This window comes from Gadus chalcogrammus, chromosome 1 (assembly GCF_026213295.1).
Source record: "Gadus chalcogrammus isolate NIFS_2021 chromosome 1, NIFS_Gcha_1.0, whole genome shotgun sequence".
NCBI classification, from domain to species: Eukaryota; Metazoa; Chordata; class Actinopteri; order Gadiformes; family Gadidae; genus Gadus; species Gadus chalcogrammus.
The window spans coordinates 16,241,876-16,310,636 of NC_079412.1; the positions used below are offsets into that span (position 1 = coordinate 16,241,876).

General features: G+C 42.1%; 9 protein-coding genes across 13 annotated transcripts in view; 3 read left to right on the forward strand and 6 right to left on the reverse strand.

Annotated features, from left to right (window-relative positions):
• The window catches only part of LOC130384173 (proline-rich transmembrane protein 3-like), a 24,066-nt gene extending 21,015 nt beyond the window's left edge, over window positions 1-3,051 (forward strand). For both annotated transcript variants that reach the window (XM_056592274.1, XM_056592266.1), the window contains one exon: window positions 1-3,051. This exon is cut by the window's left edge and continues 1,947 nt beyond it. In XM_056592274.1, coding sequence (XP_056448249.1) covers window positions 1-107 — 107 coding nt within the window. In that variant the 3' untranslated portion in view covers window positions 108-3,051.
• Window positions 3,052-6,091: 3,040 nt separating this feature from the next.
• Window positions 6,092-9,735, forward strand: LOC130384357 (cytosolic sulfotransferase 3-like). 3 transcript variants are annotated; one of them, XM_056592492.1, is made up of 8 exons: window positions 6,092-6,354; window positions 6,658-6,818; window positions 6,976-7,104; window positions 7,395-7,495; window positions 7,786-7,912; window positions 8,014-8,111; window positions 8,300-8,474; window positions 8,546-9,730. In XM_056592492.1, the coding sequence occupies exons 2-8, from the start codon at window positions 6,683-6,685 to the stop codon at window positions 8,656-8,658; spliced, it is 879 nt and encodes a 292-aa protein (XP_056448467.1). In that variant the 5' UTR covers window positions 6,092-6,354; window positions 6,658-6,682; the 3' UTR covers window positions 8,659-9,730. The 3 variants fall into 3 exon arrangements, with proteins under 3 accessions (XP_056448467.1, XP_056448458.1, XP_056448476.1); XM_056592483.1 differs by having other exon boundaries at window positions 6,093-6,354; window positions 6,680-6,818; window positions 8,546-9,729; XM_056592501.1 differs by lacking the exon at window positions 6,092-6,354 and having other exon boundaries at window positions 6,709-6,818; window positions 7,023-7,104; window positions 8,546-9,735.
• Window positions 9,736-10,459: 724 nt separating this feature from the next.
• Window positions 10,460-13,846, reverse strand: LOC130384330 (cytosolic sulfotransferase 3-like). 2 transcript variants are annotated; one of them, XM_056592462.1, is made up of 9 exons: window positions 13,736-13,846; window positions 13,466-13,607; window positions 12,994-13,132; window positions 12,784-12,912; window positions 12,497-12,597; window positions 12,030-12,156; window positions 11,826-11,923; window positions 11,497-11,671; window positions 10,460-11,425 (listed from the first exon to the last, which is right to left on the reverse strand). In XM_056592462.1, the coding sequence occupies exons 2-9, from the start codon at window positions 13,478-13,480 to the stop codon at window positions 11,313-11,315; spliced, it is 897 nt and encodes a 298-aa protein (XP_056448437.1). In that variant the 5' UTR covers window positions 13,481-13,607; window positions 13,736-13,846; the 3' UTR covers window positions 10,460-11,312. The 2 variants fall into 2 exon arrangements, with proteins under 2 accessions (XP_056448437.1, XP_056448431.1); XM_056592456.1 differs by having other exon boundaries at window positions 13,466-13,611; window positions 13,736-13,840.
• A 6,129-nt stretch (window positions 13,847-19,975) lies between these two features.
• On the reverse strand, window positions 19,976-23,644 carry LOC130384346 (cytosolic sulfotransferase 3-like). Its single transcript, XM_056592473.1, has 8 exons — window positions 23,501-23,644; window positions 23,012-23,150; window positions 22,802-22,930; window positions 22,446-22,546; window positions 21,991-22,117; window positions 21,780-21,877; window positions 21,313-21,487; window positions 19,976-21,242 (listed from the first exon to the last, which is right to left on the reverse strand). Exons 1-8 carry the CDS (start codon window positions 23,513-23,515, stop codon window positions 21,130-21,132), a joined length of 897 nt encoding a protein of 298 aa, XP_056448448.1. The 5' UTR covers window positions 23,516-23,644; the 3' UTR covers window positions 19,976-21,129.
• A 4,661-nt stretch (window positions 23,645-28,305) lies between these two features.
• Window positions 28,306-31,971, reverse strand: LOC130384320 (cytosolic sulfotransferase 3-like). Its single transcript, XM_056592447.1, has 8 exons — window positions 31,713-31,971; window positions 31,250-31,388; window positions 31,033-31,164; window positions 30,848-30,948; window positions 30,427-30,553; window positions 30,229-30,326; window positions 29,780-29,954; window positions 28,306-29,708 (listed from the first exon to the last, which is right to left on the reverse strand). Exons 1-8 carry the CDS (start codon window positions 31,725-31,727, stop codon window positions 29,596-29,598), a joined length of 900 nt encoding a protein of 299 aa, XP_056448422.1. The 5' UTR covers window positions 31,728-31,971; the 3' UTR covers window positions 28,306-29,595.
• Window positions 31,972-34,302: 2,331 nt separating this feature from the next.
• LOC130384299 (cytosolic sulfotransferase 3-like) lies at window positions 34,303-38,040 on the reverse strand. Its single transcript, XM_056592425.1, has 8 exons — window positions 37,900-38,040; window positions 37,436-37,574; window positions 36,939-37,067; window positions 36,582-36,682; window positions 36,107-36,233; window positions 35,895-35,992; window positions 35,434-35,608; window positions 34,303-35,347 (listed from the first exon to the last, which is right to left on the reverse strand). Exons 1-8 carry the CDS (start codon window positions 38,038-38,040, stop codon window positions 35,235-35,237), a joined length of 1,023 nt encoding a protein of 340 aa, XP_056448400.1. The 3' UTR covers window positions 34,303-35,234.
• Window positions 38,041-38,807: 767 nt separating this feature from the next.
• Window positions 38,808-42,115, reverse strand: LOC130384310 (cytosolic sulfotransferase 3-like). The gene is made up of 8 exons (XM_056592436.1): window positions 42,006-42,115; window positions 41,536-41,674; window positions 41,051-41,179; window positions 40,669-40,769; window positions 40,260-40,386; window positions 40,049-40,146; window positions 39,668-39,842; window positions 38,808-38,925 (listed from the first exon to the last, which is right to left on the reverse strand). The coding sequence occupies exons 1-8, from the start codon at window positions 42,030-42,032 to the stop codon at window positions 38,810-38,812; spliced, it is 912 nt and encodes a 303-aa protein (XP_056448411.1). The 5' UTR covers window positions 42,033-42,115; the 3' UTR covers window positions 38,808-38,809.
• A 3,697-nt stretch (window positions 42,116-45,812) lies between these two features.
• On the forward strand, window positions 45,813-55,331 carry LOC130384237 (WD repeat-containing protein 46-like). Its single transcript, XM_056592349.1, has 14 exons — window positions 45,813-45,914; window positions 46,173-46,355; window positions 46,473-46,553; window positions 46,753-46,868; window positions 46,953-47,040; window positions 47,588-47,649; window positions 47,763-47,867; window positions 50,825-50,975; window positions 51,233-51,468; window positions 51,911-52,064; window positions 52,162-52,309; window positions 52,972-53,162; window positions 54,139-54,252; window positions 54,353-55,331. Exons 1-14 carry the CDS (start codon window positions 45,861-45,863, stop codon window positions 54,479-54,481), a joined length of 1,812 nt encoding a protein of 603 aa, XP_056448324.1. The 5' UTR covers window positions 45,813-45,860; the 3' UTR covers window positions 54,482-55,331.
• On the reverse strand, window positions 53,179-57,385 carry LOC130384288 (beta-1,3-galactosyltransferase 4-like). The gene has a single exon (XM_056592414.1). It carries the CDS (start codon window positions 56,962-56,964, stop codon window positions 55,843-55,845), a length of 1,122 nt encoding a protein of 373 aa, XP_056448389.1. The 5' UTR covers window positions 56,965-57,385; the 3' UTR covers window positions 53,179-55,842.
• Between the last annotated feature and the right edge of the window lie 11,376 nt (window positions 57,386-68,761).

The window sequence follows — 68,761 nt, forward strand, 5'->3', positions numbered from 1 at the left end:
CCGGCAGGCCTGGGAGGCCTGGGAGGCAGGGGGCGTCGCGGAGTTACCTGGAGGTGAGCCGACAGGACGACTCAGCCAGCGTCAGCAGTGAAATTATTGACCTCTAACCTTCAGGCGACCGCACAGGACCGCCATCATGAATAAGTACTGTTGTCGGTTGAGGACAACGCAAATAATTCAACGCAGAGGTTTATTGTTTGTCTCTTCTAAAGAGTAATTATTTTATTTGGGAATCACATCAAATGGACATTGACCCCCAAACAACTCTATCAACGTCTCTTTTTGCCTTTTTGCAAAAGAAAGATTCTAATAGTTAATAACGGATGTGTAAAAGATGTGTGTGAATATTGCGTAGACCGACAAATAAACCAAACCTTTGTTCTGTTGCTCTTACTCTCTCTATCTCCCTTCCTCAGATCTAATGTTGTCATTTCAGTCCTGTTAGAGCTAGGCCTGACCTGGTGTGTGGGTGTGTGTGTGTGTGTGTGTGTGTGTGTGTGTGTGTGTGTGTGTGTGTGTGTGTGTGTGTGTGTGTGTGTGTGTGTGTGTGTGTGTGTGTGTGTGTGTGTGTGTGTGCGTGTGCCTGTGTGTGTGTGTGACTGTGTGTGTGTGTGTGACTGTGTGTGTGTGACTGTGTGTGTGTGCATGTGTTGTGTGTGTGCAATAAAACGTGACTTGCCAAAACAAAAATTCACACTGTATGTTCAGACTTTGGACCATCCTGTTTGGACAGCGTGATTTAAATTTAAATGAGGCTGTTTGACGATATGTGAGGAAACTTGCATTAACTTTTATTCTAAACTACACAACCATAACCTGGTCTTAAAGCTCTTTTTCCACACTCGGTTAATCGTAACATAATGATAGAGATAACTAAATATGCACTGTTGCTGTCTGTCACCCTTATATGCTTCATGTAGTAATGAAAGAAGCATGTTGACATTTCCAACTCTTTGTGAAGTTATTAGCTTAAACTTTTTCTCCTTTAAAATAATAAAGGAATAACAATAATAATTAGAAGACAGTTTACATTAGGATTTATGCATTTTGCCTTTGGGAAAGCTATTACAATATATTTAAGCCTATGACAGCATTTTGATTACGTTATACACATTCATTTATTCACTGATTAACAATTGCAAGTTCCGCTTTCCTCTTGAGTTACGTCTAATCGACTTAAACAATCATTCAGTGGTATATCTGATTTAATGACTGCAGCTGAATGATGGGCTGTACAACACAAGAGGCTTAGCATGGCGTTCAGAACTCCTGTATTGAAGCTCATTACAGATCTAGTGTTTTATGATGAAAGAAGGAACTGATGTATAAAATATATATATATAAAAAATTAAAAATAAATATATATATATATATATATATATATATATACATATATATATATATATATATATATATAAATATGTGTTTGTGTACAGAACCCCACCTATACAGAGACAATAAATAGTATTTTTGATGTATATTGATAAGGCTAGAACATAAAGTATAATATTGGTACGTGAAAGACAATCTAATGAGGCCAATGTCGACCGTTCCAAGGTGTCCTATTTTTTCAAAACACTATATCTACAAAAATGTGATGGTCTTTCTTTGTTTATTTTTGCTACAATGAACTGTTGAATGGTTAAACACTGAGTGCGTACTGTGTAATGATCATTTTGGACTGTTGCATTTTGGATCGGTTGGAACATTGACCAACCAGCTGAAACTCTGTTTCAAGAGATCTCTGAGGATTGCATACAATGAAGTAATGAATTACGAGAAGGACCATTGCTTGACTAATACAAAAGGATTTGTAGTCAGCTTCTGCATATTTTAAATGTTGATGATTGATATCCGTTTGTGTATCTGTTTCTGTATGTTTTAGGTAACACTTTAATAAGGGTAAATCCATTAATTATTAATTTACATTAGTAAATGCAGTAACAAGCATTATTGTATAGCATTAGCACAGTTAACCAACAACATAAAATAAAACCTTACTAAAATGAACACCATTACCTTAGTCAACAAGAACACTATTAGTAAACATGAACACCATTAGTTAATGATTACTAGATTACTTTTTTTTGTTAGTTAATGCTTATCACTGCATTAACCATTGTTATACTAATCAATGGTTAATTAATGTACCCATATTGTAAAGTGTTACCATGTTTTCTTTAAATAAAAATACAAATACAGACTTTACAACAACTTCAATTGTTCCTGTGCTCCTGATGAAAGCAACTGCAGGGTTTCTGGTAAGTCGAGAGGGCTTGCTGTCCCTAATTGTGATGTCACTTCTAAATGTGTTATTATGTATTACGGCCCTGTATTGTCAACATTCCAGTTTCTCCATTCAATTTTGTTGTATTGGTACATGCTGTGACTTAATGTACTTTATGACCAGGGTAGTACTTAGCATCTGAAACCTTAGGGTCTATTACAGTTGTCTCTACCAACAAAACAGGATGTGCCATAGTTAATACTGACGACCATTACCCCTCTCTCTAGTCAGAAGTGAGCCACATAGTGTGGAGCTACAAGTCTTGTTTTGTCCATTTTGCACATTGAACTTGTATTTATGTTCTTCAACTTAATGTTTGGATTGAAATAAACATGTGATAAGCAATCTTTTTTGTACTATATTTTGACCAGATAGGGAGATTACCCTGTTTTAAAACCTGATAGCCCATGTTATATATATTTTTTTCTCTCTTTACTGTAATATAACAACATTTTCGTAATCTTCTTCCTATGAGCTGTGTACATCAGTTCATATTCCCTGAAGCCAGAATTTGAACAACATTACAAGAAGAACCACCACAAAGACAAGGGCAATTAACATGGAAAAGGATGTCGAAGAATTGATAAGCAACATCAATATCATGCAACGGAAACTAAGCTCCCTCTACAGTATATTTTGAAGTTCTGCCCTCTCTTTGGCAAAGCTTGTACATCATGAGGTCACACATAAGTACTGCCTTCATTTTGAAACCATAGCAATTTTGTCATTAATCTTGAAGTTATTTCTCATTAAGGGAAGACGTTGTGTTTGAAACAGCCACAGCATTGCTCACACGAGACGTTGCAAAACAAACGTTTATTAGCTAACGGTAGGCCTATATTTCCATTTATTTAGGATTTCACAGTACTATATACTCTATTGAGTCACCAGCATCACCAGCAAAACATCCCATTATGCATTCTGATGTACAACACTTGAATACACACATTTGTAGCACCTCATCCCAGGCAGTCAGTCCTGGGATGAGGAACAGGGTTACAAGCCGGTACAATGGTTCTACTTATACAGCAGTTGGTGCTGCAAGACTATGACTATGACTAAGCCAGCAAGTCTATGACTAAGCCAGCAAGTCTATGACGCCGTCGCCAGGGCCATCCGGGACCGGCTTGGCCCTAACCCGGAAGAGCATCGGCGCCGGAAGAGCATCCGAGCGTTGGTGCTCACAGAGGGAGCCCGACCCTTCGCCTTTGCCCAGCAGCTGTGGGACCGAGCCAGGTGGGTGGCTGGTCCGGGACCAGAACACAACGGGGGGGCACGTGGAGCTGGTCGTCCTCGAAAGGTTCGTCGAGGGGCTCCCGGCCGGAAACCAGCACCTGGGTGCAGTACCACCGCCCCGAGAGCCTCTCGGCCGCCATCCACCTTTCAGAGAGCCACCTGTCCCCCCCTCCGTCGGTCCAGCAACCGCCACCACCGGCCCCGTGCGCCGGCGCAGGTGGCCCAGCCGTCCCGCGGCGGGAGAGGCCGACCCCAGCGCAGAGGGCGAACTGGGGCATCACCATTCCAGAGCGAGCGCGTGAATCACCTCCCCCCCACCGGCAGACGGCAGCTCAGACAGCAGGGAAGGGGTGTTGGCGATGCGGGCAGCCTGGCCACTTCCGGTGGGAGTGCCCCATGATGGAGGTGGGCCAGGTCGTCCGAGTCACCGGCGCCCTGTCTCCTCTCCACGGTCTGGGCGAGGCGTACCGTATCCCGGTGAGGATACGGCGGGGTACGTAACAGGTGCTTCTGGACTCGGGCTGCATGCAGACCATGATCCATCAGAGCTGGTGCGCTCTGAAGCATTGGTAGAGGCATCTAGCATTACGGTGAGGTGTATCCATGGGGTTGTTCACGAGTATCCCTTGGTCCCTATCGAATGTCATCATGGGGGTAAAACGCATAGGGTCAAGGTGGCGGTTGGTCCGAGCCTCACGCATCCACTGATTATTGGGTTAGAATGGGCTGGGTTTCCACAGGCTGTTAGGGGGATACGGGGGTGCGTACACGACAGATATGGACATGTAAGTCTTGTGCTGTGTTCTGTGCCGATGCGGGGGCGTCCGACACTGCTCGAGGGCAGGGGGCGGCGGTGGAGCCTCAACCCAGGTCCCAGCGCCGAGGTTCCCATTTGTGCGAGATTTTCCCCCGAGCAGTCTCGGTACGCTACCCTACGCTCAGCCTACGACCAAGTGATGGCTATTGATGGTACCCGGGTACAGCCAGACACAGTGCTCAATTACACACACTTTGTGGTGGTTAGGGATAGGCTTTATCGGGTCTGTCGTGACACCCAGAGTGAGGAGGACGTCACCAAATTGCTGGCAGCGGGCAGCGGGCAGCGGGCAGCGGGCAGCGCGCGGTTCAGTCTACTTCAGATGATGAGGAAGTGGAAGAACCAGAGACGTCGGAAAACCTGACGCAGTCGTTTGTGGTTCATAATATCGTCTGGAGCGCACACAGCTTTTGGCCATGATAATATGTATTATATGATGTAGATATCTATGTATTATATGATATTATTTAGATATAGAGCTCCAGGGCTGTAACGCAAGTATTGTACACTTCTTTGTTATTTGGATAACCGTTCTGCTGCTGGTGTTATGGCGCATAACACGTCGGACTCTCTGGCTTGTTTTATTATTAATTATTGATGACTTACATTGGTTTATGAAAGTTCAGACAGGTGTGCAACCAAGTAGATTAGAGATGGCCATTTGTAAATAATTTACGGGAGATGACTTGCATTTTGTTGTCCAAGTACCTGTTACTTTGTTCAATGACAATAAAGTTGAATTGAATTGAATTGAAATTGAATCTAATCTAATCTAATGACTGTTGATACAAAAGGAGGCACATGGAGTTAACTGTCAGGAAAACCAGCTGAGTGAAGAAGTTTTTAGTTTGTTACAGGGGGCTGTCTGACTGTCACAATAAAGCTGGTGTTCTGGAAAAGGCTCCAAAAACATCTGAATTTTCGAGTTAGTTGAACCAATGTTAAAATTATAAAGTTATTTTTCAATAGACATATTTTTTGTTTTTGTGTGGAAAAAAAGGGTGGATGGTGGCAGTGGGGCTCATTGGGTGCTCAGCACCCCTAAAGCTCTGACCCTTGGATCGCCCCATGTCTATGACCTACTGAGCAATAATTCAGATATTTGGCAGGAATGGGAACGGGAGGCAGTTTATTTCAGATCAAAGGGGGGAAAGTGTATCGTCATGGATACTATCGGTGTCTGGAAACTGTCTCAACTGCTGATAAACGTTATCACTTTATGGCGTTTATGGCTTCGTGGCTCCACCTGCCATTGCCGTCACATTTAAGAATGGGTAATAATTTGTGTTGGGAGTGACGCGATACAAAAGTGATGCAATACTGTAATGCATTAGGCTACTTTTTGCTGTCACGCAGTAATGTAAGGCATTACACACAAATCTCAGTAACGCGTGTTACAATGCATTTAAACCCGAAATTAACCCGAAATTCGCCAACATCGCAAGATTCGCAGAGGAGAAAACAATCTGCGCCAATGTTCCTTCCTCTGCTAGAGGAGAAGATCACGGCAGAGGCAGAGTCCAGGGGGGTTGGTTGTAGTCTTTTCGCTCGGTTCTCCATCAATAGTAGGACTAGGACGGAGCGAAAAGACTACAACCAGCCCGCCTTTCTGTTTCCGGTCAAGGAGCAATGAGTCTTACAACAGAATTGCCCAACACTGACGGCTAGTACAAATATTACACTGACTCCAGAGTAATTACACTGTTGCCTACATTGCGTTACCGGTAGGCCTATAGCAGTTTTAGATTCCATGCTATCTCAAACATTTATGTTGAACACAATGACAATTGCCAGATGCCAAAAAACGAATGAATTAAAACATTGACAGGGCGAGAATGCAATAGGCTCTGCCCACCTCTGCACACCAGGGGGTGGGTCATCAAATGTTACCGAATACAAATAGGGGAAAGTAAGGGATTCCAGCAACAAACCCATCGATCACAGAGGAGGAAAACCACTGGACTAAAGACTTCAGGAGAAACGCAACTAGGCTGCCAAAACGCCCGTAGACAAGGTAAAATAGGATTATTTGTTTTTTAATACAAAAATAAAGGCTACAGAAATCGTGTGCAATCGCCCACTCTTTAACAAAAATGTCATGTTCTTTATGTATAACTAATCTAATGGATCTAATTTTAGTTAGTTAGTTGAGAAGTCAAAAAATCATATCAAAGTTATTAACCTGTAGCCTATCTCACAAAATAATGTTCATCTCGATGTTAAAGGCTGGACTTCAACAGTAGCCTTTATAGGCCTCAGTCAAATATTGTTTGAAACATTTTCAAAGAAGAAAATATCTCACTTTGCCATCTTCCAGATTATTTATTTTCTCATTTTAGACAATGAAGCCGCCTCGTCCAACCTTATTTGATTTCCATGGAGTTCCAATGACCCATATTTTCACTGACGACTGGGAAAATATTAAACACTTCCAAGCCAGACCAGATGATATCCTCATCGCAACATACCCAAAAGCAGGTTTGTGTAACCTTACAGTGGAAATTGTGACATTTTCAAGATTTTCAGTTGAGTATTGGTCTTCATTAACAACTTCTATAAAATCACATCATTACTTCTCTATAATAGTGTTAGCTCTCATTGCAACTCTATATCTCTCTCTTCATTGTTTTTTCAGGAACCACATGGGTCTCCTACATTCTTGATCTTCTGTATTTTTCTCAGACAAGGCCAGATCGTCAGACTTCCATGCCTATTTATGAGAGAGTACCTTTCCTGGAGAATAAGAAACCAAATCATCCTTCCGGTTAGATTTTGATTATTTTGAGGTTCAGTCCTTTGATGAAGGAAATGCAATGCATTGTTCCTATTTCTATTTCACTGTTATGTTCCAGTCACTTGTCATTATGGAAAAACATATTTAAAATAGGTTGGCCACATCTGACACTGATAATATTTCTTCATAAAATATTCAGAGGAAAATTTTGTATTTTATTGTGCAATAAATTCCAATAATATCATGTCATTCCCAGTAGTATCAAATGGGAATATTGTAAATAAGTAAAGGAGCTGTTTGGTTTTCATCTTTTCATGTAGGAACCGATTTGGCCAACAGTCTGGATACTTCACCTCGTCTCATCAAAACTCACCTGCCTGTACAGTTGATTCCCAAGTCTTTTTGGGAACAAAAATGCAGGGTACATTAGGTTAAACTTAATTTAAAGTAGGGCACACAGTGCACAATATACCATACACTGACAGCCAAAGGTCTGAAATAGGTTGATGAACTTAATTGGGCTCAATTTACTACTATAGCTTATTGTGGACTTAAACACAATCAATGTTTAACAATATCTGAAATAGTAACTTTTACATTCGTGCAATGTGAATATTGATTTATCTTTGCTGTTATTTACAAAAGATACCTTTGCCAATAAAGACCAAGGGTTAGGGTTTGTCATATTGTCATATTGGGAATTCTATGCAGGTAGTCTATGTGGCCCGCAATGCTAAAGACAATGCAGTGTCTTATTTCCACTTCAACCGCATGGACAGCGTTCAACCAGAGCCAGGAGACTGGAACAGCTTCCTACAGAATTACATGGAAGGACAGAGTCAGTGAACATATCAAACACAAAAAGACCAAAGAATACAATGTGCCAACATTTTCCTAATTTTCACTTAAAGTATCTGATGGATTCTTCTCTGGTTTTAGTGGCATTTGGATCCTGGTTTGATCATGTGACTGGCTGGTGGGAGAGGAAACAGTCCCATCCTAAACTACACTACATGCTCTTTGAAGATATGGTTGAGGTAAGTAGTGTGCAGCAAGAGCAGCAGTTGTTAACCAGAGTATGTGTACCCAAGGCCAAGGGATACAGTGATTTATGAATCATTCACAAATGTGACCTTTAGAAAATGGGCCCAAATTTCATGCCACATTTTTAGGGTTAATGTGTGTGCGTCTGTGTATGTGTGTCTGGGTGCGTCTGTGCCTTCAGGACACTGGGCGAGAAATAGACAAGTTGTGCTCCTTTCTTGGTCTGACCTCGACAGCCGCAGAGAAGGAACAAATCAGACGTCAGTCGCAGTTTGATAATATGAAGAAAGACGACATGGCTAACTATTCAAGTGCGATAGTTATGGACTTTAAGATCTCTCCCTTCATGAGAAAAGGTATTTCAGATAACTTCAAAAATGAAATTTTATGATGTCCTTACTTTTGACTGACACATCTTATTTCACAGGGAAAGTTGGTGACTGGAAAAACCACTTCACCGTAGCCCAGAATGAACAGTTTGATGAAGAGTATCACAAGAAGATGAACAATACAACTCTGCATTTCCGCACTGAAGTTTGAAGTCTGGCCAGGCTAGTCTTGCATCATGATTAAACCAGAGTGACAGATTAAGTTAGGAGGTAGACTATAGATGCATATTGCTGTTAAACACATGAAATAAACAGCCACATATATTAATACATTTAAACACTGATTTAGCCCTTTTTTAACAATAGACAAGGAAGAGTAATTAGTAAAGGGAAACTATATAATATAATATTACAATACAATACTTCCTGAAGGATTACTAGAGTTATAGACATAAGAGATCTTATATTATATGTATTAATAGTATTTGGAGATAATTAACGGAAGACCAAGAACAAATAAGAAAGATAAGTAAATTGAAACCGTATTGGTTTGTCATTTATCTAAGTAAACACAAATACTTGAATTGATTCCAATTCAAGCACTGATCTTACCTTCGGACACACAGTCACCCAGGTCTTTGCTATTAATTCGTTAGTCAATGTGGGAGAACAGTCAAGCTGTATACAAAGAACACTGCATCTTACACACAATAAGGATTCTCTTGATGGGAAATTGACTCAAACAATGTTTAGTTACTGTGTGTGTGTGTAGTAGTGTTGCATTCATAAGTAAACAAATTCATAAGATTATCTATTTTCTAGACCAACCTCCCTGAGTGCAGTCTAGCCCTACATTTTTTACTTTCTTTGTCAGTCTATTCACTCTTGATTTAATTAATGTCTCAAGCAGTGGTGTAGTCTACTTATACGTCTAGGTATACGCCGACTCGGAAGTCTGGCGTTCGAGGATTTAGGAACACACCATCTTCTCACTCGCTCTGCCCACTAGGAACACAAAACACAACACAAACACTTAAGGAGTCCCAGGCTACATGCTACAATAACATTCAAAATTACAATATGAAAAGCAAACTAGGCTATTTCAGTGTTTTAGTTAGTTATAAGCCTGGCCGCTCAAAATCTACTGCTGCCGGTTTGGTTGGCCCTGCAGCAGCAGATGCCACTACCAGAGCTACAGAGACTAGCAAAGACACAACAGAAAAGTGTGTGTGTGTGTGTGTGTGTGTGTGTGTGTGTGTGTGTGTGTGTGTGTGTGTGTGTGTGTGTGTGTGTGTGTGTGTGTGTGTGTGTGTGTGTGTGTGTGTGTGTGTGTGTGTGTGTGTGTGTGTGTGTGTGTGTGTGTGTGTGTGTGTGTGTGTGTGTGTGTGTGTGTCCAGTCCTCCAATATTAATGTGTATACCACATAACAAGTAGTCAAGAACGGCGGAGAACGTGGACATCTCGCTGTCCAGCATCTCCGACGACAGCGTGGTCATCGTGCCCCCGGGGACGCTTGGCCCCGAGAGCCCCCCCCGGGGTCCTGCCACTGCTACAGCACTGCTCAACTCCTTTCCGCCGCCTCGCTGATGGAGCTGCCTCCCTGATAGCCGCCTCCCTGATGGCCGAGCTGCAGCCCCCCGGCCCGCTGAAGCCCTTGCCCCCCCCCCCCTCCTCCCCTCAGTCCCTCTCCCTCCCGCTGAAGCACCAGGGGCCCCCCTCCCTCTCCTCCCGCTATACCCCTTGTCCTTCCCCAGCTCGGCCCCGCTATACACCCGCGCCTCCCCCGGCCCCCCCTCCTCCCCCGGCCCTGCCCCGCTGCAGCCCCAGGCCCCCCCTCCGGCCTCCCACTGGCCAACATGCTCGGCCGTGCAGAGACAGAGAGGGACGAGGTGGTCAGCCCTGACACACCGCCCACCCACCACACCTCAATCTCCTCGCCGGACGTCACCTCCGGACACTAGAGGTCACATGACATGGTTGCCAACCATCCTCAAATCCCTTCATTTTACATCATCAGGCACATTCTCAAGGTGCTAATAGGCAGATCCCACTGTCCTGACCACTGATTTGTTCTTGAAGCCAAAGAAGATTGGTATGGAGTATTGTAATTGTAATAGCACTATGTATAATGGTTTACATCATATTATGGTTTGCTTTTTGTGTTCATGTGACTGTGCAGTTAAAGCAAGGTCATTAATATTTATCTGGACTGCGGGTTTGAAAATAAATGTTTGTACTTTTTTAATTTCAAAATACCTGTATCTTCTGTAACGGGCTGTAAGTTCCTCAAGTGTGTCTTTTTAAGTATTTTTCCTCTCTAGCGAATATCTCTAAAAACTCGCACAATAAACAAGGTTCTGTCAGTGTCATGAAATCAAATGGCTAGTCAGTTGTTAGATAATATTCCAGGAACAATAACGTGCAAACAAGCATGTTGGACCACTGATCTCTATCTACAATCTCCTTCAAGCTTTACATGGTGTTTAGCCTGCTTGAAGCTAATAACTATTAAATAACAGAACTTTATTTTTTTCTTTTAGAAATATATGATTAAATTGATAGTTATCGTACACAGAAACAACACTGTATAATATTCAAAAAAAATCGTGTGAATCTATATTATTTTTAAGGGGAACTGTTTTTCTTACAACCCACTATATTTATGTGTGGGGCTGTTTTTTTTATTTTTTCAACAAAATCTCAAAGTTTTATTGAAGGCAATAGAATATGACCATAAAAAGAGAATATGAATCTATAAAAAATGTAAAATAAAGGCCAACCAGACATTGTAAACCTAAGCCTGTAGCTCAAACATATCCTCCTCAGTTAGGTTCAATCATAATGCAAGAGTAGCCTTGCCAGACTTTAGACTACAGTGCGGAACTGCAGCGTTGTATTCTTCATCTTCTTCCCATAGTCCTCATCAAACTTTTCATTCTGGGCTACGGTGAAGTGGTTTTTCCAGTCACCAACCTTCCCTGTGAAATACAATGTGTCAATCAAAAGTAATCACATCATAAACTTTCATTTTTCAAGTTATCTGAATTACCTTTCCTCATGAAGGGAGAGATCTTAAAGTCCATGACTTCCACAGTTGAATAGTTGGCCATGTCATCTTTCTTCATATTATCAAACTGTGATTGATGTCTGATTTGTTCCTTCTCTTTGGTTGTCGAGGTCAAACCAAGAAAGGAGCACAACTTATTTATCTCCCGTCCTGTGTCCTGTGCCCAAACAAATAAACAACCAAACACAAACTTTAACCCTATAAACCCCGGGTCTATTGGTCATATTTGTGTAAGCTTCATCATTCCACGTATCCCTTAGGAACACAGACCCCTGGTTAAGAATTGCTACCCTTACAGTAACACTACTTACCTCAACCATATCTTCAAAGAACATGTAGTGGATTTTAGGATGGGACTGTTTCTTCTCCCACCAGCCAGTCACATGGTCATACCAGGATCCAAAAACCACTAAACAAAGAGAGGAATCAATCAAAGAACTTAAAGTGAAGGTGAAGCAGAGGATAATGTTGGCCTATTATACTTTGGATATCTCCCAGCTATGTTTTACACTGACTCTTTCCATCAATGAATCTCTGTAGGTAGCTGTTCCAGTCTCCTGGTTCTGGGTGGCCGTAGTTCATGCGGTCAAAGTGGAAATAAGACACTGCATTGTCTTTAGCATTACGGGCCACATACACTACCTGCACAGAGATAATATGAAACAATATTTGTTATTGGTATTAAATTGAAAAAGGTATATTTTGCAAATAGTTACAAAGATAAAACAATATTCACGTTACATCAATGTAAAAGTTATTATTACAGATGTTAATTCAAATGTGTATTGTCTTTATTTTATCTTTAAATTACATGAGTAGCATAGTAAATGGAGTAAATCTAAGTCAATTAATACATTTGTCCAATTGTGTGGCCAAATAACCTAGCTCAGGTGATTAACCTTCAGCTTTCAGTTTTTGGAACATTGTGCCATGGGTGTCTTTTAAGATTTTACCTTAAACATTGAATGCAAACATACTGTACCCTGCATTCCTGTTCCCAAAAGGACTTTGGAAGCAACTGGACTGGCAGGTGAGTTTTGATGAGACGAGGAGAAGTATCCAGACTGTCAGCCAGATCGGTTCCTGAATTGAAAGATGAAAACCAAACTGCTCTCTCACCTATTTATAGTATTCACAGGTTATACTACTGTGAATTAAATGAATAAACACATGGCCAACCTTTAATAATATGAAGAAGTTTCCATAATGAATGTGAAAAAGAGAATTGTTTACGTCATATTTTTGCCCATCAAAACATCACAATCTTACCAGATGATTGGTTTAGGCTCGTAATCTCCAGGAAAGGTACTCTATCATTAAGAGAGGTGGATGTCTGGCGATCTGGTTGTGTCTTCGAAAAATACAGAAGATCAAGAATGTAGGAGACCCATGTAGTTCCTGAAAAAGCAGAGAACAAACATTACCTAACTAAAACTTGTATTACCACACTCAAAATATCCTTGATTTCTATACACAAACCTGCTTTTGGGTATGTTGCAATAAGGATATCATCTGGTCTGGCTTTGAAGTTTTGAATTTTCTCCCAGTTGTCCGTGAAATAATGGACCATTGAAACTCCATGGAAATCAATCAAATTTGGCCGAGGCGGCGTCGTTGTCTAAATAAAGACGGGAGGATGACAAAACCATATATTTTCTTCTTTAAAGGAATTTCAAACAATATTTCACTGAGGCCTATAAAGGCTATTGTTGACGTCCGGCCTTTTACATCGAGTTGAACATTATTGTATGAGACAGGCTGCAGGTAATAACATTGACCCGAATTTTGATTTTGAGTAATGTAATTCAACTAATCAAGCCTAACTAAAATGTGATCTACTAGATCTGTTACCCTTAAATAACATGCCATTTATGCTAAATAGTTGGTGATTGCACAACATCTCTGTAGCCTATTAGTCGTATATGGTAAAGAAATAAATTATAATAATTACCTTGTCTATGGGCATGTCGGCAGCGTAGTTTTGCTTCCCCTGAAGTCTCTAGTCCAGTTGTTTTCTTCCTCTGCGTTCTGTGGGTTTTGTTTCTGGAATCCCTTTCCCCTACTTGTATTCGGTAACATTTGATGACCCAGCCCTAGCTGTGCAGAGGTGGGCAGAGCCTATTGCATTATCGCCCTATCAATGTTTGACCTAACTTTCTGAACATAATTCTATGATTGTAATGTCACTTATTATTTTATTTTATTATTTAGGCCTACTTACCGTATCTCATTCTCTGAATAGGTTTGACATGAATGATGTGTAGACCAAAGGAGTGGCTTTCGCTGCCTACTCAATGTGTCCTACCACTCTGCTCCAACTTAAATGTCTGACTGAGGTTGTTTGTCATAATGACCTGAAACGACCTATATGAGCCCTTGCTAGAACAGCGCCCTCCATCGAGTGGTCGGAGTAACAGCAAACCGTAACGCATGGTTCCATGTGCCAAAACAGAAATGTGGACATTGGTTTTATTATCAGTGGAAAATGCTACATTTAAAATAATTGTTTTTCTTTTATCCTTTCTAGCGAGAATTTATTTTTAGGAGGATTTTTCAAATTGTTTCAGGTAACCTTTATTTCATAATGCCACATTTATTTCATAATGCTACATTTCTTTACTTAAAGCCACATCATTTCATAATGAGGTCATCTCAGACCAAACCAACAGGACCAGAACAGGACTGAATCACTCATTAGGGCAGAACCCAATGTAAGAGAATTCACAACATTTCTGGTGGATGAAAGGACACAGGGCCTATAAAAATAAGTCGGGACAAGCTGTTGTGCGGACAAAATTTAATACATCAATGGGCTCTTAGATAGCCTACCATGCTATTCTTTACAGATCCAATTGATCAACATGGTTTATCAGCCTACTATTCGGGTTTGTATTGAAGACTTTTTAGAAATGCTACTCTTCAAGATATAGACATGGATGACAAAGTCTAAAATAGTTTGAGACTGATATCGAGCCCGTGTCAGTGTTGAACGCCCCGGTATGTGTGAAACTCCATCTATTCAGCTGCTTATTTCCACTAGTCAATCCACAACTACTGTAGCCTGCTAAAAAAAAGCATTATAAAGTTGCTATGGGTTGGGTCCTCACCATGGGGATAACACATGGGGAGTCCTTAGAACCTCCTCCTAGAACCATTTTATTTCTGTTCACTTTATCTTTTATTTAAGTACCCTAGAAGTTTTGTTTAACACGATATTCAGGACAAACATCTCGGTTTAAGGATGTTCTTTCATAAACATTGAAAGAAGGCGTTGAACTTATTTTTTAACACATAGGACCCTATCTTGCATCCGGCGCAATTGACTTAATCACTGGCGCATGTGTCGTTGCTAGTTTGCAACTGGCGCAGAGCTTTCTTTTCCCTCCTGCGCCACCCGTCGGTAAATTAGGGAATGATCTTGCGCCCCAAGGGGCGGCTCGGCGAAAGAGGGAGGAGTGTTCTGGCGCAAACGTTCCCTGGAGCTATCTTGCAGTTTCAGAAACCACTTGCGCCACAAACCAGGAAATACCTGGTTTAAAGTCTGTGGCGTTGTTCAGATGCTATTTTAAGGGCGCATGCATGATGTTGCTTGTGCACCTCGCACATACACTTTGCTTCTCTCATCTACCTAGCCACACATTCTTGGTAAATTATTTGGGAAAGAACAGCTGATACAGCGGTAATAAGTTGTACTTTTAAATCGATGCATCTGCAAACATCGTACAGCAAACACATATTTTCTTGACACAGACATTGTGTACATGCCCATAACTTTTTGGATTGATGAGTATTTGATCGTGAGAAAACATTGTTTTACCGCGAGTGAGTGTTAAAAAGAATGAATGAATGCGGGCGCGCGTGTGTGTATGTGTAACACACACACGCGCGCGGGCGCATGTGTGTGCGTCCATCTGTTTAAACACACGCAAACTAAACACGTAATGCATAATACAGTCCATGGCAATGCATATTAACGGGGGGACACATGCATATTAGGAACACAAGTTTATAACGATAATGCATACAATACTGATAAGAAACAGTGTTTATAATGTATTGCGTATATCATTAAATAGAACCGCAATTACCGCATATGTTAAATCATATACGTTTTCTTTGCCGAAATTTATTTGAGGACTCAGTATTTCTGAAGTTGTGGAAGAAAACCTTATTCCATGCGTGAATTAGGCCATATTATTTGGCCATAAACTGAGCCATTTGAAGTTTGAAATTCATGTGCATCTCTCTCATCGGAGATTGCAGACGCACTGTCAAAACATCAACTCGTCAGATTCAAATGCACTCATGGCTCTTAAAGGGGATGGGAGCTGGCACTCTCATTGGTTTATTGCACGTTACGCCCAAACCACACCTACGGGTAACTAGAATATTTCAGACCAACCCTTTTAGATATGCGCCGGGCGCAAGAGTCATTTTTCGCGCCGGTAAACTAGCGACATCGCCGTAGAACCGCCCACAAAGCTACTTGCGCTTGGCGCTTCTCACTTGTGGACCGTTTCAGACCGTTAAAATAGGGCCCATAGAGTTTGGTGTGTTATCGCAACAATGTTTAATTGAGGTGGCCACTAGAGTTGAGGTTGCAGATTGCAGATTGCAACAACCTGAATCAACTCTCCCCTCCCTTTCCACAACTAAGATGGACTGTACTAGCCTGTATTATGTAAGGTGCAAGTAGGTACTTCCAAAATTATGTAATCGCCTACGACAGCAGCAAGTAGCCAAGTGATGAGAATCTTTGATCGATTTATGAAATTCCTATACAACATCGACTATGATAATGCTCCTACACAACCACAGTAGGCCTACTAAAAGATAATCACAAATGGGTCTTAGTCATGGGGATAGCACGCCACACTCCTAAAACTATAAGCCCATTCCTTTGGTTCTATCTCAAGCTGTTTGTCCGTTCTTGGCTACTGTAGAATCATGGTGATACGACATAGCGGCCTCCGTGAAAGAGGAACCTCTCCCCATGTAGAACATACTGTGGCGAATATCAAAAAGCAGAGGCGTGATATTCTTTCTGTGACCTTATTGTAACTTTCCAAGAGTACAGCAAGACCTAACTTAACCGAGAGCTTAACATTTACTAACCTTCACTAACTCTCTTCACTCACTGTCTTCCTGTCTTCTTAACCGTCTTCAACTGTCCTCTTAAAGCAAAGCATGATGGGAACACATCAGCAACCAATAGCATGTTTTAATGGTATAAAACAACACAACAAACATAGCCCCGGCGCTACATTGCCCCCCCCACCAGTTCGCTTGTCCTCAGCCGACAACACAGTCCTGATAGCAACGGGGAGGCCGCCACCGCCGCCTGTGAGCCCGTGGTGTCGCATGCCCAACCCCCCACTGTCTGTTTGAGTCTGAGGACTTGTCGGTGTGAGTGCTGGGTGGGCTGGGTGTGTCGGGACATCCAGCCGCCCGGAGCCGGTAGGGTGCCAACGGTCTCTGTGTAACACCACCACCCGTCCACGGACACACGATAAACAACATCGGAAAGCTGTTCCAGCACCTCACAGGGCCCCACCCACTGTGGTCAGTTTGGGAGAGACCCCCTTTTTCAGGGATGGATTGTAGACCCACACCTTCTCCCCAGGCACAAAGGAGCGGCCCTGGCAACGGAGGTCATACCCCCGCTTTTGCCACATTTTTTACCGAAGGCTATGTCCACAGGCGTCCGCAGCTGCCTTCCAAACATAAGTGTGGCTGGTGTGCACCCCGTGCCCACAGGACATGGGGTAGGTGGCGGTCCCAGTCTCGCTGGTGTCGTGAGGTGACGATAGCCAGTCGCGTGGCAAGCGTCCGGTTGAACCTCTCCACTAGCATGTCGCTCTGGGGGTGGAGGGGCGTCGTCCTGGTCTTGCTTACCCCCATGCGTTTGCACACCTCAGCAAAGATTTGAGCCTCAAAGTTCCGCCCATGACCGCTGGGCAGTTCCTGAGGTGCCCCGAAATAGTGAAATAGTGAAACTATTTAATTGAAATAGTGAAATAGTAAATTGCCACGAGGACGTAGCAGTTCCCGCTATCTGTGGTGGGGAATGGGCCCAGGATGTCCACCCCAACCCGCTCCATGGGGGCCCCCGTATGGTATTGCTTGTTGAGGGTCTTGGCCACCCCATAGTGTCCTGCCCCCACCGAACCGTGGATCGCATGTAGCACCCATTGGCGCCAGTGCATGGGCACTAGTAATTGCCACATATCTCTCCCCCAGACTGGTGCACGCCAGACCCTGTAGAGTAGTCCATCCCACCGTGCCAAGGTGGCCCACTCGGAGAAGTAGGTCTTGGTTTCCACGGACAAGGCAGGGACAGCTTGCTGGGAGGGGGTGTGCCTGGTTGTCAACCCACTGTCCCACCCTGGCCAGTGTGGGGTCACTGTCCTGTGCTGCCTGGCACTCCTGGTCTTCCATGGCAGTCAGCCAACCTTCATCTGGCCCGACCAGTCCTGTGGCAGCTACCTGGAGAGTAGCTCCATCTCACTCCTCTTGGCGTTCACAGTGTCTGCAGTCCTCACAGGGGCGTCGGGACAGGGCATCTGCATTGCTGTGCAGACGCCCAGCTCGGTGTTGGATCTCAAAATCGTAGTCCTGCGGGGCCTCGATCCACCGGGCCACCTGACCCTCAGGCTCCTTGATGCTGAGCAACCAGGTCAGGGAAGCGCGGTCCGTCTGCAGGAGGAACCACTGGCCGTAGAGGTAGGGGCGAAAGTGTCTGAACGCCTCAACCACTGCCAGGAGCTCACGTCGGGTGAGGCAGTAGTTGTGCTCGGGGCAAGACAAGGAGCGACTGTAGTAAGCCATCACCCTCTCGTCCCCTGCTCTCTCCTGCGACAGGACTGCCCCCAGTCCCACGTCACTAGCATCAGTGTCGACTATGAAGCTGCGGCCAGGGTCAGGAAGGGCCAGGATGGTTGCGGTTGTCAGAGTAGCACGGAGCTGGGCAAAGGCGGCTGCACAGTCGTACTCCCAGCTGAACTCCCTCCCTTTGTCCGTGAGACGGTGTAGAGGGGTGGCCATTGGTGCGAAGTCGCGGACGAACCGTCGATAGTATGAGGCGAGCCCCAGGAAGCTGCGCACCTCACTGACATTTCGGGGGATGGGCCAGTTCCTTACCGCCTCCACTATGGCAGCCACGCTGCCATAGTAGCCACGCCTTCTGGCCACAGTTCATGGCCCAGGAACCTGGTCTCGCGCTGCAGCAGGTTGCACTTTTTGGGGTGTAGACGCAGGCCTGCGCCCTGAATGGCTTGGAAGACCTGGCGGAGGTTCTCCAGAGCCAGCTTGAAGTCCTTGGCATGGACCAGAAGGTAATCAACGTAGACCTCGCACTGTTTTCTGTGAACGTGAGCCAGAACCCTCTCCATAAGTCTGTCAAACGTGGCGGGAGCATTGAAGAGAACCTGGCTCTGCTGAGCATCGAGTCCTTCGCTGCTCCGCTAGTATACTTCCTGGATAGCATTGTCATCATCTGAAGATGGGGGCTGGGGAGTCTTAGCCCCCACGGAGGTCGCTGTTGTCGTAGACGGACAAGGCGGCGGAGACGGAGGTGGTGCAGCGCCTGGTGGACACAGCTGGGCTTGTGTACACCCTACCTTCCCCCCTTGACGGCGCTGGAGGGTCAGCGTCTCCATGCCGAGGTGAATGGCGTTCCTCGACACATCCACATAGTCTAGTCGCTCGGTGGGCGTTAGGTCGAGCAACACCTGCAGCGCCTTCCCCTCCAGTGCTAGAGCAACGTGGGCAGCAACTTGGTTGCTCCAATTTTTATTCACTGCAGCCAGCCCAACTTGCGCTAGGTACGGCTCCAGGGTTGTGATGCCGGCGTATCGTGGGAGCTTGAAGGTGGTCCGTGGGCTAGCGATGGGAATGCCAGCAGCAGCAGCCGGCGGAGAGGCGGTCAGCGGCGCCCTACAATACTTCAGAATGTAATGTTTGCAAATGGGCTATCACAGCCAACCTAGTGGTTCTACATGTTATATTCTTGTCTAATAGGAGTGTTGGAAAAATAACAGAGGAAAGCTAGCGATTTGTCTTCCCATGACAAAGCTGCTCAGATTGTTTCTTTGTTGTCCGGTGTTGCCTTAATGTATGGTTGTGTTTAAACAGAAAGTTCTGCAGTGTCATCATCAAATTTATTTGAACTTGTAGTGTGAACAGTACAGCTATCTGATGACTTGGTTGTGTAGCGTGACCAAGCTATAACTGTTATCGTCAGGCGTGACCGAGCCAGCACCTAGTAGCCATAGCAACCTTCAGGTACATTTGAACAGTTGAGTAATTCTTTGTTTATTAATACATATTTATTGTTTTATTTTTGTTCTAACATATTTTTAGATTGAAGAACATAGAGGAAGGATACATTCATAAAATATTAGTTTTAAAAATATTACTTTGGCGTATCAAGGAGCCACAGGGGAGGGGTATCCAGCTCAAGAACCTCCGGCTCCTGACCCCTGCAGTAGTACAATACCATTGTTAAACCTCCGATCATAAAATAACGTTTTCTTTTATATAACATATTAAACATTTTAGGTTGAATGATAAATAAAGGAAGGAAGCTCTGTGAGGATCCGTGGTCTGTCTGAGCTGCTCTGAGGCTGGATCTTTGCAAATGTGATGAACACAGAACTGTAAATACAACTTCATAAGATCAGATAAGATAAGATAGAACTGTATTGATCCCCAGGCAGGGACATTTGGCTGTTTACAAAAGAAGAATGACGTGCAAAATGAAAGGGAGGAAAAATCACAGGAAGTGCAAAATGAGCTGTATTCCAAGCGTATGGGTTTATGTATTTAAAGTGTCCAAAGTCGGTCAATTAAACTAAATGTTTTTATGTGAAGTAGAAGAGGGTCTAATGAAATGGTGGGGGTGGCAGGGGAATAGGCATGTATTGCATTGCCACAGCATTTAGTTTTGATGCCTTTAACAAAAACCTTCTATTTACAGAAAGAAAAAAAATCATTTAAGAAATTATTGGTGGATATGTTCCACTCTTAAGAAACTTTATAGTTCAATAGTTTTGAAACTGAGCTAATCTGTAATTACAGAAGTTACACCAAGGTTTAATGAAACACGTTGTCATTAGAGTACATTCTGCCATTGGAAAAGGATGCCGCAACCATTTTTGAAGAAACATCTCATTACATCGGTTAGTTTTCCACTTTGGTTTGCAGAGATATCCTATTCATTTTGAAAATATGTATTCTAAGTAATACATTTAAATTTTTCACATAAAAATATACTTTTTCTGATTTTAACTCATCATAATTTCACGATTAATTACGATAACAAAATACATGACTTCCAACATAATAAAACCCAACATTCGAATGCTCCTATGCTTCCAAAACAGAGGCTATGTTGGTCAAGCCCTATATCTGACTATTATTCGGTTTATAGATAGCACTATAAGGGACCCCCGGCTTTTCTATGATGACTCACGGTCTTACTAAATAGTTTTACATATGTACAAATGTTTTAAAGACCAGCAAAACACTGTAAATCTACGACCTTGTTGAAAGATCCTACATTTCCTGCTCTGTCACTCAGGTTTAATCATGATGTAGGAGTAGCCTGGCCAGATTTCAGACTAGAGTGCGGAACTGCAGCGTGGTATTCTTCATCTTCTTCTTATAGTCCTCATCAAACTGTTCATTCTGGGCTACGGTGAAGTGGTTTCTCCAGTCACCAACCTTCCCTGTGAAATACAATGTGTCAATCAAAAGTAAGGACGTCATAAACTTTAATCTTTCACGTTACCTAATTACCTTTTCTCATGAAGGGAGAGATCTTAAAGTCCATAGCTTTCACAGTTGAGTAGTTGGCCATGTCATCTTTCTTCATATTATCAAACTGTGATCGATGTCTGATTTGTTCCTTCTCTTTGGTTGTCGAGGTCAAACCAAGAAAGGAGCACAACTTATTTATCTCCCGTCCTGTGTCCTGTGCCCAAACAAATAAACAAACACACGCACACACACACACACACACACACACACACACACACACACACACACACACACACACACACACACACACACACACACACACACACACACACACACACACACACACACACACACACACACACACACACACACACACACACACACACACACACTTATAAACTGTGGGTCAATTGTTCCTATTAGTGTATGCTTCATCTTTCCAAGTACCCCTTGGTAACACAGACCCCTGGTTAAGAAATTGCGGCTCTTACACAAACACCACTTACCTCAACCATATCTTCAAAGAACATGTATTGGATTTTAGGATGGGACTGTTTCTTCTCCCACCAGCCAGTCACATGGTCATACCAGGATCCAAATACCACTAAACCCAGAGAGGAAAATATCAGATAACTTATATTGAATGTAAAGCAGAGGTAAATGTTGGCCTATTCTATTTTGGGTGTCTATTTTTGCTTTATTATGTTTTACACTGACTCTTTCCATCAATGAATCTCTGTAGGTAGCTGTTCCAGTCTCCTGGCTCTGGTTGGACGCAGGTCATGCGGTCAAAGTGGAAATAAGACACTGCATTGTCTTTAGCATTACGGGCCACATACACTACCTGCAAAGAGAGAATATGAACCAATGTTTGTTATTTGTATTTATTGAAAAAGGTATAATTTGTCAATAGCTACAAAGATAAAACCATATTCACTTTACATAAATATAAAAGTTATTATTACCGATGTTGATTTAAATATATATCGTTTTTAAATGCACAAAAAAGTAGAACATTCAATTGAGTAAATCTTAGTTAACATTTAATTAATACATTTGCCCAAATGTGTGGCCAATTAAGCTGCTCAGGTAATTCACCTTCAGCTTCCAGTGTTTTGCATATTGTGCTATGGGTGTCTTTGAAGATAACATTGAATGCAAACATACAATACCCTGCATTTCTGTTCCCAAAAGGACTTTGGAATCAACTGGACTGGCAGGTGAGTTTTGATGAGACGAGGACAAGTATCAAGACTATCAGCCAGATCAGTTCCTGAATGGAAAGATGAAAACCAATCTGCTCTTTAACCTATTTACAGTATTCACAGTTGGTACTACTGTGAATGAAATAAGGCAATTGAAATATACTGCACAAGAAAGGCATATCTACTTCTGACTATTTCATTAAGAAATATTATCAGGCTAACGCATGGCCATCCTTTAATAATTTGAAGAAGTTTCTATAATGAATTTGAAAAAGAGAATGGTTTACGTCATATTTTTGCCCATCAAAAAATCACAATCTTACCAGAAGATTGGTTTGGGATCGTAATCTCCAGGAAAGGTACTCTATCATTAAGAGGGGTGGATGTCTGGCGATCTGGTTGTGTCTGAGAAAAATAAAGAAGATCAAGAATGTAGGAGACCCATGTAGTTCCTGAAAAAGCAGAGAACAATTATTACATAACTAAAACTTGTATTACCACACTCAAAATATCCTTGATTTCTATACACAAACCTGCTTTCGGGTATGTTGCAATCAGGATATCATCTGGTCTGGCTTTGAAGTTTTGAATTTTCTCCCAGTTGTCCGTGAAATAATGGACCATTGAAACTCCATGGAAATCAATCAAATTTGGCCGAGGCGGCGTCGTTGTCTGAGTAAAGACGAAAAAAAAAATCGTGAGGATGCCAAAAGCATATATTTTCTTCTTCAAAGGAATTTCAAACCATGTTTTAATATTTTTTAGGCCTATAAAGGCTACTGTTGACCTCCGTCCTTTTACATCGAGTTGACCATTATTGGCTACAGTTAATAACTTTGACCCGAATTTTGAAAAGTAATGAATGTATGTAATGTAACTCAACTAATTAACTTAAATGTGATCTACTAGATCTATGTTACCCTTAAATAACATGCCATTTATGCTAAATATTGGTTGATTGCACAGCATCTCTGCAGCCTATTAGTCATCTATTGCTTAAAAACCAACAATTCCCAAATTACCTTATCTACGGGCATGTCGGCAGCCTAGTTTTGCTTCTCCTGAAGGTCTTAGTCCACTTGTTTTCTTCCTCTGCGTTCGATGGGTTTTGTTGCTGGAATCCCTTACTTTCCCCCACTTGGATTAGGTAACATTCGATGACCTAAACCATGAGTTCGCAGAGGTGGGCAGAGCCTATTGCATTATCACCCTATCAATGTTTGACCTAACTTTCTGAACATAATACTATGACTGTAATGTCGCTTATCATTTACTTTTATTATTTACTTACTGTATCTCATTCTCTGAATAGGTCTGACATGAATGATATGTACACCAAGGGAGCCAGGCTTTTGCTATTAAGTCAACGTGGCCTCCACTCTGCTCCAATCAACTGAGCTGGGCTATATCGCACCCTCACTACTGGGCTGAGGCGTGCTGGGTCCGGTAGAAAAGCGCCATAAACAACAGAATTAGTTGGGGGGAATTAAGCACATAAATAGGTCATTTCGCGAAAATTCATCTAAAAGCGTCAAATTTGGCACAGATGTAGTTCAGGTCATACTGAAATGATTTAGCTAGGGCGCCGGAGCCAGCGACCCTCAGGGCCAAGATGGCGGTCAAATCCAATATGGCCGCTGCCTGAAAAGGGTTCAGACTTTAGCTTTTGAACCACATGAGCTACAAATACAAACTTGATGTATTTTTTAGCTTAATTGATCATGGGAAACACATAGGAATGTTTATATTTATGATCCAGAATATTCTTTGACCCCTTAATCCTCCAAATCCAATATGGCCGCCACCTGAAAAGGGAATCGGCTGCATATTTTGAACCCGATGAGATACAAATGTAAGGTTGATATATATTTTACCTTTTCTGGCTACGGGAAACACAAAACAATAATTATTTATATTTATGATTGGTTATATGTGGACCCCAAATCCAATCTGGCTCCTATATGAAAAAGGGTTATGACTACAAATTTTGAAACAAATAAGCTACAGATGAAAACTTGATGTCTATTTAATTTTATTCACCATGACACACACAGGAATGCTTGCATTTGTGATTGCCTATGTTTAGACCCCACATTTGCCTTTACAAGAGAACAAGAAAGAAGCTGTACTCTCCAGCAGACCAGGGTATGACACGTCTGCCCTTCAGCCTTGTAATCATACAGAAGCAGATACAAGATTATTCCTGCATCTTGCACATGCTGGGGCCGATGGCCATAAAAAGGCATTTGTCCGGACTGTTGACAGCAATGTTGTCATCCTTGCCATCCGCTTCTTCAACACAATCGGCCTCACAGAGCTCTGGATCGGCTTTGCAGGTGGAAAAAGCTATGGGGACATTCCTGCTCATGAAATCAGCAAGCATCTTGGTCCCCAGAAGTCACTGGCCTTTCGACTCTTCCACACTTTAACAGGCTGTGACACAACCTCAACATTCCTGGGCCATGGGAAAAAGAGTGCATGGACAGCTTGGGAGGCAACACCAGATCTCACAGAATCCCTGGTTACCCTCACCTCCGACCCTGAACAGATCAACAATGATGTCCATGTCCAAAGACTGGAGCGTATGGTTGTCATCATGTACAGCAAGAGCTGTGGTTCCAGCCGCGTAGATGAAGCTAGACATCACCTTTTCTCGAATGGTACCAAGTCTCTCGGAACCTGCCTCCCACCCAAGCTGGGTGGGAGTTCAATGCATGGGGATGGTATCGGGACTCTACGAGCAAGACTTGGGAAACGTACTAATCTCGGAGACGCCAGTAAAGCCTGCACCATTCTCCTCTACTGTGGCTGCAAGAAAGCAGGCACTGCAAGTGCTGTAAAGCCCGAGTTCGTTGCACTTCTATATGTGCATGTGAGGGTGCTTGTACAAACAATGATGGTAGAGACGATGAGTGATCCGGTGAATGTGAGTGATAATGTCAATTCATGTAAGAGACCATCAGAATTCACTGTTGTTTTTCATGTTATTGCTGTTTTTTTGTTATGCTAAACAAACCTTTCAGAGTTTTGGACAAATGTACTATATTATTCTTTTAACAATTTGACATAATATGGATATTGCCTTGCAATAATAGATGTGCCTTATTCTTTCATATATGATTAAACTTTGAATGTATTCACCTGTGTTACACTGAAAGCATTTCACTTTTAAAAGGATATTAATCAAGGTTACAGACTTACACAAGCATAAATGAAAATATGCCAATGGACTACCTGTGGTCAATGAACATAAAATAGAAACCACATCATAATTTGTAGCGCATTTGGTTAAAAATTTGAACCAAATATGGCCGCTGCCTTTTTCGGGCAATGGCCATATTGAATTTAGAGACCTCCTTGAGGAGCTTTGCGCTCTGCAGAAAGGTGAAAAGATCAAGAGAAGTAGTTCTATCATGAAACTGGATCCCTTCCTCCAAGATGGGGTTCTCCGGGTTGGTGGAAGATAGCACCGGGCAGCCTTGCCAGAACACACAAAGCATCCAGCTATCCTGGCCAAGGATCACCACATCACGACCCTGATCATCAGGAACGCTCATGAGGAAATCAGACATGCATGGAGAAACCATACCCTTGCTCAGCTGAGACAAAGGGTCTGGATACGCAAAGGAAATGCAGCGGTGATAAGTGTGCTTTCAAAGTGTGTGAAATGCCGGAAGTGTCAAGCTGCTGTGAGTGAACAGAAGATGGCGAATCTACCACCTGATCGTCTACTGCCTGACCATCCACCGTTCACTAACGTCTGTGGAGACTCTTTCGGCCCCTTTGAAGCAAAGCGTGGACGTGTGCAAGTCAAGCGTTATTGAGTCTTGTTTACTTGCCTTACAGTCACAGCAGTCCACATAGAAATCTCGCACTCTCTCGACATTGCCTTGTGTATAAATGCAGTGAGACATTTCATAGCCAGAAGAGGACAAGTGGAGGTTATGAGATCCGATAATGGAATGAACCTGGTAGCTACAGAACACGAGATCCGCCAGGCAATGAAAGAATGGAACCAGTCCCAGATCTCTGAGGCTCTACTGCAAAGGGGAGTCACTTGGATCTTCAACCCGCCTGCCGGGTCGCAACACGGTGGTATCTGGGAGCGACAGTTAAGAACAGTCCGGAAGATACTTACCAACCTTCTGAAGCTCCAGTCACTGGATGATGAACGTCTGCAAACTGTGATGTGTGAAGTAGAAGCAGTGATCAACAGCAGACCCCTTACCAAGTCATCTGATGATGTGGACGACCTCGAGCCACTGACGCCGAATCATCTTCTCCTGCTCAAGGGAAAACCAGCACTCCCTCCAGGTGTGTTTCAGAAGAAGGATCTATATTCAAAACGAAGATGGAGGCAGGTGCAGTATATCTCTGACATCTTCTGGAAGCGCTGGTCCAGAGAATACTTGCCCCTACTGCAAGAAAGGCAGAAGTGGCTGGAGAAGAGGAGAAATGTGAAAGAGGGAGACATCGTACTAATCGTGGACGAGAGGGCTCCAAGAGGAGCCCTCTCGTCTGGTTGATGGGAAAAGTTGAGAAGACAATTCCCGATGCCAAAGGGTTTGTCCGTCAGGTCCTTGTCAAAACAAAGACCAGCACCTTAGAGAGACCCATAGATAAGTTGTGTCTCCTGCTCGAGATGGAAGAATCTCATGGACAATAAAGGACATTATTATCTAGGACTTTATTATTTTCATAGTTGCCTATCTTGTGGGCTTCAACTAGATTGGTCGAGGTTGTTTATGTTGTTTTAGACATATGAAAGAGGACAGAAGGAAATTAGAAAATGCAAAATTATTCTTTAGTTTTAGTTAGTTAATTGTCATCCCCATGATGAGCAATTAGGGGCCGGAATTGTTAGTGCAATTTTTCCATATTGTAATTTAGACTTAGATATTATTAGGATTTAGATATTATATATTTAGATTATTATTTAGTGATTGTTTATTAGATTGATTAACTAATTGTTTTGCATAGTTTTGCATTTTAGTTTAATAACTGTCGAGTGTACTTGTTTTCATTACTTATAATTATTAGAGATGCATAGGACATTGGTTGCTATAGAGGGCGCTGTTAAACTGTAGCACTTAGGAAAAGTAAGGCCCAATCTCAATACTTCCCCTTACCCCTTATCTTCCCCCTTACCCTTGAAGTTGCGCGTTCATGTGAGAGCTAGTGGTGTCTCAATACCCAATTTGATCAAGATTAAGGGATAAGATTGAGTGTTATGTACCCCTTATTTTTAAGATGATTTGAGAGCTCACTTGGGCCGAATCTCGATTCTTCCCCTTGCCCCTTTTGCTTTGTCTTTGTCTTTGTCTTGGTTAAGACAAAGACAAAGACAAAGCAAAAGGGGCAAGGGGAAGAATCGAGATTCGAAAACTGTGTGTTTTGTGTCATTTTGTGGCTTTCAGTAAAGACGAGCAAACGCACAATTTTTCTACCGTCGTTTCAACAGTAAACACGCGTAGACCTCGTTCTTTCTGTCAAAGAGTGGTTAATCGACTGAATATGTTTAGAGCGATTTACGAATGCACTACAAGGGAGTTTTAGCCACTACGGACATGGTGGCGTCCGTGAAAGAGGAACCCCTCCCTGACCCCTCCCCATGTAGACTATACTTAAGAGTGTAATGTCACGTAATGTGAATATGTATTATATAGATAATATAAATACAAAAATAAAGGGAGGGAAAATTACAGGAAGTGCAAAATGAGCTGTATTCCAAGAGTATGGGCTTATGTTAAAGTATCCATAAGACCTGGATGACATAAGACCTAGTGGCCATAACAACCTTGAGATACATTTGAACATTTGAGAAATTCTTTGTTTATTAATACATATTTATTGTTGTTGTTTTTTCAAACATATTTTTAGATTGAAGAATATTGAGGAAGGATACATTCATTAAACATTAGTTTTAAAAATAATACTTTGGCGTATCAAGGCGCCACATTGGAGGGGCATCCAGCTCAAGAACCTCCGGCTCCTGACCCCTGCAGTAGTACAATACCATTGTTAAACCTCCGATCATAAAATAACGTCTTTTTTATAACATAATAAACATTTTAGTTTGAATGATAAATAAAGGAAGGCAGCTCTGCAAAGATCTGTGGTCTGTCTGAGCTGCTCTGAGGCTGGATCTTTGCAAATGTGATGACGCAGAACTGTAAAGATTAGATAAGATTCAACTGTATTGACCCCAGGCAGGGACATTTGGCAGTTAACAAAAGAAGGAAGACGTGCAAAAATAGAGTAGCCTAACTGCAAAATGAGCGATTTTCCAAGTTAATGGGTTTATGTTTTTAAAGGGTCCAAACTCAGTAAATTAAACTAAATGTGTTTATGTGACGTAGAGGAGGGTCAAATAAGATGGTGGGGTGGCAGGGGAATAGGCATGTATGCCACAGCCGTTTTGATGCCTTTAACAAGAATCACTTTCTACTTACAGAAAGTAAAAAATAAACATGAATGAAATTATTGATGGATATGTTCCACTCTTTGTAACTTTTGTGTTCAATATTTTTGAAACTAAGCTAGTCTGTAATTACAGAAGTTACACCAAGGTTTAATGAATAAGGTTATCATTAAAGTATCTTCTGCCATTGAATTAAGGATGCCACATGCAACCATCTTTCAAGAAACATCTCATTACATTGGTTGGTTTTCCACTTTGGTTTGCAGAGATATCCTATTAATTTTGAAAATATGTATTCTATGTAATACATTTTAATTCTAACATTCTAATTCTAACATGAAAATATACATTTGCTGATTTAACTCAAATCATAATTACACGATTAATTACTATTACAAAATACATGACTTCCATCATAATAAAAACCAACATTTGAATGCTCCTATGCTTCCACAATAGAGGCTGTGTTGGTCAAGCCCTATATCTGACTATTATTTGGTTTATGATTAGCACTATTAGTGACCCCGGCTTGTCTAGGACGACTCATGGTCTTACTAAATAGTAATATATATATATATATATACATACAAATGTTTCAAAGACCAGAAAAACACTGTATGTCCTTGTAGAAAGATCATACATATCCTCCTCTGTCACTCAGGTTTAATCATGATGCAAGAGCAGTCTTGCCGAACATCAGACTACAGTGCGGAACTGCAGCGTGGTATTCTTCATCTTCTTCTTATAGTCTTCATCAAACTGATCATTCTGGGCTACGGTGAAGTGGTTTTTCCAGTCACCAACCTTCCCTGTGAAATACAAGGTGTTTGTCAAAAGTAAGGACATCATAAACTTTCATCTTTTCCATTGTCTGAATTACCTTTTCTCATGAAGGGAGAGATCTTAAAGTCCATGACTTCCACAGTTGAATAGTTGGCCATGTCATCTTTCTTCATATTATCAAACTGCGATTGATGTCTGATTTGTTCCTTCTCTTTGGTTGTCGAGGTCAAACCAAGAAAGGAGCACAACTTGTTTATCTCTCGTCCAGTGTCCTGTGCAGAAACAATCAATCACAGACAAACACACACACACACACACACACACACACACACACACACACACACACACACACACACACACACACACACACACACACACACACACACACACACACACACACACACACACACACACACACACACACACACACACTTATAAACTGTGGGTCAATTGTTCCTATTAGTGTATGCTTCATCTTTCCAAGTACCCCTTGGTAACACAGACCCCTGGTTAAGAAATTGCGGCTCTTACACAAACACCACTTACCTCAACCATATCTTCAAAGAACATGTAGTGGATTTTAGGATGGGACTGTTTCTTCTCCCACCAGCCAGTCACATGATCAAACCAGGATCCAAAAACCACTAAAACCAGAGAGTAATCCATCAGATAACTTATAGTAAGGGTGAAGCAGAGGAAAAATAAGGCCTATTCTATTGATTAGGTATATTTTGAGGCACTGACTCTTTCCGTCCATGAATCTCTGTAGAAAGCTGTTCCAGTCTCCTGGCTCGGGTTGGCATACATTCATGCGGTCAAAGTGGTAATAAGACACTGCATTGTCTTTAGCATTACGGGCCACATACACTACCTGCACAGAGAGAACCCCCATTAGGACCCTGCACTAAGAACGCTATCAGTATTTTTTCGGTACTTATTGGCAAAGATATCTTTCAAAACCAACTACAAAGATACATGTGACGTAAATTTAAAAGTAAGCATTACAGATTTAAATAATAAAACTACTTCTATTCATAATACACAATACTGCTATTTAAGTAAATAAAAAATACTTAAGTTATGTTCGCCAAATTTTGGAGCACTATAAACTTTTATTGCATGTTGTTTCATGTGTGCCCATTTATATTTTAAATGAATACTGTACCCTGCATTTCTGTTCCCAAAAGGACTTGGGAACCATCTGGACCGGCAGGTGAGTTTTGATGAGACGAGGAGAAGTAACCAGATTGTCTGCCAGATCGGTTCCTGAATGGTAAGACGTGTGTAAAATGTTTAAATGCATTTCATTTTTCATTAAATGAGTGAACTGGAAAATATTCACAATCTAACCAGAAGGATGGTTTGGAACCGACGTAATCTCCAGGAAAGGTACTCTATCATGAATAGGAGTGGATGTCTGACGATCTGGCTGTGTCTGAGAGAAGTACAGAAGATCAAGAATGTAGGAGACCCATGTAGTTCCTGAAAAAAACGAAAAAAAAACATTACTAAACCATGTAATTACCACTCTCAAAATCTCTGATCTCTTGATTTCTAGTCCACAAACCTGCTTTTGGGTATGTTGCAATCAGGATATCATCTGGTCTGGCTTGGAAGTTTTGAATTTTCTCCCAGTTGTCCGTGAAATAATGGACCATTGAAACTCCATGGAAATCAAATAGATTTGGCCGAGGCGGCATCATTGTCTGAATTAAAGATCAACAAAACAAATAAATGTATAGATGCATTTTGAAGATACCAAAAGGATATTTTTTCTTATGTGAAAATATTTTTAACAATATTTGACACAGGACTTTACATGGTATTTGTTGTCAGTGTCCAGCAATTGAACATAATTGTTTTAAAAAGTCTACAGGTTAATTCTAGACTGGACTTTGCCTTGAAGTCAAAATACATCCTAACTAACTAAAACTATCTTTGTTCACCTCATAAAGAACATGATACTTTTGGTAAAGACCACTCTCTGGGAGGATTCAGAAAAGGCCTGAAACATTCAATCCAAACATTACCTTGTCAGCTGCCATTTCTTCTCCCTAGCTTTTCTGGCAGCGTTGCAAGCCCCTGGTTTTCGTTCTCTATGTTCTTTTGAAATCCCTTCCTTCCTCTCTTTGGTTTACACAACTGTCATTTGACCACAATAACTGCATCAACGTTTGACAGGCTGATAGAGATAGGAATTACGACCATAACATGAAATACGTCTTTCTATTACTTTTGGGCCAAACGGTTTCCACCCCTCTCCAGAAGACTATTGTCTATTGTCCAGAGCTTCCTGCATATTCCCCAAGCAGATCTAAAGGGGGCCCCACTTCCAGGAGACATATACAAGCAGCAGATGTTGAGTCGACTGCCCCTACTGTTCCCTTCATGGCAGGCTTTATGATAATAAATGGAGTGGACAGATAACACTGGTTAACAAATAGCTAGATAAACCAACAAAATCAAAGCAAAGCTAAAATAAAGCTTAAAATAAAACATTTCTATAGTTATTATTATTAATGTTATCAATACGGCTTCAAAAAACATAATATTCCTTACAAAGGGTGTACCACAGACGGAGAACCAGCTTCATAATACACTTTGGTATCCCAGGAGGTCATTTTATGATGGTCAATTATGGCCTTGTTGTTTTCCTTATGGAACAATCTACAAGTTATGGTTCTGTGTTAATTTGCCACTGCGCATGCTCACGGACTAAGAAACTGAGGCAGGCTGTTCAAATTCTTCGCAAAGATAGTGGCTGTGATAGGCAGACTGATAATTCTGAAATCTTACTGCATAGCAACATTTAAATATGTCCCATTTTCCCCACTGAGCCAGGTCATTGCAAATGGTGGGCCGAAGCAATGCAGGACATTTAACATTCAAGAATTCCAACTGCTTGCCTCTCAGTCTCTGAGGATACAAGGTGGCGTGTAAACACAGAATGCTTAACTTTACAATACAATCAGTTAAAAAACACACCCTGTACATTAGCCTTGAGTGATAAGCACTAATAAAAGCCTGCTGACACATTCAAGTCTTGACATGCATTAAGTTGTGTGATAAATATCCAATTTAACTACAAAATAGGCTTTGTTAACAGCTCAAGCTTGATTCTCTCTTGACACAGAGGAGCTGAGACGGGGTATTTAGGAAGTTGGGTTTATTGGGCAAGGAGTAACGACAAGCCGGGGCTAGGCAAGCCATGGTCAGGCAGGCGAGGGTTCGGTAACAGGTAGGCAGTCAGGCAGGCAGGGGCTCGGCGGTAGGCGGGTAGTCAGGCAGGCAGGGATTCGGCAACAGGGTGACGAACGGAGAACTAGAAACGGAGGAAAAAGGGTTACTGGAGGACAGGCTAAAACGGGCTAGACTTTGGATAACGCTGGTAGGACCGATACTAACTGAGTAGTGGTAAACGACGAACTGGCGCCGGCTGATTCCCTACTTCCCTACTACCGTTCCCTACTTCAGCCGGGAGATCCTCGGCTGAAGTAGGGAACGGTGATCGTAGATTGCAGACAGGTGTGTAGAGGGAGTGAGGACCAGTGGCGCCAAGTGGCCACTAGAACCTACGGACTTCGGTGGGGGTTTCATTCCGTCTGCGCATGGCACCTTCTCAACGAAGGTGTGCGCATGCAGCCAGAGGGGGCGCCAAAATACCTATTCCCAACACAATGTTATGTAGTACTTCATTGATAACCGCTACGCAGCGCAAATTTTTTTTTACTGCTCGTGGCGCCCCCCATGTGACTTGGCGCCCCCCACAAATATGCCGCCCCGGGCTGCCTGGTTTGCCCGTACCTAAAACCGCCACTGCACACAAGGACTTAGTAATTTATTTCGGTACATTTAGTGAGTATATATTTGTATTGTATGTGTCATTTTTTCTCATCGCTGATGATTGATTGTGCGGATAAGCACCTGCAGGGAGTTGCTAATTAGCAATTGTGGAGTGTGTCAACAAAAAAAAGTTAAAACAGTATGTGACATAGGCCTATATAGGCTATTTGTTTTCAGTTGACGGTTAGTTAAATAAAGTTGACCATAAATGCTTGACCATAGCCTAAAGGATTATACATTTCACTTAACTTTTTTTACCAGTCTAAAGCTAGGCCTATCTATAGAGCAATACGTCACCCAAGGCCGGACTAACCATCTGGCTAGTGCCCAGAGACACCTTTCGGGGATGAAGCTAAAAATATATTCATCAATATAAATATTTGTTTGGCATACCCAGGAGCCACATGGTAAGGGCTCCCAGAAAAAAAAAGCCTTTGGCTCCTGACACCTGCACTAGTACATTACCGCTGTTAAACCATGATCATAAAATAATGTTTTATTTTTATACAATACATGAAACATTTTACATGGAAGGATGAATGCAGTCAAATGTGCTGGCGCAGAACTGTAAATTCAGCTTCATAAGTTCAGATAACACTTTATTGATCCCAGACGGGGCAGTTGGGATGTTCAACAGCAGCAGGAAGACTTGCGAAAATAGAGATGCAAAGTACAATTAAAAAATAAAATAAAATAGTAAATATGATGGACGGATGATAAACCTGTAATGTAAATATAAAAGATTCATAAATGAACAAATAAATGTAAACAAATTGCAAAATTTACTTTATTTCATGTGTATGGGTATACTGTATATAAAGTGTTCAGAGCAGCTTACATTTTAAAGTGTACGGGTGAAGTATAAGAGTATTTTAAAAGGGTTGAACAAAATCTAGTGCGTAAGTTTGCAGGGAAAGATGAGGGTGAGAGGGGAAAAGGTATCCAGTCCATGTCGTTTATCTTTGAAGCTGTAACCCACAATCGATTTATACATACAGAAAAAAATAACATGAATGAACTTGTTGATGGATGATTTGTTCTTGGAAACTTTCTACTTCAACATTGTTTAGACAGAGCTCATCAGTATGGTAAAGATGTATCACAATGTAGGTTTAACAAAAATAATGGTCATTATATTATCTTCTGCCTTTGAGAAAAGGACATCTACCTCCCTACCGGTTGAATAATATACCAGGATCAATAATGTTAACAAATATAGACGTTGGACTCTCCTGGACTGAGTCTGATTTGACTTTGAGGCTGGGTAAGGCTGAATACATGTTAAACCAGACATCTCCATAGACACTCAAGGAAAGGTCTCCTGCATGACAACATGGAGCACCAATGTCATTTTTGAATATCTGCAAACCGTACATAAACCAGCTTTCAACAACACCGCCCTGCGTCCTTTTAGTTGGAGGAGCTCAGAAAAGCCAACTTGGTGGAGTGCAGCCACCGACATTGTTACAGATTACTGTATGCTTTATTCTGAGTATAATTTAATTTAAATTATTTTTTTTGTACACAAAGAGCACAGTATATAAAAACAATGTCACATATTTTTATATTCATTTATTATGACAAATATTATTGTTGAGGGGGGATGTTTTCATTTTTGACAAATACACTTACTGTGAATGAAGATTATGATTAGCAATATATAAAGGCCAACAAGACACATTAAATCTTCGTCCTTGACTGGCCAGACTTCAGACTAAAGTGCGGAACTGCAGCGTGGTATTCTTCATCTTCTTCTTATAGTCTTCATCAAACTGTTCATTCTGGGTTACGGTGAAGTGGTCTTTCCAGTCGCCAACCTTCCCTGTGAAATACAATGTATGTACGTATACAATGTCAGTCGAAGGTAAGGACATCATAAACTTAAATCTTTAAAGTTATAAGTTTTACCATTTCTCATGAAGGGAGAGATCTTAAAGTCCATTGTTTCAAATGATGAGTAGTTGGCCATGTCATTTTTCTTCATGTTATCAAACTGCACTAGATGTCTGATCTGTTCCTTCGCTGCGGCTGTCGAATTTGAACCGAGAAATGAGCTCAACTTGTCTATCTCTCGTCCAGTGTCCTACACACACACACACACACACACACACACACACACACACACACACACACACACACACACACACACACACACACACACACACACACACACACACACACACACACACACACACACACACACACACACTTTTAGCACAACAAACATTGACTGCATTTTCTGAAGGTTATATCTTTTTATCTTGGAACACCCCCCGTGTTCCAAGATGAAAATATATAACCTTCAGTAAATGTGTATGGAACACATACCCGTGGTTAAGAACTGCTGCTCTTACACAAACACTTCTTACCTCAACCATATCTTCAAAGAACATGTAGTGGATTTTAGGATGGGACTGTTTCCTCTCCCACCAGCCAGTCACATGATCATACCAGGATCCAAAAACCACTAAAACCAGAGAGGAATTAATCAGATCACTTATAGTGAAGGTGAAGCAGAGGTAACTGTCGGCTTATATTCCGTTGATTACGTATATTTGGCTTAAATGTGTGATGTACAAACTCTTTCCATCCATGAATCTCTGTAGGAAGCTGTTCCAGTCTCCTGGCTCTGGTTGGACGTAGGTCATGCGGTCAAAGTGAAAAAAAGACACTGCATTGTCTTTAGCATTACGGGCCACATACACTACCTGCATAGAGAGAACCCCCATTAGGACTTCTGCATTAACATCGCTATCTGTTAAACAATATTCATCGCTATCAGTTATTGTTGGGTATTTATTGGCAATGGCATCTGTTGTAAATAACCACAAAGATAAATCAATATATAAATCAAAGATAATCTGTCAAAGTAACAGATTTTATGGGAATGTCAACAACAAACTAAAAATATTTATCTCAGTCAATACATCTGTTGTAAAATAAATTGTCCAATTATGTCACAATTTGGCACAATTATCTTAGCTCAGACCATTAACTTTAAGTGTTTGGTATATTGATTCATGTGTGCCCTTTTATACTTTAAATGAATACTGTACCCTGCATTTCTTTTCCCAAAAGGACTTGGGAATCATCTGGATGGGGAGGTGAGTTTTGATGAGACGAGGAGAAGAATCCAGACTGTCTGCCAGATCGGTTCCTGAATGGGAAGATTTACAATTCTTTAACTCACTGAGAGTCTTCACAGTTAACATTTCTGTGAATTACACATTTGGGATGCATTCGGAACAATAGGCATAATCTACTTCTGACTATATCGTGTCACATGGCTAACCGTCACTATTAAAAAAAAAAATCCATTATGAATGTGAGTTGCCAAAACATAATGAAATAGAAAAATTTAAATAAGTTTTATTTTTCCTTAAAGACTGACATGAAAATAATCAAAATCTAACCAGAAGGATGGTTTGGGATCATAATCTCCAGGAAAGGTACTCTCTCATAAATAGGGGTGGATGTCTGACGATCTGGCTGTGACTGGGAAAAGTACAGGAGATCCAGAATGTAGGAGACCCATGTAGTTCCTGAGAGAGAGAGAGAGAGAGAGAGAGAGAGAGAGAGAGAGAGAGAGAGAGAGAGAGAGAGAGAGAGAGAGAGAGAGAGAGAGAGAGAGAGAGAGAGAGAGAGAGAGAGAGAGAGATCTTGAAGATTTCAGTGTCATTCTCTTTGGCAATTCCATTGACCAGTACTGTTATATTATTACCCAAAGATATAAAGTGATGCAGCCGACACCCATTTTGTCATTATACCGCGAATGCAAGAGCACCAGTGGATCATAGGCTTTGTCTCAATTGGTCGATAGGTACTTAAAATACATTTATTGACATGAAAATCCTCAAGAGTGACACAAGTTACACAAGTAACAATGACAAACCTCATTGGGCTCACAAACCTGCTTTTGGGTATGTTGCAATGAGGATATCATCTGGTCTGGCTTGGAAGTTTTGAATTTTCTCCCAGTTGTCTGTGAAATAATGAGTCATTGAGACTCCATGGAAATCCAATAGATATGGCCGAGGTGGCATCGTTTTCTTGGGAAAAGATGAGCAAAATAAATACATTGATAAATACATTGGATGGATGCATAAGGGATATTTTCTTATTTGAAAAGAGTTTGTACAATATTTGACATAGGCCTGTATCTGCTTTTTTACATTATGTTAAACATAATTGTTTGATATGACCTACAGGTTACTCATTTTAACTTGACTTTAGACCTAACATGCAAAAACTATCGTCAGATCTTTGTTGCCCTTTAGATAACATGAAACTTTTTAAAGATAACGTTTTGGGACGATTCAAAACATTTCTGTTGAAGTAATTTGTTAGGCATAAAACCAATCATCAAAAAAATACCTTGTTTGCAGGCATGTCGGCTGCCATTGCTTTCGGCAGAGTTGACTCCCTCTGTGGTGTGTGGGTTCTGATCTTTATATCTCCTGCTTTCCCCTCTTTTGATTTCACAACGCTCATTTTGCGGGTTATTCTGTTAATCATTGACAGAGATGGCTTGATCACAGCTACATCTATTTGAAATACGTAGTTTGATAACGTGTTGGTATTTTGTACTGCTATTTGAGCCAAGTTAATCTATGGTCATTTTGTATTTTGATTACTTAAAGGTGTTGGCCGGTTTCTTAAGACCCAAGAAAGGCCAACCAGACACTGTTTATCTACCAACATGTAGAGATCATCTGTGTCTTCTGTGTCCATCACGTCAATCATGATGCAAGAGTAGCCTGCATGGTCTTCAAACTTTTGTGCAGAACTGGGCATTCTCCCTCTATTGGACGGGGTCTGATTGGACGGGGTCATTTGGCTAGGTAAGGCTGAATAGCTGTTAAACCAGCCATCTCAACAGACACTCAGGGAGAGATCACAAGCAAAATGACAAAACGTCTTTCAACAACACCGCCCTACATCCTTTTAGTTGGAGGTGCTCAGAAAAGCCACCGAGGTGTGTGGCCGCCACCCATGCAGTGTAGCCACCGAAATTGCTACAGAGTATTGTAGGCTTTTTTCTGAGCATAATGTCATTTATATATATTTTTTTTGTACACAGTATATAATTAAAAACAATGAGACACATTTTTATTGTTGAGTGCGGATGTTTTCATTATTGACAAACACACTTTCGATTGACGATTATGGCTAGGACTAATATAAAGCCCAACAAGACATTGTTAACTATGTCCTTTTAGAAAGATCATACATATCCTCCTGTCACTCAGGTTTAATCATGATATGAGAGTAGCCTGGCCAGACTTCAGACTATAGTGCGGAACTGCAGTGATGCATTCTTCTTCATCTTCTTCACATAGTCTTCATCGAACTGTTCATTCTGGGCTAGGGTGAAGTGGTTTTTCCAGTCACCAACCTTCCCTGTGAAATACAATGGCTGTGTTCAAAATCGTTCCCAATGACGGATATAGTGCACTATATAGGGTGCTCGCCATTTTGTAGTGGTGTTCGAATTCTCAGTGGTTAATTTCGTGCACTTATATAGTGCACTTAAAATACCCAAAATTTGAGTGTACATACGATGTTCCCTACACATTACTCCCGTATACCACAATGCAATGCGGTCGTGTTTTCCGGAAGAGAAGAAGCTGAATAGCCGCGAAAACGAAATACATTTAATGGAGTCTCCGGCTGTGGTAGAAATGTCAACAATTAATTTGGGAATTAACATAGAAAATGTAACATTCAAACATAATTTAAAAAATACCTTGAACAAGGAAATGTAACATTCAACGTCAATACAACCTCCAGCTTTCCTTGTGAGTGCCTGGTTTGTTTCATGATATGGGCGCATCTCTCTGCGTCACACAAATACCCGGCGCATTTACTGACGCAATTGAAGTTTAGAAATGTTCAGCGCAGTGTCAGAATTCTCGTTTGTTCGTTCCCTATATAGTGCACTATATCATGAACACTACATAGGGAATAGTGAGTGAATGAATAGGGAACGATTTTGAATGCAGCTAATGTGTCAGTCAAAATTAAGGACATCGTGAACTTTAACCTTTAAAGGTCTCATGTCATGCCACCAGGTGTGGGTGTGATTAGTTAATCACACACACCTGGTGGCATGACATGAGCCCTTTAAAGTTACAAGTCTTACCTTTTCTCATGAAGGGAGAGATATTAAAGTCCATTTCGTCAAATGATGAGTAGTTGGTCATGTCGTTCTTCTTCATGTTATCAAACTGCACGAGATGTCTGATCTGTTCCTTCTCTGCGGCTGTCGAATTTGAACCAAGAAAGGAACTCAACTTGTCTATCTCTCGTCCAGTGTCCTACACACACACACACACACACACACACACACACACACACACACACACACACACACACACACACACACACACACACACACACACACACACACACACACACACACACACACTTTAACCCTACATCTTGACCACAAGGTTCTATTTTTTCATTTTGGGAACACATACCCCTGATTAAGAACTGCTGCTCTTACACAAACACTACTTACCTCAACCATATCTTCAAAGAACATGTAGTGGATTTCAGGATGGGACTGTTTCCTCTCCCACCAGCCAGTCACATGATCATACCAGGATCCAAATAACACTAAAATCAGAGAGGAATCCATCAGAAACTTCTAATGAAGGTGAAGCAGAGAAAAATGTAGGCCTGAATTCTGTTGATTATGTATATTTTGCTTTAATGTGTGATGTACAGACTCTTTCCGTCCATGAATCTCTGTAGGTAGCTGTTCCACTCTCCTGGCTCTGGTTGGCATAAGTCCATGCGGTCAAAGTGGAAAAAAGACACTGCATTGTCTTTAGCATTACGGGCCACATACACTACCTGCAGAGAGAACCCCCATTGTAGGCATTTACATCTCTGAAACAATATTTGTAAGGTCTTTATTGGCAATGGCATCCTTTGTAAATAACTACAATGATATATCAATATACATATGAAATATATCTCAAAGTAATTATCACAGATTTTGATTGAAATGTCATTAAAAAATATATTCAGAATACACAACACCGCTGTACAATTGTGCACAATTTACTAAAAATAGGGTGTACAAATGTACTTAACGCCGACCTTCAGCTTTTATACTTAAAATAAATACTGTACCCTGCATTTCTGTTCCCAAAACGACTTTGGAATCATCTGGACCGGCAGGTGAGTTTTGATGAGACGAGGAGAAGAATCGAGACTGTCTGCCCGATCCGTTCCTGAATGGGAAGATGAACCATTAACTCATCATTAACTTACTTATAGCACTCACATTTAATACTTCAGTGTACTGTGTACTGTTCACTTTTGGGATATTTTGCTCACAAAAGGCATAATCTACTTCTGACCATATCATTAAAAAATATCAGTATCATATGCTATTTTAAAGAAGTTTTCCATAATGAATGTGAGTTACCAAAATATTATAGGGAAATAGAAAAATGTTAAACAATTTTATTTTTCATGAGAAGACTGACATGGAAATATAACACAATCTCACCAGAAGGATGGTTTGGGTACTTCGACTCCAGGAAAGGTACTCTCTCATGAATAGGGGTGGATGTCTGACGATCTGGCTGTGACTGGGAAAAATACAGGAGATCAAGAATGTAGGAGACCCATGTAGTTCCTGAGAGAGAGAGAGAGAGAGAGAGAGAGAGAGAGAGAGAGAGAGAGAGAGAGAGAGAGAGAGAGAGAGAGAGAGAGAGAGAGAGAGAGAGAGAGAGAGAAAAGTGTTAATCTTGAAGAATTCAGTGTCATTCTCTTTGGAAAAACTATTGGCCAGTACTTTTATATTTCCAACAGATACAAAGTGACGCAGCCTACATCCATTTTGTCATAATACCGCAAATACAAGAGCATCAGTGGACCGAAGGCCTTGTCTCATTCGGTGATAGTTACTTTAAGTAACGATGACAAAAATTACAAAAACGTGCATTTAATACACTCAAAATCTCCTCAACTTCGATTGTTGGGCTCACAAACCTGCTTTTGGGTACGTCGCGATGAGGATATCATCTGATCTGGCTTGGAAGTTTTGAACTTTCTCCCAGTTGTCTGTGAAAGAATGAATCATTGAGACTCCATGGAAATCAAATAGACTCGGCCGAGGCGGCGTCGTGGTCTGAGGAAAAGTTGAGCAAAATAAATACATTGATAAAGAAATTGTATGGATGCATATGTGATAATATCTTATTTGAACAAAGTTCTACAATATTTGACATATGCCTGACATTGTTGTCTGGGTTTTTACATTAGGTTGAACATAATTGTTTGAGATATCCTACAGGTTAATAATTGTAACTTGACTTTAGAATAAACAAGGCAAAACTATTGTTAGATCTGTTTGACCTTTTAGATAATATTAAACTTTTTAAAAACAACATTTTGAGAGAATTCAAAACATTTCTGTAGAAGTAATTTGTTTGGCAGAAAACCAACAATCAAAGCATTACCTTGTCTACCGGTATGTCGGCTGCCATCGCTTCTCCTTATTGCAGTGTTTACCCTCTCTGTGTTCTGTGGGTTCTGAACATGAAATCCCTTTCCTTTCCCTTTTTTTATTGCACAACTGTCGCGTGCCGAGCGGCTGTGTTAATAATTGAAGGTGTTGGGCAGCGTTGGTGGGTGGAGCAGGGCAGGGGGAAACTCCATGTACCACCTTATCTATATGCATGTTGGCCGCCAGTGCATACTGCTGCAGTGTTTCTTGCACGCCTGTTGTTTTCTTCCTCAGCGTTTGCAGGTTTTTTATCATTGAAATCCCTTTGCTTCCCATCTTCGGATTAAACAACTGTCCAACTGTGACAACAGATAGTCAAACTCTGAATTATAGCGATGTGACTCTGGGAACTAAAGGTATCTAGCCGTTTATATCGGCTGAGGAGAAGGTGGGGTATGAGATATCATGTGTCAATCTAATCAAACAAAACTATAATCCAACAAATACTTTGAGGGAGAATACAATTTAATGACGCAAAAAAAAAGTAAAACACAAAGCTAGCAAACAAATTAGTTTGTAGGTGCTGTTGTCTTTCCCAAAGATACACCGTGTTCCAGTTGAAAAACAAATTAGTTTGTAGGTGCTGTTGTCTTTCCCAAAGATACACCGTGTTCCAGTTGACAAACAAATGAGTCTGTTAATCATGAAAACTTGAAATTTTACATTTTTGTCAGACTTCTGTGGGCCTCTGCTCCCAGGTGCCTGACCTTTAGTTTGCAGTCCTTCGCTTTGGAGTTTTCTTTTCCAGGAGTGCCTTCCCATAAGCTAATGAGCTCTTAGTATTCAAGTGTAAATAATCTTAAATACGTATACGGATCATAGGGAAGTATTGTACAGCAAAAGGAAATTTGGCAGTAAATTAGAAATCGTAGAGCATATGCTGTTAACCTGGGAAAGGGAGAGATTAATGGTGCAAATGAGAATGAACGGGGTAAAAACATTCACCATCCTGTGCCGGCCATTGCCATCATTCACGATCATCTTTTTTTCATTTTTACTTTTGTCCTGTTGACTTTCTTCATATTATCAAACTGCAATAGATGTCTGACTTGTTCTATCTCTTCGTCTGTGGAAGTTGAACCAACAATGGAGCACAACTTGTCTATCTCTCGTCAAGTGTCCAGGCACACAGACATATAGACATACACGCATACACTTTAATTCATAATCATTGCTCAACCCTACCCCTCATTGCTCAACCCTAACCCTAACTTTTAAGCCGACCCACTACCCCTACCCTTCTTCCCCTACCAAACGGGACAACCCTACCCTGTGACGTCATCGGTAGTCCCTACCCTGTGACCTCATCATTAGTCATCATAAGTCAACTCGAAATGCATGACCCCGAACCTCCCCGTGACCCCCTAGCAGATAACCAGACACCTGGTAATGCTACAAGAGACAGACTGGCTGCCATTGTCTCCGGCAACGAGCAAGCCCCATTGTAAAGGTGTATAACCTGAAATGGTATTTATATCATGTATTTTGTAATTGGCATGCTTAAATAAAGGATTTTTTTAATGCTACAATCTGTCCCTCGTAATATACCATTTATTTTGAATGTCACTTAGCTACATGTTAAAGGTGGTATTAGATATGAATCGGTTAAGAACAAGAACACTTTAAAGAAGAAACACTTTATTTCCATAAAGACATAAATATTAAAACCTACGATTCCATGGACCCTATACCATATATATGTTTGAAAGTAGGCAATGCCTCTTTTATGGATGGCTTATTTTAATTAATAGAAAATGAATGCCTTAATGTTAAATGAATATTAACTGTATCTATCAGATTGATTCATATCTCATCAAATCGCACCGGATCGTTAAACATTGAATCGAATCGCATCGAATCGTTCCATATTAAAATGTATCGTCCCTGGATCGTATCGTAGCACATGTGTCATGGTCTGTCTGTTTCCCTGTCTTGTTTTGGTGTTTCCTTTTTTACTTTGGTATCTCTGTCTTGTTTCTCCCCTTGTCCGGTCAAGTTTCCCTCCTGTGTGATTACTGCTCCCTCCCCTATTGTCTTTCCTTTGTCCCTCGTCGTATCATTGTAGTTTGTGGTGAGTTGTGTCCTGTGTGTTACCTGTGTTCCCTGTGTTACCTGCGTCACCTGTGTTCTCGGTGTTCCTTGCCTTTTGCGCTAATAAATTATCCTTTACCCGAACTGTCTGCTATTAGGTCCTACCTTCTTGCCTGCCACCCGCTAACCGTGACAACATGTATCTAGATGCGTATCGGATCGTCCTATAAAGGAGAGATGCACCGCACTAATAAATAACATACAAACAAGAACCAGTGATCTCATGGAACTAATATTGCACATTACAAAAAGGCATCAACCATCACATTTTATCAATAACTTCGGTCGGTTTTTTAAACAACCAGTGGGTGGTTTATCTTTTTATTTTCCTGGGGGTTTTAGGGCTACCAATGCAGAAGAGGTGCTTGAGGTGATGGTGATTGGCTCTGTGATGGCAGCGGCCTCAATGATCTCCTGAAAGAAAACAGATAAGAAGGAATTATAACTGGGTTATATGGCCACATCTTACGTACAATATATAGTGATTATTATTTTTATATATATTTCTACCAAAAATACACTGGTTTATAAAAAGAAACAACATCACATTGATTCACCATTCTCCAGGCTAATAAGCATTTTTAAAACGAATTATTGCATTACTTGGCATGGGATTAAAGTTTATCTTCAATCTGGAGTCCCTAGAACATGGAACATATGGATATCATACGACATGAGCCCCCGGTCCACGGCCGGGCTGCGGATCCCGCGGCGTGATTATTAACATAGAAAACACTTACATTTGTGGTCTTCCATACTGTCGCATCTTTTTCGCCCGCCATCTTGCCTATAGGATTTTTCTTGATTTTCCATTTTCTCGCAAGGTATCGTGGGAGCATGTCACAACTGGAGCGTTCTCAGTTTCTTTGAGTGTGCCCATCGAAAATCTCAATTTTGAAGGAATGTTAGCCCTCCCCCTTACCCCTTACGCTACCTTTAAATGGCTTTTGGACATGGCTCCACGGTAAGTGAATGAGCAACATTTTCCTATGAGCAATGAAATTGGACAAGGCCTTGAGGTATTAATCTCGAAGAATTCTGTGTCCTTCTCTTCGGCAATACCTTTGGCAGGTGCTATTATCTTTCCCAAAGATACAAAGTGTTCCAGCAGACAAACATTTTGTAATAGTACTGCAAATACAAGTTAGCAAATACAAGTTAGCAAATACAACATTAGTGGACCATAGGCCACATAGACCATCATGTGTCAATATATCTAACAAAACTATAATCAAACAAATAATTTGAGGGGGATACAAGTCAATGAAGCAACAAAAAAAGAATAAGTAAAACATATAGCTGGCAAAAAAATGAATTGGTGAAAACTTGGTCTTTTACATTTTTGCTGCTCCTTTCTTCCCAGGGGTGCCATCCCATTGGCTGAGAAGTATTTAAGTTTAATTCAGCTTAAATACGTTTATAGGTCCTTGCGAAGCATTGTACATGCAATGACATTTGCCGTGGAATTACAAACCGTAGAGCATATTCTGTAACTGTGTGTTAAAACCGGGAAAAGGGAGAGATTAATGGTGCGATTGTTGCGAATGAGAATGAACGGGGCAAAATCATTGACCGTCCTCTGCCAGCCAGGCGCCCTCACTCCAGAACAGCAGGGGCGGCAGTGCGCCGATGACGTTGCGTGACGCCGCCTGTAAAAAAAACAAAGATGAATAATACATTGATGACGTAAAGATCTCTCTGAACATACACAATAAAGATGGCGTCGGCGGAGGTAGCGCTGAAACATACACACGTGGAGAAAAAGAAAAAGGTAATTGACAAATTTCTAACCATAATAAATGCTCCGCTAGCTATATGAGCTCCGTACATTGTCAGTTATTGATAATTTTTATACTACACCACTGAAGCGAAAGACCAAAAGTGATCTTAGCATTAGCAATGGCTGCGCGTTTGAAAATGTAGGAAGCTATTTATTTAATCTTAAAGCCACTTGCGTGACTCATAACAGTGATACAGTTTCTTTCTGTGCTTATAGAAATATATGATTCCACTTTGTTTGTACCGACAGGTTTCTGAGCGTTACTGGCAGGGCTCTGGTGAGGAGAAGAAGGATGAAGCCCCGGGTGGATCTCACGTGCCGGGGGACCAGCCAGCTCCACTGGGCAGCCAAACCAACCAGCAGACCAGGGCTTCAGAGAAGAAGGAAAAATATAAAGCGGCAGGAAGACTTGGAAAGAAGGCCATAACAAGGGTCTGTCAGTCTGCGTGTGACGATCACCATTGGAATACTAGGATCATTGTGATCACATTAAAGATGTTTGTTTCGTCTCTATAGCTGGCTAATTGCTGATGTTTTTTTTGTCTTCAGAAGCCTGATCCCTTCCCAGGATCTGCACCAGTTCCTGAGGAGAAGCGGCTTAAATTCCGGAGGAAAATGAAAATTGATCAGGTAATGTCCTGTCTTTAATATTTGCACTTTGTAATGTTCTGTTGTCCATCTGTTTTGTGATTTTCAACCCATTTCAGTTATTTGAACTTCCATTCTCTATATATGGGAGGCGTCTTTATGACTGTCAGTGAATGCTGACCTCTGCTACCATCTAGGTGGACACAACCGGTCATTAATGCACAGTATTTCTGTCTTCTAGCTTCCTCAGCATCTCTCTAAGCTAAGGCGTGTTGTGGCTAGCTCACAGGCTGAGGCAGAAATTACTGAAAAGGAATCTGCCCGACACGACCAACTTCTTCTCCAAGAGGATGCTGGGTAATCTCTCTCGACGACTACAACTGATTTTGAGTCTTGGAATATGTTTTTCCCAACAGTGATTTGACCCTCTATTTACTCTAGTTTTCTAGAAGGAGATGAAGATGAGGACACGTGTACCATCTCCCAAGAGGATATTGCTGATGCTGTGGATATAACGGCTGGAGCCAAGGTTGGGCGCCGTACATCGTTGCAGCCATCAGAATGTCATGTCATGTGTTCTATTGAACGTCAGTTAATTAATGTTGCCGATGGCACTGTGACTTTGCCTTCAAAAATTCCTTAAATTGTGCAAGCTCACCACTTCGCCTCGATATATTGTTCTTGAACTAGCCTGGCATGAACAGCCAGTCTCTAACACTCAGTTATCTGAGTTAACCGAGCAATGTAGATGGTGATGAAACAGAGCAGTGCTGTTAAAGATTTTATAGAATTGCTTAATTATAATATTTGTGCTGCGTTGGGGATTGTTAGACGTAATGGTGACGTTTTTTAAGACTGTTTACTCTGGAAAAAATGAATGTGTTTCGCTATAACTATCTGGATTTAGCATCCGACTGGCTGAAGCTCATCCAGATGCAAAGTAAGGTTCTCTGACGCCACCCCTCATCAAAGACGGTATCCAGTCTTCATGAGCGAGGCAAATACGTGCTGGCTGTGTTAGGCTATCTGTGTGTCATGAACACTTTTCATTCAGCTAATTTTCTTCTCCTTTCTAGTATTTTAATCTAAACCTATCCCAGTTTGGGCCTTATCGTTTGGATTACAGCAAGACTGGACGGTTGGTATTAACGACTTTAAGCATGAAACAAGTTATGAAGTTATTTGAGTTGTTTGGTAGATATTTGTACATTAATCCTGTTTTCCCTGTTGTGCTATTTGTTCTGTTTGCAGCCAACTGTTACTGGGTGGGAGGAGGGGGCATGTGGCCTGCCTGGACTGGCAGACTAAACAGCTGCTGTGTGAGATCAACGTGATGGAGACTGTCAATGATGTGAAGTAAGTCTGTCTTATAGAGCTGGCCCCAAATATTCAGATGAACCAAACTGTTCTTTGTTAGTGTTTATTAGGGATGCACCGATTGTGAAATTCTGGGCCGATACAGATGTTTAAAATAGCAATTTGGCCGATGCCGATACCGATGTTTTTGTTGTTATTTATTCCCCCTTTTGTGCAAGGGAAACAAACCCTAACCCCCCACGCAGACACACACCTCGTATACACGCACACACATTGACACAGGGAGAGGCTTTATGATTTGTGTGAAATCAATCTGTTTATTTCAACAACTGCGCCATCAACATTCAACATCAAAATTATTTCAACATGGGCTTAGGCAGATAGGCCTACATGCGCCGAAACAGATCGCTATTTATTTTACTGAACACAGCCTGCATGACGGTGAACTAGACACGTCTTTAGCATTTGGAAACTATGGCCAAAAAAATAACTTCATACGGTGTCTTTTTAAATTTTTATGTTTCCAGCATTCGTAGTATTGATCAGCTGAAAAATAGTCCGCCAAAGACGTTGACGTCGGTTAGCAACCGAGGACGCTTGTGGAGTGATACGACCGAAAAAAACGCCCGCGTGCATGTGTGGTTTGTTTACAAAGAAAAGTGAAAGAAAATGTCTGTCATGTGGGAGTATTTCACTGCCTCGGAGAACGATCAGCGATATGCTTGTAAGTTTGTAAGACATGTTCCAGTGACATTTCAAGAGGAGGAAGCATTAAACATGTAAACATCGGCCACGTAAACATCGGCCACTGCCATCGGTGGATGTCATGAACCTGACCTAGCCTGGATCCGCCCGCCTACGTACTTCCGTTCGATTTTCATTTCCCTTCAGTACTACCCCTGGGTTTGCGGTATATTCACGGGTTTTCTCCGGCCCAATTTTGCCGGTCCAATCAGCAAATAGAGGGAGTGGCTCAGAACAATGACGTTGAGGGTGTGCGCTAGTTTGAGTTGTAGTCAAACGTTAGTGATTGATTATGGCAGATCGTTTAGTTTTAAACTCCAACAAACACCCGCCTTCAAGTGAGTTAACATTTGTCAATGGAGAGGGGCCAGACTCTGTGCAAATGAAATGAAGTAAAAGAGTCTGGTAGGACAAGGCTCAACCTGGGGCCTCTACGAATTCTCTTATTTGTATAGGAGATTTCCCTTCCTAACGAGATGACCCGGAAGTTCTTGGAGGAGAGGTGGTTTGATTTCTTAAAATGCTTAGGAAAGGAGCCTTGATGCGTCCTTTAACCCTCCTTTAGCATTGGTTACTCCTGAGCAACTTTTACGAAATGAAAGGAGATGGTGGTATCCTATAATCCTTTATGGCGGTAATATTTATTGCAACATGCCACCGACGAAGTTGACCGTCTCTACGTGAAGACGCAGTAAAGCAGAAGAGAAGAAAATACAATTGATGAACATGGATAAAAATTCCAGAAACATATTATTTGAATCTAAATTAATTCATTTATTGCTGGTTATTAAGCACACAATATACACCGTTAGAAAGTAAAATGCAGACTATACATTTAAGAGACTACTGGGGGCAGTTAATTTCAACATCAACATAAGTTGAGCCTTTCTTTTTTTTTTCGCATGTGAATTGGGATTCAAGTGGCCTAAAATATTCCGGTTGGCCAATTCCGACCTAAATTATTGTCAGTGTTGGCGACATCCTGATTGAAATCAATACGTCAAGAACGAATGGTTCGAAAGAGCGCTTGTTGTAGTCCAACTTCAGAAAACTGTAGTTCCACGCTAGAGGCGCTGGAGGTCAGCAATACTCACGCAATGATGTCGGTTAGGAAAAGCTGAGTCGAATTCATTTTAAACAGTGCCGTCTTTTCCTTTGTTTGAAAGGAAGCACCTTTTCATCTCTCCATGACCCAATGACGTTTTCCACAAAGCTTAAGCAATGGAGGCATAAAGGTTAGGAGATTTGACTATTCGGCAGCAGTTTGGCAGCTCCGGCGGGGGGAGCTCGGCGGCAGTCCGGCAGAGAAAGAGATTGTACCCCCGGAGATGAGCTGCCGCCGAGTTCCCCCCACCGGAGCTGCTCGTCCGCTGGTCCACAAAATCTTAGCTATGCTTTGATTGGAGGGGAGTAGGGAAGTGGGAGGTAATATTCAACTGTGCCTCCTTCCTACGTAGGAGGAGGCGCCGCAACTGACTAGCTCGTTTGGTAACTGTAGGCGGGGTACTTTCAGAAATGCATATCTCACTCAAAAAATCATGTGTGGGATAGGAGTGGGAAAAATAATTGATTCTCGCTAGAAAGATTCTGTCTCGATGCAGATAAATTAATAATCAGTTATTATTATTTATTTATTTTTTTGCCTGCTGCAACATTCTGTTTGCCAGAAAGGGATATTTTTTGTCATTTTCATTTTCATATTTGACAAAAGATTTCTCTCATAAAATATTAGATTAGTTAATTCATCTGTTGATGACTTTAATGATCATCACAAAAGTAGGAAGTGATTAGCAAACTCTTGAGCATCCCAGATGTATATATGTATTTTGGAAAATCATGCATGGGAAATAATTGTTGGAAAAAAATTGTTGCATCGATAATCGCTTCAGAATCGAATCGTTGACCTCATAATCGGAATCGAATCGTGAGGTGCCAAGAGATTCCCACCCCTAGTGTGGGAGCACCAGAGACCCAAAACAACACCCCAAATCCCAGGAAAAGTGTTGTTTTCATATGTCCCCTTTAAATGATGTGCATGTTTACATTGTTTATTCCATTTAGACTTTTGTTTAAATCCCTTCACTTGATTTAAGCCATTTAACGTTTCTTTATGTCTTAATCTATGTGGCTTTATTAAAAAATATTTTCAACCTCACTTTATACTACAGCACTCACCGCATTTTCTGCAGGAAATGCATTTATTAGTTTGCTTTGTTATTGCATCAAATGTTTTTTTATATCCTTCAATCCAGATGGCTCCATAGCGAGGCTATGTATGCGGTGGCACAGAAGAAATGGCTGTACATCTATGACTCCAGTGGAATCGAGCTTCATTGTATACGAAAATTCAACGATGTTCTTCGCATGCAATTTCTCCCGTACCACTTTTTGTTAGCCACAGCGGTAAGTTCACATAAGAAAATATAAAAACACAAAGACTACCATTGGGTCATTAATTCAGCATCTCTATACGCCAACCTCTTCACTTTGAACTGAAAGTGTTGTGGGTTGTTGTATTTTTTACATACAGTCCCCAGTCAGTTCAGTGAATTAAATCTCATGGGCTATATTCAATCAATACTATATAGCTGACTCAAATAAGGCCACCCATATGGGCTTTTCCTGCTTTCATCAAGCCATCCATTGGTTTGTGTCTCTAGAGCGCAACAGGCTTCCTGCAGTACTTGGACGTGTCCGTTGGGAAGGAGGTGGCGGCCGTGGGCACCAAAGCAGGCCGGCTGGACGTCATGTGCCAGAATCCTCAGAATGCGATCATCCACCTGGGCCATTCTAACGGCACCGTCACCCTCTGGTCCCCCAATCAGAAGGAAGCGATCGTCAAGATGCTCTGTCACCATGGTGGTGTACGCTCCGTCGCTGTGGACAAGACTGGCACGTACGTAAAAATAAAAATGTATCTCTTTAGGGCAAGATACTTGTTCCTTCATAAGCTTTCGGCACAACTATATCAGACTGCAACAATACTGTGACATCTAGCCAACAATATTTAAATTTACAGTAAAACCCGGGATAATTTGATCAAAAGCACACTCTTGCTCCTTAAGTGTAAAAGGTAAAGGGGACACGAAGACGACCTTTTTTTATAGATGCATATATGAATGGGCTTGGGCTAGTAAAACTAGCCAGGCTTTAATTCAAAATACCAACCCTAAGTTGTTTATCATTTGAAGCTTGTCTCAAGCTGACTTCAGCCTTGCAGCAGTGTACATCTGGTTAGAGAATTCCAGCCCTGCGTTTGTATTATTCTTACCATGTGTGACTTCCATTGTTGGCCACTAGAGAGCAGCCTTCTCAGTTGTTTCCTGTGCCTCCCTTAGTTATATGGTGACGTCGGGCATGGACAAAAAGCTGAAGGTTTTTGACCTCAGGTCCTTCAAGCCCTTTCAGTCCTACTTCCTGCCTGCCGGGGCCTCCTCCCTGGCTCTGAGCCACAGGGGACTGCTGTCGGCCGCCACTGGAGACATTGTCCAGGTCACTTTTAACATCTTTCATAATGGGTTTTTGTATGCATGGATTTTTAATTTTTTTATTCAAGATGTATTAATGTCATGTTTTAATGTCCTCGCAGGTCTACAGAGACGTATGGAATACACCAGTGAAAAAGCCCTACATGGCACACAAAGTGCACGGAGCGGTGTGGGGCCTCCACTTCTGTCCCTATGAGGATGTCCTTGGGGTGGGCCATGGAGAGGGCTTCACCAGTATGCTGGTGCCAGGTCTGCAGTGAAGCCACAACACTACAACACAGTCCCTGATGTTCAAAATATTGGTTGTACTCTGAATGTGAAATCAACCGGATATGGTTGGCTTCTTCATGCATTGTTTGTGGTAGACACCTTCTGTTGCTGAAATAAGTGAACCAGTACAGTACGTTATTTGGGCTGCAGTTATACTGTGTGGATATCCGAGTCCCTGATAAACAGGAAATGGCTGATTTCCTGTGGGAGGCTGGTTCAACATAGGTTGAACCAGCCGTTTTGGTGATGGTCTATGTGCCCCGATAATTGACTGCACCTCAGTTGAGTCCAGAGTCCAATCAACCGGACTCGGGCCATGCGAGTCTGCTTTAACCAGCCATCATCCACACCCTCCAGACACAGATTATGTATCTAATGTAGAGCAGGTGATGACGCCCAATAGATTAGGCAGGTAACCTGGAATTGGTTTATGGTTGACTAGCCACCTGCTGATTATGTGTTTCTGAGAGCGCTTTGCTTCTTAAAAATAATAATTGAAGGAGGGGAGCTGTCAAATTCTGTCTGTCTAACCACATTTCCCATGTCGGTTAAAGGTTTTTGTTGTGAACCACAGTCACCACCTTATCAACTATGCTGCCTCTGTCAACAATAACTAACATAAGGATACGGTCGTTGTTTAGGTGCTGGTGAGCCCAACTTTGATGGGCTGGACTCGAACCCATACCGAAGTGCCAAACAACGGCAAGAATGGGAGGTCAAGGCCCTGTTGGAGAAGATACAGCCAGAGCTGATATCCCTCGATCCAGGAAAGCTGAGCCAAGTGGACTACGCCACGTTCAAGCAGAAGCATCAGGACAAAGTCAAACTCCTGGTCAGTAACTCGCTGTATGCAGTGTTGGAGTAACGGAATGCATGTACCGGCGTTACGTATTCAGAATACAAATTATAACTAACTATTCCGTTAAATTCTTGGTATTTAGAATACAGTTAAATTGTTGAAATCAATGGATTACATGACGATACTTCTGTTTCACAAGTTTATTCGTGCTTTCACACTAACCGCATTTAGTGCGCACTAAACAAGTTTGGTCCCTTGGTTTGGTACATTTGCGTTGGTGTGAATACAACCACCTCACTTCGATGCGAACCAAATCAGCCGGCCTAGACCTCGCTGAACAGCTGGTCTCGGTTCGCATCCAAACGAACCCTGGTACGGTTCGCTTGAGATGTGAAAGTGAACGCACCTCAGTCCGATCCACTTCCAAAAAGCATACACCCCTTTGGACGTACCAGGCACCTGCTCAGCCATTCACATTATGGGAATTATTGTCTGATTAGCAGCAACTCCAAGACTAGCAGCATATTGTCAGACCGTCGGGTGAAAATGAGTCATGGCTCAAGCCTCAACATGGAGTCAGCACCAGGATGAGGGAGGAGTTTGACCGGTTCACAACTGTATGAATCAAATCAATATCACGAGTGCAGCCCGCTGGATAGCCATGATTATTTACTTTCACAGACGTACACAAACATACCCTTAGTCTTTGTTCCTCTACAGCAAATTATATAATATAGTGCACTTTCAGGGAGACGTGGGCCTAACACATTCAGCCAGTTTGAACAGAAGAACACACCAGAATAGGTCTATTTAGTAAGCAGGATTTGATTCCGCATTCCTACACTTATAAAATGCAATTCAATGTGGAAGTACTCCAAGTATTCAGAATACGATACGGAATATATTACATTTTTGGGTATGTATGGATACATTTTTAAAAGTATCCTACCCAACACTGGATGTATGTGTGAAATAATTGATGTGTTCTAAACTCTGTTACCATACCTAGGGCTACGACCCACTTGCCAGAGATAAGTTCAAGCCCCGCATGAGGAAGAAGGGCAGAAGTTCCACTGGAGGGGTTATAAGGCGCAAGAATCAAGTGGCTCACGAAGACAAGAGAGTAAGTAGTTCACAATGCTGTTCAGATGCTGTTCATCCATCTGTACATTCTCAACTGCTTGCTGAATATTCATATTTATTTATGTCCCGCGTCTACACAGGAGATCATCATTACAACTTTGAAGGAAAAGGCAGAGTCTGCAAAGGAAAGGAAGAAAAAAAACAATGGGCAAACATCTGCTGTGCAGAGATCTGCTCTGGACCGATTCAAGAAACGGGCGGCCCCGTGAGGTCCAGCGGACGGAGTCACCGTTCGACTTTCCATGAAGGGCGGGTTCGCATTCTTGTCTTCCCACTCGAGACTGTACAATATGCCGCTTGTTCTCGCAAGGACTGTTCATCGCTGTCGCTCATGTAGACATGGTTCTTATGGGTGCAAAAGTTCCAACTCTTCAACTAGGTCCCCTGTCTAACCCAAAGCCACTTCATTGATTCCACAAACCATTTAGTTATTTTCTGTCTTGCTTCAGGAAAGTATGTAACCACATGGCTCGAAGGGTAAATTCGCACACTCTGCTGCCATTTAGTCAAGATGATTGCCAGATGAGTTATTTGTACTGCATCACTTTTTTTTTTTTTTTTGAGAACAATGTGATTGTGATGCAGATAATTAAAAGATTCTCATGAAGCAAGGACTTCTTGTACAGGCAGATTCAAGTTCAGCGAACCTTCCAACCATTGCATCCATAAATAAACATTCACATCCTGTTTTTAAAAGCACTTTCAAGTACAGCGAAAGAGAACATGTTTATTGAGGGCGTTCAATTCCTGAGGGTTTTTAGTGACTAAATTCTTCTCCAATACCAAAACGGAAGTAAATAATTAGTCTCGAAATAATATTAAACACAAATTCGTTCTTCAAAGTCGAGATTGAACAAGTCCGGCGGTTAATTCTTAACCATTTCCCCTCCAAATAAACACTTTCATGCATTGACTAGGACTTTCTGTGTTTCATAGGCCTACTATAAGGAAATTGCCTATCATGTAGGCAAGTTTTATGACACCGTCACTACCCAATTTTATTTTGGAATTCAAATAGGCTAAGTAATGAGGGAAATAATCGTAATTGCGTCGATGCCCTGCCTTCTAGATGTGACTAAATATAGAGGTATATTGAGTTGGGCTTGCTGTGTCTGCATGCATTTGATAATAGATAAGACTTATCTCCTTATCCGTGTTTTAAGCAGTTAAAAGATACAACTGGACCTGTGAAGTAGCCCCCTTTGGAAGCTATGAGCTCTTTATATCTGCATGTTGTCAGGCCTACTGTTTCGAAATCTATGGTAGGCTATGGCGTTTGAAGCTACACTGATCAGTGCCAACAAGCTTGTGACTAAAACTACACTACTTAGTTTAGCCGGACGAGATAGAACACCGCCAAAAAAAAATAGGCTACGGTTAAAGTTAATTTAGTTAATTTATTTTTGCAATTCAAGTTATAAAAAATAAAGTTTGATTTTCTTAGTGCAGTAAGTAGGCCTACTTTATTTTGGCAGCCAACTATTTGGTTGTGCTATTCACAGTAGGCCTACGCGAGATAAAGCCCTGCATCCAACATGTATTCTACGCAATTCTCTCCCAAGTCACACGTTCACAGCCCCTGCTCGATGCCCAAAGCGTTCCCAATCAGGGCCCGGAGTTTGCAGACCCCCAGAGAGGCGCGCACACTTATCCAAGAGCAGGGGTTTGGCGAATGGATGTCCGCCCAGTAACCCAGCATCTCCCTCGGTGCGATGTGGTGGACGGACACCATGGTCTGGTAACAGCACCGGCCGTAGGGGACTGCCGGTCCGCCCGAGAAGAGAGGACAATGGGAGGGCAGCACCCCGGCCGTACGGGCACACAGCCCCACGAACACATCCTCGGGTGGCAGAGGCGTGGACAGGGGGGAGGCGGCGGCTGCCAGGGACACTTTGAGGAGCGCGGAGCGGGATAGTACGTATGCCGTTCCGCTGCAGTAGTCTGGAAAGACGGGGGGAGGGTATGCTCCGGCGGGGAGATAGTGCTTGCTGTCCGGGTCCCTGTCCGGAGCCACATGGAGATGCACCCGGCCTAGGTAGAGGTCTCCTTGTTCGTACGGATTGCGGCTCCTGTTAAGGTAGTGAAGAAGTGCGCTCGGATTGAACAACACGTCGTCATCCACTTTGGCCATGAAGTGAGCCTGGGGGCAGAACCGGCGTGCCCATCCCAGCATCGACAGGGTCTTCAGGGTGAGGTTGGAATACGTGTCCTCGAAGCGCCCCTGGATCAGGTCTCCTCTTAGCCGTGCCTCCTCCACCAACAGCTTAGCCAGTCCCCGGTCCAGAACCACACCCACAATAAACAGGGTCATCACCCGGAGGCCTCTCACCTCGACCTCCCCACCCCAGGTGTCCCTGATGGCCTGGCGGGCTTGCTGATTCCTGGGCGCAGAGGCCACTATGGTTATAAGGTATGGTTTCGCACGTTGGCAGACGAGGGGACTCGGCATGAGCAAGAACTCCTCTGGTCTGGTCGGGGGGACGCTCTTGGGCGGGATAATCCTGCCCTGCGATGCCTCCACCAATGTGTCCATGTTCATGGAGGTGACCCATAACTCGATGGAATCGACGAAGAGCAGAGCGACGAGGGCGCACACCACTAGCGCCAAACAGATGAAAGGCAAAATCCCAAACCTGCTCCATCGTTTCCCAAATCGCGTGAACCTGAACATCCAAAGCCCCCGTCCGACCATGACTGCCCGGCGAACTCCAAGATGCGAGGCAGGGCTCCAGAGAAGACGTTGTGGACGGAGCTCAGCCTCCCTCTCGGTCCGGTGCACGCAAATACAACGCTAATGTTCAATCGTCCCCCCCTCGTGTCTCTGCATTGCAGCGTTTGGTTACCCTTTAAAGAGAAGAGGACGGTGGTGGTAGCGGGCGCACTGCTGCTGCTGCATCACTGTGCAGAAGTGCAATAAAACAAGGCAATAAACAGTCGAAAAAATGGATGTAGCCGCCCCAAGCTATAGCCTAGTATGCCATTAGTTTCACTCTGGCATTTGAATAGGCTGAATATTGACAAAAGAACCGACTATGCTGTAGAAATAGAGCAATGGATAATTTATTTATTTTATTTAGGTCAAAAGCGGTAGCCTATCAGAGTTCGTCACGCTCGCAGCCTACATGATGGCCTATGTGACGGGAAATTAGAAAATACATTTGTGCATGCCGTTGGTTTATGAGATGTTGATCTAGCCTATTCATCTCGTTTCCATGCGCATTCACCCCGCGACAGAGTGCCCAGGACGGGATGCCCCTGAGCGCTATGGGCGGGATATTCTGGTTTAATAATCTGTATTTCATATATTGTGGATGAGTTCTGGGTCTGGAACATCTCTGTATCAAGCTAAACTGAAGCTGCAACAAAGGGAGACACAACGACAGCAGTAGCGGTTCCGAAGAACGACCAGTTCTCCTTCAAGCAAAATCGTGTCCCCCTTAATGTCGAGTTTAAAAAATTGTTTATGATTTTTTTTTTGTGTGTGTGTGTGCAAATGATCGTACACCGACGTATAATGATGCATCGATGTTCATTGCAATCTAAAAATATTTTTTCATAATTAAAATTAAAAAATATACTTTAATTTCATTAAAGTTGCAATCAATCAAATGTAATTATAACCAATTCAGTGTCATTGCAATATACTTTACTGAGGGGTGTTCCACATGTCTGCAGTGGTAAATTATACGTTATTCTAACCTGTATAGAACAGATGGATTAACATTACCATTAACCGTATTAATGGAAAAAAGGACCCTTTTCTAAAAATCCCTAGCCAAAGAACTACTGACGTTGATTAAACAGGTCTCAAGGTCCCCGAAACTGACCCCAGCCGATGTTATCAGGTAAACTCAGCATACCTGCACATACAGTGAGTGTTCGTCATTGCAATGACTAAAAGGATATGAGGTGTAACACGTCATACACAAACACAGTTTTGAGAAGACAACTGCAGGCCACATGTAGACATGAACAAGGAATTCAACGAGGGTTGTTGGTTTCTTTCACATGTTTCAGAAATTGCTTTTTTTACATTTCTTCTATATTTATTATCCTTGTTGTTGTATTCTTGTAATGTTGTTATTCGTTTCGCCCCCCTCGTCTGTTAACTGGCAGCTCACAGGAAGAATGAGACCGTAAATTGTGCAATGCATTAATCATGTCAACCTGTGGATGTCACATTATTTCCTGCAATTTAATAAAGTTAAGACAGAGGTCTTTATTATCGGAGCAAAGGTCCAAGCAGAGAGAGTCCAAGCCCCTATTAATTGGAATTTTAGGACCTTAGGACATCACAATCTGTGAACCTTAAAGGTCCCATGACATGCTATTTTATGTATTCTTCAATATAGGTATTAGTGGGCACCTAACAAAGTATTCAAAGACGTTCCCGAAATTCAGCCGTGGTGCAGAGTTACAGCCACTCCGAGCCAGTCGCACATTGAGCTTCCCCCAAATGCTCTGTTTTGGTGTCTGTAGCTATAATGCAAATGAGGAGGAGCGAGGCGGGTCAAGCCACGGTACCATGCGCTCTGTTTACAGTGGATGTATTGCAATGGTGAGGCGCACACAGCCTTTAGCCGTGTTCTGTAAATATTCTAGAACACACGGGAGTCCTGGAGCTCTATACCTACATTTGATCATATAGCCTACATAGATATCTATATCATATAATATATATTATCACGGCCAAAAGCTGTGTGAGCCGATATTATGAATCTCAAACGACCGCGTTGGGTTCTCCCACGTTCCTGGTTCTTCCACGTCCACATCAATGTGAAGTAGACTGAACCGCGACAACGAGTCTCGTTGTAGAAATACCAGAGACGAGAGTCCGACGTGTTATGCGCCATAACACCAAAAGCAGAACAGTTATCCAAATAACAAGGAAGTGTACAACACTTGCGTTACCGTCCTGGAGCTCTATATCAAAATAATATCATATAATACATAAATATCTATATCATATAATACATATTTTCATGGCCGAAAGCTGTGTGCGCCTCCAGACGATATTATGAATCACAAACGACTTTGTCGGGTTCTGCGACGTCTCTGGTTCTTCCACTGGCAACCGCACGCTGCCTGCTGCCGGCTGCCCGCTGCCGGGGATGGTGCCTCGCGGCAACCGGCGGCATGTCGCAGTTCATGTACTTCAGCGAGTCAGAGCCAAATTTCCTTTCCCCCAATTCCTTCTCAACCATGGCTCAGATAACCCCCACGACAGTCTGGTTGTGGAAATACAAGAGACGTCAAAGAACCGACAAGAAACACTTGCGTTACAGTGTGTGTATTCACACACACACATGTGGCGCTCGCACGGCCGTGTCTCATTGGCGGGCCAACGTCTCTGGGCGGGCCAGGCAGAGTAAGGGGAGGAGCTTAGATGCTTGATGATGTCCTTAATAAAGACATTCCAAATCAGCGCGCTTGAGCCTCCGTTTTTTCAAAGGCGAGCAGAACAGCTAGTGCTCGTTTTACACCAAACGCAATTTTTAGCCACTGGGGGACCATAGGCAGGCTAGGGGAACTCATATTTATGTTAGAAAACCTCATAAAGTGAGATTTTCATGTCATGGGACCTTTAAGACATACCTATTTAGCTCAGCATACTCTAAATCCATTTTATTTAATTTTATTGTACCGTTAAGCACCTTGTAATGCAATTTTGCGCGAAAGGCGCTATATAAATAAACTTTGGCTGATTGATTGATTGATTCATACAGATACATACTGACAGCTGCTAACTCTTCTGCATCAATTGAACAAAAGGACATTCATTTTACATTTCTATAAAAAGCTCTCGGTTCTCTATTTGAGCTCAAGGTGTGAATCTGCAAAATCTGTTGTTAGATCTCATTTGACCTTAACTTGCTATCTGCCGCTGCGCCTGCTCACAGTGCGACAGACTGTGAGCTGACGGACCTATAAATGACACCCGATCAACGCCAAGTAGATATTGACACGTGGCTTTGTTAACAATCATTTAGCACTAAAAAAACTTTGCAACAGGTTTACTCGCAGCTGAACAGCTGGTTGGGTTAATTTGACCCATCTGATGGCTCCTTAATAGACCAACTGCTTCCATTTCCCGCCCTTCATTGTCAAACTTTCTGGATCCAAGAAAATTGCCCATATTTTAGTTTGCTGCTTTCATGGGAGCCAGACCTCTCTCTATGGGAGCTCAGCTCCCACTGGCTTCCACCTGCATTTTAAGATATATATGCAGGAATCTCTCGTGTTGTAATGTAATGAAGGTTAATTAAGGGGGCACGGCGTCTGTGCAAAGTGCAAGTTAATGTCTAACGTTACCGTTTCACTCCTTATCTTTTTCAGTTAATGAACGATTTTTGGCTAATGTTCTGATAGAGTATACGAAGGAAGGTGTTCTTTGTAATAATTGCAAAAGTGTCATGCATAATACGAGTTTGAGCACTTAGTTCAAACCAACCTAGCATGTTGTGTCCCATAGTTTGCAAATTATGGGGCTGAGTTCTTTTTTTTAACCCAGAAGTCTTTTACTTTTGAGTGTGAAAATCACAAGTTGTCTTTTTTAAAAAGCACTTGATTACTGTTGAAGCCATGAATTGTAAGGTCTGCAGTATGCCTCTATATTGAGTGAAGGCTAATGCCGCTTTCCCACCAACAGTACCAGCTCAACTCGCCTCGACTCTGCCCGCCTTTTTTTTGCGTTTCTATTGCCAAATCTGGTACCTGGTATACCTAGTACCTTTTGAGTCTCACTTCCGTCGAGGTCCCATATGTGAGCTGAACTGGTACTTTTGTGTGACGTAAACAGGCTGCTGGCCAATGATTGGCCAGAGAGGTACACCACTGGACGAGTGCGACGTCCGAGCCTGACACCTGTACCATTTTCGGCACTTGTTGAGCCGAAAATTGAATCCCCGTCCGAATCGCAGCCCCTCTCCGCGCTAAAGCAATGTTTATATAATATCGTCACAAGATGAGCAACTTATCACAGAAAGCGATATGAAAGATTTCTTCTTTTGACGAAAAGAGGTTATAGTTTATAGCAGTGTTTATATCATATCATCACAAGATGAGTAACTTGTCACAGAAAGCGATGTTACATTTTATAGGCGACCCACAACGTAAGATGTCACATTCACGATAAGGAACTACGAGGGTACTAAAATAGGCTACGTAATAGTTTACAAGTTACAAGAAGTTTGGTGGTCAGTGAGTGGTTAAAGAGCACCTATTATGCTTTTTCGACTTTTATGACCTATGAACGTTGTTATAATGATTTATAGTCATGTGTCAAATAATGACGTACTATGCATTTAGATGTATTCCCTGCTGACCGTCTGGGGTGGCTGTGAAGAGCGCTAAACACTAGGAACGCCAGTCGCGATTCACTTGTTCAAATTTCCGGGATTTATCAACGTAGAACAATCCAGATTTTCCATGTATGGTAATGCTGCAACATGCTCTTCCGGAAGGTAACCAATCACAGTGTGGGGTTGGCAGGATGGGGGCGTGGGGGCGGGGAAGGACTTAAGCCGAGTGTTGACAGAGGATGCTGAAAGCGCCCAGATGAGACGAAGACTTTCCCGGAAATCTACATCGTTTTTTGTGCTGTGATTCGTGTCAGGTTGCTCTATAGGAGTCATTAATAAGAAATTAAGACCAGAAAAGTAGTATAATAGGAGATCTTTAAACAGTGGGAGTGGGTGTTGGTGGCTGTGCCGGATGTGTGTGTGTGTGTGTGTGTGTGTGTGTGTGTGTGTGTGTGTGTGTGTGTGTGTGTGTGTGTGTGTGTGTGTGTGTGTGTGTGTGTGTGTGTGTGTGTGTGTGTGTGTGTGTGTGTGTTGCGTGTAGTCATGAGTGTTTTTCATATGTGTCATTTGGAGCATTCTGGCGGGGGCTCCCCCCGTGTTTATGGTTTATGGTTGTTAGATCCTGAAACTATAACGCGGGTCATCAGTCAAGTCAAAAAGCAAGATACATGATGGATGATGAGCAACAGCACACTTTCAATAACCGCAGTTAGAATCAGACCCTATTTCTCTAAGCAGTGGACACTCCCACTATGCTCTGTAAGTCCCAGCAACGCCTCTGATGGTGTGTGTGTATGTGTGTGTGTGCGCGCGCGCGCGTGTGTCTGTCTGTCTGTCTGTCTGTCTGTCTGTCTGTCTGTCTGTTTCTGTCTGTCTGTTTGACTGACTGACTGACTGACAGTGAGTAGGTGTGCGTTGCACTTTCTGTAAGGCTTTGGTCTTCATGAAGTGCAAACAAACCAACTGGGAATTTAAGAACAAGGAAATAAACAAATACATGAATTGAATATAAAAAACATCTTTATTCCACCTATTTCCTGTATGGGGACACAGCATCAAGATAATGTATGTTGATGTTGATGGAGAACAAAACTGACAATGATGGAAAAGTATTACCGACTTCACGTGATAAATAAGAGTGTACCGAAATAGTTTGCTTTGCAATTATTACAGTATCTTATGCATGTGGGGAACCACTGGTTCCGAACCACCAAAACCCAGTTCTTAAAATTCATATTATTGCGCAAGGGCTTTCATAAGTGCGCCATAAGCTAAATCACAATTTTGTTCCCTTATTAAGCAATAGATATTAACTTAACTGATTCTAATTTATTTATTTAAATGGAGGGCACTCTGGGTTAGATTTCGGGCTGACAACGTGCCTGGAGTTTTGGTTTGGATTGTGGAGATTTATTCACCATGCTCTCAATCATGGTGAGGTTCAATATGGACCATTCTTCCTATAGACGGATATACCCCGAGTACAAACACAGCCTACGAATTTGCAGGGTGCTTTTATCATGGTAGTGAACATTGCTACAACACGGGCCATCAATGGCGATTCTACACGGGGGCCTACAGGGGCCAGTGCCCCTTTAGACATGCTTACCCCCCCTGTGGCCCCCCCGTGATGACCAAATAAAATAACTATGATTTTACGGAACTAAAATAACTATGATTCTACACGGGTAACTTAGAGCGGCTAACCCAACACTGTGCTGCTGCTTCTCGGTAAATGAGAGCTCAGCGACTAATCTTGGAGAAAGAGCCACGATTTCTCCTGCTGCAAGAGTCGAAGCTGTGATTTCATTTCTTAAGTGACTTGCTGTTCTTATAGCAGCTGTCATGAAACGAGGAAAGAACAGTGAACAGGGAAGTTTCCTTTGCGCTCTTTAGACTGTGCGAGATTGCTGTAACCCTTCCTGTAAGCTCAGCCTCTTGGGAACAGTTTCTCCACACTGAAACTGATAAAAGAAAAAGGAAATGGCACATTGTTTTGCACTTCATTGTCACCCTGGAGTACAAAATAAATGTCTATAAGATTTTGATGATTATCACAACTTCACATCAACATTATTACGTCATGACAGGTGGCACCAGGTCAGCAGTCAATCAATCAAGGGGTCTCAGAGGGTCGGCAACATGGACGACGAGAGACTTATTGTCGAAGTTCCGCAACATGAAGTCATTTATGTACCAAATCATCCTTTTTATAAGGACAATGGCCGGAAGGACAAAGCGTGGAATTTAATTGCAGTAGTTTTGGGAGTGGAAGGTGAGTACATAAGGTTTAGGATTATCGCGTGATCTCGTGATCTCGCGTGAATACGGCTGGCTCGCAAGGCAGCGCTACGCTGCTGTTACGCGCCCGGTGGAAATTGACGCAGGGCAGAGTTCGCAGCCGTTCTGCGGCGCGTACGTCCCCGGTGGAAACCCCGGTGGAAACGCGATTTAAGTTTGAAATCCCCCCCCAAAAATGGAATCACGTTCCCAGCGCCCCCCTAGGTTGTGCGAACGCCCCCCAGGGGGCGGTACAGCCCCCGTTGAGAAACTATGGTGTAGCAGAATAGGGTTGCCCCTCGTAGTACAGGGATAAAAATTCTGTACCGAAATGCCGGAATCTGAATGGATTCCGAGTATAGCTTCCCTTGAATGCTTCGTTATCCACAAAACCTATAATGATCATCTTGGGAATTTGTCCTAGAAACAAGTTGTCCTGATTACATATTCTAGTACCAGCGGGGATAGATACATTCTTCGGACATAACCATAACGGGGTATTTTAAGTTAGATTGTGTCAATGCTCTGGCATGTGCCAACTTGACACCCGGAGCGATTGAAACCTTTTTAATGATAACGTTTGCAGACACTATAGGGACTCTGTATTCCACAGTACGAGAGGACGCAAAGTTAGTTGTTTTTGTATTTTCATGTCAAGTTAAAATCACTCATGTCTTGTCGTTCACTTCCTGTTTTATTTTGTAGTTCCCTTTTCCCTCTCGTTTCAGGCACTTGACTTCCTCCACTGTGATTGCCTCCCCGGTCCCTGATTCGTCTCAACTGTGTTCCCCTCCTCATCTATAAATAGCCCTTGTTTCCCTTTGTCTAATGTCAGTTCCTCTTGCGTCCCCTGGGTATTGTCAAGCCTCAGTATTTGCTAGTTTTTCGTGCCCAGATACTTGCAGATACTACTGCATTTAATTGTGTTTTGTATCCTCCTTAGCGAGCACCTTTTGTTATAGTTTTGTATCCTCCATGAGAGCGTTTTTGTTACCATTTTCTAGTAAAGCGTTTTTGGTTGAAACATAATGCCGTCTTTTGAGTTTTGCTTCTGAGTCCCTGTCCCTGAGTCAAGGCGTGATAGGTGCCCGGGTCCTCCCACAGCCTGGAGGAGGGTATCTAGTATTTTCTTTTTGTCATGCCCGATCCCCTTTGTTTTTGCGTCGATGCTGTTCGTGCTATATTTGTCATCACGTCGCCTATAATGTTTTCGGCTGCGCTTTTCTAATGAGGTTTGGCAATGCTCACATCTGTTTTGAATAAAGGTACCGCCCTCCTTAAGTGGCTACGGACATTCCTCAGATTCCAGCTCCATATAGAGTGGCGAAGTCACGCCTCTTCCGGTAGAGCTCATGGGACCTATGAGATCGAAAAATATGAATGGGTGTCAATGGAGAGAAAATAATTATTTTCTGGTCCCAGTCTTTATATGCCCTGGATTACACATATGTTGTTTGTGGATTTAAATGATAATTTTTCATGCAAAGAAAACTAAAAACTTTCGTGAAGAAGTTTGATAATTTTAGGTTTTATGTGAGGCCGCTTTGTGAACTACAGCTCTTCGCTGCTCTCGACGCATATGGTATACGTCACAAACCCGCACTTGGAACTCGGCACAGAGATGGCGATCTCTCTGCCCCACTTCACCGATTTTTCCATGGGGAGGATAAAAGCATCGAAAGAGGTGAAAACCACTATAAGTCGGTGCACGTGCAGAGTTTCAGTTAGGCCGATGGGAAGATTGTCGGTCTTCTCCACGCCAGTCGCAGGGAGAGTGACGTCACATACGAGCCGTGTAGTCTTTCTCGTTGTGTTTTCTCTACAGCCTTTATCTGAACAATTGCACAATAAACGGTCGAACTCTTTGCATGAAAAATTATCCTTTAAATCCACAAACAACATATGTGTAATCCAGGGCATATAAAGACTGGGACCAGAAAATTATTATTTTCTCTCCATTGACACCCATTCATATTTTTCGATCTCATAGGTCCCATGAGCTCTACCGGAAGGGGCGTGACTTCGCCACTCTATTGTGTGCTGCTACCCGCTTATCCAGGCAAACCGTTCCGTGCTTGGTTTAAATAATACTAGACATATTTTTCGTAAGGCAGTCTATAGTCCTTTTTCCATCAAAAAGATAATGCGCTTGAAATTATGCGCATCAAAAGTTAGTGCGACATATGTGATGGAAAAAGGGTTATATCGCTCTAACGCCGATTTTGTCGCACTAAGTTAATTCGCTCTGCAGAGGTGGTTTTGGGAAAGTTCTAGCGACATAAAAGTAATGGAAAACGGCTGAAGCGATATAGAATGTCGCGCATGCGCATTGTTGATGGAAAATCATCTAGCGGGTCAGAAAAATGCGCTTCAACACGGGGCATTGTGACACAATTTTAATTCGCTATAATCATTCTGTCGATGGAAAACCGTTTAGGCGCTTCTTATGTCGCTACATATTAATTCGCTTTAAGAGTTAATTCGCTTGAAAATCTGATGGAAAAAGGACTTATAACCCTTCATCCCAAAAGGTGGGCTGGAAATTCGATGTCGGTGCTGCTTTACTTCCTGTTACGCCGGATTAGTGTACAGTCTTATTGATGTGCTGTTATAACATTGCAATACTGTCGTAGAAGCTCACAGTTATTAGAAAGGAAGTCCTCTCTCCTGTTTTAATATTACCAACGGTTACCACAGCGTCCGAAGGAGGAAAGCTTTGCCAGCTGCACGGGTATTGAGCTACAATCATCCTACATCTTAGGGTTGCTTGGTATGTAAAGTAGGGATGGGCATGAATGATCGACAATCGATTGATTGATCGTTAGGAACTTTGTCGATTACGTACATTTTCATTGATTAAACTAATGCAGGTTCTTTTGCGTAGTGTGAGACTTTGAATGCAATGAATTTCGCTGTGTGGCAGCAGTTAAACATTTTACCAAACAATATAATATAAAAAATAAAAAAAATAAAATGCCACAGGCCTACTTGGTCACCTGCAGGTCTGTGTATTTCAAAGGTAACTGCGACGGATCCATCAGCCAATCAGATTATTGTCTGGCGCCGTCGGCAAATACCACTCCCCCATCCGTCCACAACGAGCAGAGACAATTACCCAAGGGATCTGCAAGTTCATTGAGATAGATATGCTGCCCTTAAGTATTGTTGAGGGCGAAGGTTTTCGAAAACTGATAAACTTATTGGAACCAGGCAGCATATCACATTCCGTCACGACATACCATCACCAGACTGATAGAAACTCAATACGAAGAACGGAAGCAAGAGCTGTGAAAAGAATTGAGCACAACTGAAAGAGTTGCTCTAACCACAGACTGCTGGACCGCTTTAACAGCGGAGAGCTACTGTACATCACAATCACCTGCCACATCAGTTATGACTGTAAAATGAACTCAGCGGTCCTGCTCACAGAAAGCCTGCCAGGCCGGCATACAGCTAACAACCACGCTGAGAAAATGAATGAAGCTGTAGATCAATGGGTCTTGAAGACCGAATTATTGCATGCGTTCATGACAACACGGACCATATTGTTGCCGCCAACAGTTCCACCAGAGTGAACTGGATTTCCGTTGCCTGCTTTGCACACACACTCCAGTTGGCCATAAATGACGGATTTGCCATGTATCTATATCCGGTAATATCAGCGGCTAGTATACTTGTTAGCCACTTCAATCACAGCACCGAAGCAACCAATGCACTGCAACAGAAATAGGAGTAAATGGGCCTCCTAAATCATCGGAGTCATGGTCCGCCCCTGGTTTTCCCATTCACCTGCTGCCGCCCTGACCTCCCCTAATTAACCAAACCACCTTCACCTGTGATCCCTCTATAAACCCTAACCCTGTTATAGATATATTTTTTGTAATATTATCCATATTTTGTTGGAATGTCAGCTCTAAGTTACAGTGAGTTGAAGTTAAAAATCGGACCTTGATGAATGGATGTGGGGAAATAATGCGAAGGAGGCTAATAAATATTGATATGATGATAATTATTGATGCAGTCCATATGTTGGGGGGGGGGGGTTCGATATATTAAATAATTAACCTTATATCCGAATTTTCTTTGTTAATAAATTAATTATTTAGATTTTTAAAACTCATAATTTACATTCATTACAATTTTCTTTAACGAGAATATTTTTTGATTTAATATCTTTTATATAGGATAAAACAAATTATATCGGATGCATATTATGACTGAAATGAGAAACAATAGTTTGTTTACATTTTTATCTTTTTGATTGGATAAAACAAATTATTTCTGATAGATATTTCTTAAATGAGAAACAATTGTTGGAGTAAATCAATATTTTTTTTAGGATTTAACATACAATTTAAATGTATTAACTTCATTCAAAGAATACAATTATACCAAGTTGGATTATTTTGTTTTTGTGAACATAGGAAATATTGTTTGAGGCCTAAGGTCCCAACCTTTTTATCACCACATAGGTGGAACAAGTCCCCTCCACACACACACAAACACCTTCTCCTCCCTTCCTATAAAAACACGCCTCTTACGCACTTATTGTATGTTTGCATGTGCTTCACTTAATGTTCACACTTATTGTAACATCCTGGCACCAAAAATATTACTTGGCATGGTGTAGCATCTTGTCCTAGCTATCTTTTTGTATACAGGTGTGGGTTAACCTAGCAATTGTCAGTGCTTGTCTCGTGTTTCTATCGTCACTGTACCGACAATAAAGATAAAAATGACTTGCAACAGTCCACTGGGTAGACTGATCCATCCAGATATCTAAGTGAGCACTCCCACTTGGGTTGTCGCTATAAGGCCCGGGAAAGGGTGAATACAAGCCATAACGGCTTGTAATGGCTAACCAATCACTCTTGGTGGTACAAATAGGGCTTTAAAACAGAGCCCTTA

Bases quoted from the DNA above. Each gene is read 5' to 3' on its own strand.
- LOC130384237 (XM_056592349.1), top strand. From the start codon at position 45,861: ATGGCGTCGGCGGAGGTAGCGCTGAAACATACACACGTGGAGAAAAAG. The intron at 47,041-47,587 runs GTTGGGCGCCGT...TCTCCTTTCTAG, and splicing joins ATATAACGGCTGGAGCCAAG to TATTTTAATCTAAACCTATC. The intron at 50,976-51,232 runs GTAAGTTCACAT...TTGTGTCTCTAG, and splicing joins ACTTTTTGTTAGCCACAGCG to AGCGCAACAGGCTTCCTGCA.
- LOC130384330 (XM_056592462.1), bottom strand. The intron at 11,924-12,029 runs GTCAGTGTAAAA...CTCTTTGTTTAG, and splicing joins GAGATTCATTGATGGAAAGA to TGGTTTTTGGATCCTGGTAT. The intron at 11,426-11,496 runs GTAATTCAGATA...TGTATTTCACAG, and splicing joins CTCTCCCTTCATGAGGAAAG to GGAAGGTTGGTGACTGGAAA.
- LOC130384299 (XM_056592425.1), bottom strand. From the start codon at position 38,040: ATGATTAACAGAATAACCCGCAAAATGAGCGTTGTGAAATCAAAAGAG. The intron at 35,993-36,106 runs GTTTGTACATCA...CTCTGGTTTTAG, and splicing joins GAGATTCATGGATGGAAAGA to TGGTTTTTGGATCCTGGTAT. The intron at 35,609-35,894 runs GTAAGAAGTGTT...GTGTGTGTGTAG, and splicing joins TCTTTGAAGATATGGTTGAG to GACACTGGACGAGAGATAGA.
- LOC130384320 (XM_056592447.1), bottom strand. The intron at 30,327-30,426 runs GTCAGTGCCTCA...CTCTGGTTTTAG, and splicing joins GAGATTCATGGACGGAAAGA to TGGTTTTTGGATCCTGGTTT. The intron at 29,709-29,779 runs GTAATTCAGACA...TGTATTTCACAG, and splicing joins CTCTCCCTTCATGAGAAAAG to GGAAGGTTGGTGACTGGAAA.
- LOC130384288 (XM_056592414.1), bottom strand. From the start codon at position 56,964: ATGGTCGGACGGGGGCTTTGGATGTTCAGGTTCACGCGATTTGGGAAA.
- LOC130384357 (XM_056592492.1), top strand. From the start codon at position 6,683: ATGAAGCCGCCTCGTCCAACCTTATTTGATTTCCATGGAGTTCCAATG. The intron at 6,819-6,975 runs GTTTGTGTAACC...TTGTTTTTTCAG, and splicing joins CGCAACATACCCAAAAGCAG to GAACCACATGGGTCTCCTAC. The intron at 8,112-8,299 runs GTAAGTAGTGTG...CTGTGCCTTCAG, and splicing joins TCTTTGAAGATATGGTTGAG to GACACTGGGCGAGAAATAGA.
- LOC130384310 (XM_056592436.1), bottom strand. From the start codon at position 42,032: ATGGCAGCCGACATACCGGTAGACAAG. The intron at 40,770-41,050 runs GTGAGATTGTGT...CTTCCCATTCAG, and splicing joins GTACCCAAACCATCCTTCTG to GAACGGATCGGGCAGACAGT. The intron at 38,926-39,667 runs GTAAGACTTGTA...TGTATTTCACAG, and splicing joins CTCTCCCTTCATGAGAAAAG to GGAAGGTTGGTGACTGGAAA.
- LOC130384346 (XM_056592473.1), bottom strand. The intron at 22,118-22,445 runs GTATTGTATGTT...CTCTCTTTGCAG, and splicing joins TTTGGGAACAGAAATGCAGG to GTAGTGTATGTGGCCCGTAA. The intron at 21,878-21,990 runs GTCAGTGTAAAA...CTCTGGGTTTAG, and splicing joins GAGATTCATTGATGGAAAGA to TGGTATTTGGATCCTGGTAT.